At 35.4% G+C, this 72089-nt stretch overlaps 3 protein-coding genes and 1 non-coding gene across 6 annotated transcripts; 3 read left to right on the top strand and 1 right to left on the bottom strand.

The window, feature by feature from the left end:
• The first annotated feature begins 15223 nt into the window (after window positions 1-15223).
• Window positions 15224-17282, top strand: LOC113324223. Its single transcript, XM_026572542.1, has 4 exons — window positions 15224-15869; window positions 15983-16078; window positions 16288-16614; window positions 16717-17282. The coding sequence occupies exons 1-4, from the start codon at window positions 15224-15226 to the stop codon at window positions 17280-17282; spliced, it is 1635 nt and encodes a 544-aa protein (XP_026428327.1).
• Window positions 17283-26443: 9161 nt separating this feature from the next.
• Window positions 26444-27585, top strand: LOC113320845 (protein LURP-one-related 8-like). Its single transcript, XM_026568741.1, has 2 exons — window positions 26444-26842; window positions 26926-27585. The coding sequence occupies exons 1-2, from the start codon at window positions 26600-26602 to the stop codon at window positions 27295-27297; spliced, it is 615 nt and encodes a 204-aa protein (XP_026424526.1). The 5' UTR covers window positions 26444-26599; the 3' UTR covers window positions 27298-27585.
• Window positions 27586-53792: 26207 nt separating this feature from the next.
• On the top strand, window positions 53793-55984 carry LOC113321101 (UPF0481 protein At3g47200-like). Of its 3 annotated transcripts, XM_026568981.1 has the most exons (4): window positions 53793-54332; window positions 54420-54497; window positions 54646-54675; window positions 54837-55984. In XM_026568981.1, the coding sequence occupies exons 1-4, from the start codon at window positions 53985-53987 to the stop codon at window positions 55821-55823; spliced, it is 1443 nt and encodes a 480-aa protein (XP_026424766.1). In that variant the 5' UTR covers window positions 53793-53984; the 3' UTR covers window positions 55824-55984. The 3 variants fall into 3 exon arrangements, with proteins under 3 accessions (XP_026424766.1, XP_026424764.1, XP_026424765.1); XM_026568979.1 differs by having other exon boundaries at window positions 53793-54497; XM_026568980.1 differs by lacking the exon at window positions 54646-54675 and having other exon boundaries at window positions 53793-54497.
• Window positions 55985-56081: 97 nt separating this feature from the next.
• Window positions 56082-56154, bottom strand: TRNAA-AGC. Its single transcript has one exon. It is a non-coding gene; the product is annotated as a tRNA-Ala (tRNA).
• Between the last annotated feature and the right edge of the window lie 15935 nt (window positions 56155-72089).

Genomic DNA, 72089 nt, shown 5'->3' with positions numbered 1-72089 from the left:
AGAAGAATCTCCAAAGATAGTCATCATGGGGTTCGTGAACATGAACCACTATAGCGGCCTCCAATTGAAAGATGGATGCCCATTACCTCCACTAAGGAAGGGAGACGGTGGTGACGGAGAAATACCATTAGGTTGGTGTCATAGGTTCGAGGAAAGATTTAAAACTTGGGATGCATTACAGATTTTGAGGGATGGCCCTTATCTACTAATGAGTTCCGATGAGGATGACTATGAGTAAATGTGGTGTGAAGGTTAGTGATAACAATGTTTTTTGTCGAGTGGTGATTAAAATGATAATATGATAACAATGTGGTGTGAACCTATGTATTTTGATCACTCATTATATATGAAGAATCTAGTTTTACTCTTATTATGTGTTTGCAATGATAATATGATAAAAATGTGGTTATTTAGAGGTATTTACGGTCAGTTCATACGCTGACACGACCCAGCCATAATGACCCAAGTGAGCTATTCGCAAAATTACGGCTAAGACACCTAACCGTAGAAAACATTTCGGCTAGGATTCATGCCCGTATTTCTAAGTACTTTCAGTTTTACGGCCGATAATCTTGGCCGTAACTCTTCCTGGAATATCAGTTTCAGATTTTACTCAATTACGGCTAAGATACCAAACCGTAAAAACAATTACGACTAGGATTCCTGCCCGTATTTCTGGGTATTGTCAGTTTTACGGCTGGTAATCCTAGACGTCAATCCAACTTATGGCTGGTAATCCTGGTCGTAAATTTCCTTACAATGTTAGTATCATATTATACTTAAACAAGAATCTGATAAATTAAGAATCAAAACACTAGTATCCATTTATTGAAGGTTAAGTCTGCATAATGAAAAGTAAGTCTGAAAAGTAAATCACCCAAATCCATAACCTAAAACATGCTAAAAGTATGCATAAACATAAGCTGGAATGACTTAAACAAGTACATAAGCTACAATCATCCACTACAACCAACAATGGAAGGAACATCCCTTGAAGATGATGAAGAACTGTCGGGAGTTTGGGAATGACTAATCATATCATCCTCGTCTTTAGTATAGAGATCATCCTTCGCTGTATTATGTAACTTCTGAAGCCTGAGAAGCAATGTTCTTTGTTCTTCGCAATCCAAATATAAAACCTCCTCAATATTACGGATCAGTCCCCTGGAAATCTACTTAGCTCTCTTGACATATTTTCACATCATTCAATTAATAGTGGTACATAATTTGAGAAACGTATACAAAAAAAAGAATCGTATTCTTAACCTACGTACCATCATCATAGCAATATCACACATTGGTAGTTCCTGGGGTTCTTTCTCCTTCACAGGGTTCCTAAAAATGATGAAAAACATATCAGAAGATAATACCAATTCACACGTATTGATACATTACGATTATGAAATAAGAGACAACCCATCCGTCCAACAAACTATCAGTTGGGAAAAGTGAGACATCCTAACCGTTATCATAGTCTCAGCTAAGAAACATGCAGACGACCTAACCGTAAAAGCAGTATCGGCTGGAAACTATAAATAACGGTTAGGAAATTTTAGTAACGGTTGGGAAAATCCCAGCCGAAACAATTAGCACCCAATTTTTATTCTGCAAACACAGGACAACTTACGGCTGGAAAAGTCCCATCCGTAATAATATGTCACGGTTGGGATCTCGAATTTTGCTAACCGCTTGAGAGAATAACGGCTGGGAGTTCTTGATGTCCTGGACGTTAAGTATACATTACGGCCAGGACGATATGATATCCTAGCCGTAAACGCTTCAGAAAACCATTTTTCAAAACCCTAAAATCATCAATCGAACCTATTTTTTCAATCTAATGGTAAAATAGCTGTTGGGTTTTTCGATTCTTACCTAGTAGGAGTCATTTGTGGAGGATTCACAGGTGTTTGAACAGATTGGTTCACCACACCTCCATTAAAAGGAACATCAATAACTTGCCATGTTTCATAATCAGGGTTCAATCGGCCGGATCTTATCACTCTTGATCTTGCTGCCATCTTGAGCTGCTTCAGAAATCAGTGGAGAAGAAAGGGAGATATTGATAGGTTTTGAAGAGTGTTTTTGAGAAGAAGAGGAGAGAAAATGAAATTGTTTTGATATTTGAGGCTTGAATTAGGAATAGGTTTTGATTATATAAGATGTGTTTTTAAAATTGATTTATTAGGAAATGGTAAATCTGACTTTTTAATCACTTGAGATCCCCTCCTATCCATTTTTTGGCTACACAAAGTATTTTAGCCTCCATAAACTCACCCCCCAACAACCCCAATAATAGGATTCTAAAGAAATGATAAAAGAATATTTTTTTTGTAAATAAAGTATTGCATTGAAAAAACTAGGACTCAACCTGAGTCAAGGTTACAAAAGAAGTAGAGACATCTAATATGGGGTTTATGGGACTCACAATATTAGATTTATCTACTAAAAGTTGTTTTTTACTACAAATAGGTGTGATCCTTTCCCATTCAAAGGAGATGGTTATATTTCTAGCAAATTTGGCTATACTATCAGCCACTTGATTTCCTATTCTAGGCACAAAGATAAAACCCAAAAAGTTCTTGCAAAGGTGTGCCAATCTATGAGCTTCTTGCATATAAGCTTTAGCTCTCCAAGAAATTTCTGCATTCTGACCATTAATATAGTTGAAAAAACTTTCACAATCCCCCTCAATACTGAAGTTCTTTATCTGCTTCTCATTGGCCCAAGCTGCTATTTGCCATACTCTTATAGCTTCTGCTTCTTGTGGGTTGAGGCCTGCTGTAAGTCCTGCCTTTTCTCCTTCACAGTCTCATGTTTCATTTCTCAGAATAAAAACATAAGTAGATGGTAAAGATTCAGATATCCAAGTAGCATCAACATTAAACTTCAGTTTTCCCATGTTGGACGCTTTCTATTTAAAGTTGTTTTTCTTTTTCTGTTTGGATCTCAAGGTCTTGCCTTTTTTCGTGGACCAAAAATCAATATGTCTAAGTATTTTTAAGTTTAAAACAGATCTATCCATACTTTTAGCTTCAAAGATTCTATCACATATTTCCTTCCAAATGAACCACATTTTTGTGAGAAGAGTTTCCAAGGGGATGTCTTTCCTAGGATTTTTCAACCAAGTTTTACAAAGATCTAAAATTGTTGTAGACTGATCTAAGTTCAAAGATACTGGGTTAGGGGAAGAGCTCCAAATAGAAGCAGCATAGGGACAATGAAAAATAAGATGTTCGGTGGTTTCAATATCATTCTTACGCATAGTACAAAGAGGATAAATATCTTTAACTTCACCGTATAGTTTAGCATTAGTGGGAAGGGCATCCTGTAAGCATTTCCATAGAAAGAGTTTTATTCTCTCAGAGATATTAAGACTCCAAAGAGATTTCCAAAAGGATTTAGGGATAGATAGACTAGTAATATCCAAACCATTTTCATTTAGGTTTTCATACATTGACTTAAGTGTAAATTCTCCTGATTTAGTTAGAGTCCATCTTAATTGGTCTTTCCTAAGGGTATGTGTTAAATGGAAAACAAGGGTATGCACCTGAGACTATTTAACCAAGTCCATGTTAGGTTTTTGATGGTTTCTTCTTGTACATGATTCTTTCCTAGAGATATCAACATCATGAACAAGATTCTTTACACTCATATTTTCTGTTCAAAATAAAGAAAATATTTTTACTCGTATCGTTTAAAATCGAATTAGCCCACTTTCATTAACCTACAAAGAACAAATAAAATTAAAACATTTGCGGTTACAATATGTGAAACCTTTATTTTTGTCTTGATTCTTTTTTTTTTTTGACTCGTATCTTTCTGAAATGGAATCCCACCTTCATTAACCTACAAATTACAAATAACATTAGAACATTTGTGGCAACAATATGTGAAACCCTTATTTCTGCCTTGAAATAAATTAATATGTCAAAAATACACGATTGACCTAGAAAGAGAAAAACCTAGATAGGTGGTTGTACCATTATTTTTATTTATTTTTTGATCAGTAAAGATGAATATATTGATCAAAAGGGGAGGGTATAAAAGGCTTTTACCACCCTCAAGAGATCACAATAGAAAAAAGAGAAAAGAAGGATTGAAGAAGTAAAACAAACCACTTCTTCAATCAAAATACATGCTAGCCAGACATTACATCCTTGAAGCTATACTCTTCAATACTCTTAAAAACTAAACGCCAGGTGAACAATGTATATTTGATTATGTTTTGAATAGAAGTCTCAGTACTCACCTTGTTTTGAACAGTCTTGGAATTTCTCTCCTTCCAAATGCACCATATGACAACAATAGAGATCATATGCCAAATCTGAAGTTGTTTTGCATGATAATGAGAATTACTCCTTGAAAGTAACATAGTAAACAAATCATATGGCATAATAAAATTCCACTTCATCCTCTCCTTAAAATGATTCCACATTTTTCTAGCAAAATTGTAATGAAGAAAAATATGCTTGACAGATTCATGTTTGTTTCAAAACAGATAATTCTGAGTGACTTCAATTCCCCTTCTCCTCAACATGTCTCTTGTAGGAAAATTATTATGAACCAAAGTCCAGATAAAGAAGCATATTTTTGGAAGTAAAGACTGTCCCCAAATATATTTAAAAATACGCAGCTGGCCTTGATCAGAATCAGTGTTGATAAGAGCATCATAAGTGGACTTACTGAAAGCTGACTTTTACTGCCAATGGGTAATTCAATAACATTTTGAGCTTCATTATTTAATACAACACCATCCAAGCTATTCTGTAATTCAGTAAGTTCAAGTCTAGCAGCTTGGGTCATTCTTCTAAGAAGAATTAAATTCCACTGTGCTTTATTCACATTAAAAACATATGCAACAGTCATGTCTTTGGTTCTAGAGATAACAAACATGTTAGAGAATTTGGAGCATAAAGAAACATCAAACAACCACTTATCCTTCCAAAAACTGGTACCCCTACCAGAATTAACTTTGAAACGAAAATGATTTCTGAATAATGAGTTGCATTTCATAATACCCTTCCACAGAGACCTACCATAAGTAATTTTTGGAGTCTTTGAAAACCATACCAAATGCTCAATTCCATATTTCCCAGCAATGATATCTTTTCGCCAGATATTATCTTCGGTTGCAAATCTCCACTGCCATTTATTAAGAAGAGTCTTATTCATATTATGAAGACTTTTGACACCTAGACCACCATGCTTTCTTCTTTTACAAATAGTAGGCCATTTTACCAGATTCATTTTTTTTTTGCATTTATTATAATTCCACAGAAAATTTGTAACACCCCGTGTTTTTAGCATGGCGCATGCTAAAATATGTGCCATGGCTTGAGATGAAGCTTCATCCAAAGCTTCTGTTGCGTAGGAAAAGAAACATTGGCCCTTGGCCAATGCGTTGACAATGTTCGGCCAACATGGCTGCACATCGGGTTGGCAGTGGACAACCAACATGGCTGCACATCGGGTTGGCAGTGGACAACCAACATGGCTGCGCACATCGGGTTGGCAGTGACAGTGAGCAGCCATCTTGGACGGTCATTCGGAAATTCATGGCAACAACCATGAATAGTGAAGCAAGCATGTCAATATGCTCCCCTTTCCATACTTGTAGAAATTCCATTAAGACATATATAGGGAGGCGTACTTGGTTGAAGGTGCATATATGGACCATGCACCAAGTAAGATAGCCTTAGAGATGTACAACCATCACAGATGGACATCAGAGTGGCCTATGGGACAAAGACGGAAGTACAACCATCACGGCCCTTCATGGGACCTGGAACAGAAATATGTTCAGCCGTCATGGACGGACATTAGAACTGGCCTGTGAGCCAGAATTGAATGTACAGCCATCACGACCTTACATTGCAGTTGGTCATAATGGTAAGGTGCAACCATCATGGCCTGTGGAGTTGATGAATGATTTTTTCTCCCCCAATTTGAGTTGTAAAAATGTCAAATTAACATATATAGGGAGGGGTAGTTGGTTGATGGTGCATATGAGGACTATGCACCAAGTAAGCCTCATAGCTTAGCTGGAAGAGTATAAATGATTCCTAAGGCTCATTTATAGTAGTAGCCTCGTGAAGACGGCATTTGATGCTTAGGCATCGTTATGCCATATTGCGGACCGAACGTGCATCACTTGGATGCATTTTGACGGAACGACCTATACGGACTAGTCCATTACATTTATTGCTTGGCCACGACCTCGCAAACGAGTTGGTTTAAGTTTCTTTCCCTTCGAGGATGAACTATGGTCTGTGCTTGATCCCTTTAGAGTAGGGAAGGGTACGTAGGAAGCCGCAATAAGTTGCAGCATTGCCGGTCCATCACTTTGTCGCTCATATGATCTATTTGGGAGATGATTGTGGCACATTGGCCTCTCATATCATCTAAGCTCGGTGATGCGATGCAAGAGATGATTGTGGCCAAACTTGATGAGGAAAGTTGCATTCCATTCACTGGATGCTCATATTTCTTATCAAGGCGTTCGACATAGGCTAAAAACCAGAGTATCGTAATTTAGCTCAACATGAGTCCATTTTGATGGGAAACGACCCAAAGATCAAGACATGTTGATCTATAGATCCACGTGGTCACCAGAATTTAGCCAAATTCCATCGTTTATGGCCTCAAAAGGCCGTTTTTGCCGTTTTAAGAAAGTTTTTGGTTTACTTAATAAACCCTTCGCAGAATAAGGGTAAGTTGGAACGGTGTGGAACCTAAGTTAGTTGGATCCACGAGTGCGAGGTCAAATGGGCGTGCATTTGCCTAGCTTTGAGACCCGGATCGTAGCTTTATCATGGCGCATCGGGGAGCTTACAGCCTGCGGGGCAACGCTCGAAAGGCTTAATTTTACGGTCCGTCACAAAATTCCTCATTATTTTTTTCAAGTTTCTTAGCCATTAAGGCAGGCATAACAAACAAGGACATATAATAAACTGTTAATAGCCAACATATTGTTAATGAGAGTTATTTTACCTGCTCTACTCAAAGTTTACTTCTTCCATTCTGCAAGATACTTGATGAATTTCTCGATGACTCTATCCCATCTGGAAACTACCCCACTTTTATCTCCAAGAGGCAAACCCAGATGTAAATATGGTAAGACACTAGTGTAACAACCCAGAACAGGGGAAAATTGAACAACATCTCCAAAATACCCCACACCAAAATTTTTCGCTCTTTGCGACATTTATTTTTAAATCGATATATTGCTCAAAAGATAAGAGTAAAATTCTTAGAATTTTGACTTGTTCCATGTCCGCATCTAGGAAGACTAGAGTATCATCTGCAAATTGCATATGACTCACAATAGTACCACCATCATCAACTTGAAAACCTGCAATTAGACCATTCTCTTGTGCTTGTTTAATCAAAAACGGACAAATCTTCTCCAACTAGCATAAAAAGGAAAGGAGATAAAAGGTCTCCCTGCCTAATTCCTTTCTTTGATTTGAAATAAGCTTTAGCAGAACCATTCACCAATATATAAAATATTATCATCTCCACTCAACATTTCACTCAACTCCTCCACTTCACCAAATCCTATCTTTGCTAAGATTTCATCTAAGAAATCCCAATTCACATGATCAAAAGGTTTCTCAAAATCCACCTTAACTAAAATACTAGGTTTTCCACTACTGATTCTAGAACCAATGAGTTCATTAGCAACAAGAACTATATCCAAAATTTTCCTCTTTCTTATAAATACAGTTTGTTGTGAAGAGATAATACCCCTTCCTAGTTTGGGGCCTAGGGCATTTATTTGGGACCTAAAGATTTCTTCACCCACCTAAAGTAAGGGGATAAGAGGTGTCTAAACTAGGTAAAGTACTAAATTATCCTCACTATAAAAATTCAATTATAAACATTATCCTTCTAAATTTGAAACCTTTTCAAAATCAAAACCTATTCAAATCATTTCCATCCCAAATTAAAATTTAAATTTAACTTCATCAATCGATTCTAACTATACACCGATCGACTTAAAGGAGGTTTCATCATCCATTTATTTTATTTTTAAAAATTCAAAATAAACATAGTTGATTGCAACTTATTATCCGTAATTATACTTATGATTGATTTATCCCTTCAAGATTGAAATTATAAACAATCTTGGGATTCTGTGTTGAACCGTAATCGGTCAACGTTCATGTCCATATTGACCGATTACTATGATAATCGGTCGATATTCATGATCACGTCAACCGATTGTCCTGAATGTGTTTTCTGGTCGAAGAAAATTTAACCAGAATCAGTAAAAGTTAATGCCCACATAAACAGATTATGGTATGGAAGAGATACCCAGTTTTGTGTTTTGTGTTTTTTTTTTTTTAGGATCGGATTATATGAATGTTCACATAAACCGATTATGTAGGATTTAAAGAGGGAAATGTGTAACCTTTCAGTATAGTTTTAACATAGAATCGGTTTTTTTATGAGAACTTATATGGACCAATTCTTTCAGTGCAGTGTCGAGAATCGGTCTATGTGTGTATATCGTGACTTCCGCTTCTAATAATTGGTTTATGTGGTAAGTAATAAAAATCGATTCTGGGTAACCCATTTTTTTAGGTTAATACTCGATCATAGAATGAGTTTGAAATCATACTCATTCTAAAGCCGAGTTATGTACACTTGATTTCAGTTCGAGTGTAAATTTTATACCCGAAATGAAAACAATTTTGTACTCGAATTGAAAATGCTTATGATTTTATACCCCTTTTTTTATTTTAACCAAAAAAACTTAATTTGAAAATGCATATTGAGTTTATATTCGAACTGAAAATGAGTATGAATTCTCAAACAGAATATGATTTCATACTCGATTTGCAACTGAGTTTGAAATCATTCTCATTCTTAACTCGAGTATGGATTTAAATTCTGCGAAGCAATCGGTTTATAAGTGACTAGGAAAACCCGGCCCGATTGCTAATATCGGGTTTTTATGCATATGTGAACTGATTGTGGATATCCTTCGTGAATTTCAAAACACCAACCCAGAATCAGTTTATGAGTGCATGAACGTAAACTGATTCTTGTCCGTGTTCGGGAAAAAAAAGATCAATTTTTTTTCACTTGTTTAATGTTTTGGAGTTCGATTTACATTAGTTGATCTCATATTTAACAAGGTTAATTAAGACCTAAAATGATTAATTAATACTAATTAATCAGGGGTAAAATTGGTAGTAAGATAATAGTTGGACAAGGGGTTGTGTGAAATTAATTTCTAATGATCCTTTTTGTCATTTAGTAACAGACCCCAAATAAATGCCCTAGGCCCCAAACTAGGCAGGATAATATCATGTAATATGGCTTTTAAATCTATCTGCCAGAATCTTTGAGATAATTTTGTAAACTCCATGAACAAGACTTATTGGTCTTAAGTATTTGATCTCTTCCATTGTGTCTTTTTTGGAATTTAGGCTATAAATGTGTGTGTTTATAAGCCTCCAATCCGAAAAACTCTTTTGTTGCCACTTTTTAATCACCAACATCAAATCAGACTTGATAATATCCCATACAAGAACGTAAAAACTTATAGGAAAACTATTTGTCCCTGGTGCCTTTGATTGACCTAATCCTATCATTGCAGAAAGACATTCCTCTTCTGTGATATATCACTTTCTATCCATAATTTCATATCTTCAGATACTTGATTGAAATGCATAAAATCCATAGAGATATTCCTGGAAGCTTGAGTTCGAAAGATATTCTAGAAAAAATAAAATAAAATACCTTTCTTGATCTACTTATCATCGTAAGTCATAACACCTTCAGCTATGATTGAACCAATGAAACTTTTTCTTCTCCTCTATATTGCAAGTATGTGGAAGTACTTTGTGTTATCATCTTATTGTTGCATATGAGTAATTCTTGCTCATGATCTCCATTTTTCTGCTTTTAGAATTGATAATTTGCAAAACTCTTGTCTAGCCTATAATCTTGTATCCCACTGCTCCTCAGTTAGAGCATTTTTGATATTTTCTTCAGCATCAAGTGAGACAAAAGTTTCCTCTAATTCTTCCATTCTCCTATCCAAATCTCCAAATTGTTGTTTGCTCCATAATTTAAGATTTGGCTTCAAAAGCTGTAATTTCTTGCAAAAGGAAAATCCAGCATTACCTGAAACAACAAAATAGAACCAAATAGTGGTAATAAGGGAAATGAAATCTGGATGAGAATACCAATATGATTCATAGTAAAAAGGTCCAGGCCATGTCTTCATACGCATACGAAGGAAAGCAATATGAGAATGATCAGAACAAGGTCTTGGTAATACTTGTTACATGACTCTAGGAAATTGCTAGTCTCACTCCAAAGATAACAAAATTCTGTCAATTCCGCTTCTTATACAATGAAATTGATTATTTGTCTAAGTGAAAGAGGCTCAATTTAGTGGCAAGTCAATCTATTCATATCTTGAGATGAAGTTATTCATTTTCCTCATACCTGCTGTTATTTCTCCACCTGAACATCTTTCATGAATAAATCTAATTTCATTAAAATCACCTCCTAAGACCCAAGGAAGATTCCAATAACGCATGACTTCCTCAATCTCCCATTAAAAAAGAGTTTTGGTTCACTGGTATTATTTGAGTTGGGGGCATCAATACTAGAGAATCTATCACCTTAATCTTAGAGTCATCCTAGCAACATAATAAACCACTGGATCTTCCTTCTGAGGGAGCATCCAACCAGTTTACATGCTTATTTCCCCAAGTTTTCCAAACAAGCAAATCATTGCACTGCTGAATTTTAGTTTCTTGCAAGATTAAAATACTGGGTTTCCAATCTCTAACTTTTTTCTTAATGATGTCTCTTCTATCAAGGTAATTTAGACCCCCAACATTCTAACAAATTATTTTAAAGTCCATGAAAAGAAAAACCCCAAAATCCAAGAACCCTAAATTAAATAGAAAAGGTTAAATGAGTTTACCGTTCTCTGAATTATCTTCTGGAGATGTCCATTAACTGTGTCCAGCATGATATCTACGTTTTTCTCTTCATTTCCTTTGACTTAAATCCAAGTTCTTTCTGCAACTTTAGATGTGATAGTTACAGTATTAACAGAAGGCCACCATGGATACATCCTGATTTTTGCTCCTTCAAATATCCAAAGACCCTTGTTTAATATAGGATTTCTGCATTCTGGAGAGGGAAAGAAAAATGTTTTTTTCTCCTCAAACGGAAAGATATCAAAATTTGATTTGAAAGAAAAACGATGAAAAGATTCATTTCCAAGCTTACTCCATGAATCCACTGGATTAGAGGGTTCAATGATGATAACATTCTCCCAATTATTCTGCGAAGATTTTATTTCCTTATCTTCAATAACCAGTAGAACAACTACCTTTGAATTCGAAACATCTTTTGGGATGAAAACTAGTTTCACTTTCTTTGGGTTCGAATTCACACTAGAAGATTAGCCAAATAAAAGCTTATAAAAATCATTAAAAAACCTTTTCCTCCTGTTTATTACCTTTTCAGCATGCATAACCATATGATTTTTTTCTTTCTTTCCAGAGACGGATAACCAAAAAGATTCACCATATTTGTTCATATCATGAACAAGAAATTAATAGATGCTCATATCCCTTCTCAAAGATCCAGTGCAATGCTCCATAATACTCCTTACTAGATTCTTTGCACATAATAGTTTTCACCAAAACAAGAGCAGATATGCTTATTGAAAATTGAATAAGAATCTTTGTGTTTCTGGTTTCTTCCACAAAAAGAATCTCACCAGATTTTTTGCTACAAAAGATTCATATTCACAATCAATCTTGATTGAAAAAGAATCTACAATTGGTTTCTTTTTGTGAGATACAGATATCTAACCCTCGTCATTCTTGTCCTTATCAACTTCAGTTGTTTGAGAAACTAATGTTGATGCTGAATCTGTTGTTTCTTTTTTACCCGTGACGATTGAAGCCCGATCCTTAGCCTTGCTAACCTGATCCTATAACTGCTGATGTTAATTCCTATATTCCTTCATCGACTGTGTACCTTGTTGATCATCACTCCCTTTCTCCTCCCTGCTGCTGCGTGAAGACGATCCCAAAACCATTTTCGCGGCGAAAAAACCAGACAATCTCTCTCCTACCTTTTTTCCACTTAAATTATTTACTAACATTATTAACCCACTTAAATTATTTATTTTATTACGACCCTTTCTCCAAATGCTTTTAGTAGATAATAAAGTTTTTGAGCAAGAACTACATCAGAGTAGCAAATAACGGAGATAAAAAATAAAAAAATTAACTCAATTACTTATTCTTTAATTTTTTGCAAATACAAAAATGTAAATAGGCTGTAAGTGTCTAGTATGGGATTTTTGATTGTGCGTAATACTCTATATCTTTTTTTCCTTTTATAAAATCAAACATCTTTCCTTTGAATAAAATAATTATGTTAGATATTAGTCATCATCATTTTTATCATATACTCCTTCCGTACCTATTATATAGGTGGAATTTTGGTTTTTGCTTGACCCACTAGATAGGCGGAATCCAGTTTCCAAGATAAATTTTTCCATACATACCCTTATTTATGCTACATAGGTAATTGTGTTGGGAATAAGACAAATAGTAAACCAAGAAAAAACATAGTACAAAATTATGAATTCAAAGTAATTTTCTTAATCTAAGAGAGTTGTCTCTCTCCGTCTATATATATGTGGTACGGAGGGAGTAGCTCATTTCCAAATTTAATACCTCGTTTTTATGCTTCAAAAGAAAACTTATCATTTTTTCTTAACTGGTATTATGAGGTATGTAATAAAAACAATTTAAGCATCCCCCAGCTAAGGTGGAAGTTGGTAGGAAATCTTCAACATTAGTTCCACGGCCACACACTTTGGAACAAGAACAGAAGTAAGTGGTTGAGCTTGATTTAACTGAATAATGGGTTGATTAGATTATAAAAGAATTGGTGGATGCTTAATTTTGAATAACCCCTCACCTGAGTGACCAACACTATTGTTAACAAAAGAGATTGACTGATCTCTTTGTTCAAATCTTTTCATAAAGGAAAGAACAAGGTTAATCAATATGAAGAGTTAGATGGTGATTTTATTATTGGGGTGAAGAAGCAACATAATGATGTTGGTGATTACATCAGAATTACTAGAAGAAGACAAGGTGTAGGTAGTGATCAAGGTGTGAGCATTTGTATTCCATCTGGTGATAATAAAAGTTATTGGTCAATTCTGGGGGAAGTTTTGGATTGTTTCTTAGAGAATGAGAGGTTGAAGAGAGCTGTTCAGGTAGTTCCTTCCAAGACTGATTTTCCTAGTTTGTATAAAACAGGAGAAGAAAAGGTGAGGGTTATGAGAATGGGACTGGTTGTGCTTTCACGAAAGATAAGATAGAATAAGGTGGCGGTTTCAATCAAGAAGCAGTTGGGTATTAGCAGGTTCATTAAGATGGATGTTGTTAATGAGTTAGAAGGCATGGTTCAGCTTGAGGAGTATGAATGGAAAAAACTATGGATTCCACTACGGTGGCGTGATGAGGGTGTAGACTTTCATTTTGCTATTTGTGGTGGTGGTCCTAGAAAAAAAGCTCTTTAGAGGGTGTGGAGGATATTCATGCTAAGCAGAAGGAGCTAAGGAGGAAGAAGGATGATAAGGAGACATATTATAATATTAAAAGTGCTGATGAAGAATTACATTGGTTCAAAATTCGGGGTCTGCATAGGTCTAAGTGGAGCTCACCTCTATTCAAACAGGTGGTTAATGAGATTTCAAAAGGAGATTTTGTTAGAGTGGCTACTGAAACTCTAAACTTGGACGGATTTCATTTTTTCCGTATTGCTGTGAGAGGGAATCTTTTGGTGGTGCCAGCGGTGGTGATAACGGTGGTGGAGAAGGAGAAGGTGGTGCTTACGGCGGAGCGGGATCCGAAGTATGTGGAGAAAAATAAGATTGACGAACAAGAATATCGGCAGAAGTTAGGAAAGTTTGACGCGACAATCATGGAGATTTCAAAATTCAAAAATGCTGTTAGTGAAAGTTTGGTGGCGTGAAATCAGGCGTTAGTTTTGGAAAGTTCGAAATCAGTTAGCTCGGAGTCAGAAATGGAGTTAGCTCATTCAGCAAGTGATGGGTCTGTTGCAAGTAAATGGGCATATATGCCAAAAGGCCAAGCAGGGCTGGGAGGTGGTTCGGGTCAATTGGTCATACATGTTCAAAATCCTTCCTTGGAGAATATTTTTCAAATTCAAATGTTGAACTTAATTTCAATGTTTCTGAACAGATGTCAAAAGGAGAGGATTTACCATATTTGCCAAATTTGGTGTGTGAAACTCCTCATAATGAAGTAGGGGAGATTAATTTACTTTCAGAGATTGAAAATAGAGTGGTAATGAAACTGGGGGATGTTCAATTGTCTCATTCTGAGAGTCCGGAGAAGGTGATGGAAGTTGCTGAGTTAATGTTGGTACATTGTTGTTCTTATGGTGGAGTTTGTGAGGGTGATAAAAAAAGCTCTTAAAGAGGTGGTGATGAGACAAGTTTTGAAGTATAAGGAGAAATTTAAGAAGGTAAATGCAGAAAAGAATGTAGTTGCAGCTAAGAAGATTGATGAGGTATGGAGGAATGAATTGGTTTTGGTTGAAGTAGGCAAAGCCGATTCATTGCAGGCCATGGGTGTGGAGAACAATGTTGATAAAGTTGTTAATGGATGTTAAGATTATTTCTTGGAATCTTAGAGGGTTGAATGCATTTGATAAAATGAATGCTTTAAAGGAGTTGATATGGAATCAAAAATGTGATGTTTGTTTGGTGCAGGAGACAAAAATCATGAAGATGAAAAGATGGTTAGTGAAGCAATTGTGGTTTGATGATGAGTTTGATTGGAGTTTTGTTCCATCTGTCGGAAGTTGTGGTAATAGTGGTGGTCTGCTGTCAATTTGGAGTACTAAGAAGTTATCTAAAGTGGATGAAAGAAGGGGTGTTAATAATTTAACAATTGGGTTCAAATCTAAGACTGGTGGAGAAAAATGGGCAATCTGCAATATATATTCTCCTTGTGGTTATGCAGAAAGAACAAAATTTTGGGGAGATCTAGCATTAGTTAAAGACTGGTGGAAGGATCCTTTATATATTGTTGGTGATATGAATGCTTTTAGATGAGAAGAGGAGAGGAATAGGGGGGAAGGTGATAGTAGGAACAATGAATTTCTGAATAGTTTCATTCTCAAAAATGAAATGGTGGACTTGCCATTGGTGGGTGGTGCTTTCACTTGGTTTGACATGCATGAAGATCCCCTTCTTTGTAGGTTAGATAGATTTCTTTTAAGTGTTGATTTTGATATTCTTTTTCCTAATGCAATTCAAATTTCTCTAACTAGAGTAATTTCTGATCATAAGCCTTTGATGTTAGTAACAAAACTTGGTATTAAACCTAAACCATATTTCATATTTGAGAATGGTTGGTTAGTGCACAAAGATTTTTTGAAAAAGGTGGAGGAGTGGTGGGGTGTTATGGAGTTTCAAGGACAAGCTAATTTTGTGTTCTTCAAGAAATTGCAAAATTTGAAGTACTTTTTGAAGAACTGGAGTAGAGAGGAATTTGGTGGTGTTAAGAAGGAGAAGTTGGAACTTACAAAGAAAATTGAGTTGCTGGATGTTATGGAGGAAACTCATAAACTCACTAAGGAGCAATTTGAAGATAGAACAAGGTGTTTGTTGAGGTTAAGGAGCATTAAATCTATGGAGGCTAGGAAGTGGCAAGCTAGAGCTAAGCAGAATGAATTCAAATGGGGGGACTCTAATACTTCATACTTCAATAGGATTGCTAGTGCTAAGAAAAAGAGGAATACTATTGCAAAGTTGGATATTGATGGAGTAGAATGTTTTGATCATGAAAGCATCAAAATGGTCATGAGAAACTATTATGAATCTCTTTTCTTGGAGAAAAATGAAGATATTTTTCTATGGATAATATGCATTTTACTGAGATCTCAGTGGAGGAGAATTTGGAGATGGAAAAGGCTTTTTCTGTGGAGGAGATTTTTGATGTGGTGAAACATTTTGGTGCTAATAAGGCACCTGGTCCTGATGGTTTTTCCATGGAATTTTATAAAGTTTGTTGGAATATCATTAAGGATTATTTTATGAGATTTATGGAGGAATTCTTTAAATTTGGTTCATGAGATTGGAGGTTAAATTGTTCTTTTATCACATTGATTCCTAAGAAGGAGGATTATTGTACTCCTAGAGATTATAGGCTATTAAGTCTTCTTGGAAGTGCTTATAAAATTCTTTCAAAGGTGTTGGCAATAGATTGAAGAGGGTGATGCATAAATTAGTCTCTGAATTTCAAGGTGCATTCATAAAAGGTAAACAGATTCTTGATGGTGCTCTTATTGCTGGTGAATGTGTGGATAGTAGGATGAAGTCCAAGATACCTGGTTTATTGTGTAAAATAGATATGGAGAAGGCATTTGACAATGTCGCATGGAGTGCATTGCTGAGAATTATGCAGAAGCATGGTTTTGGGAGGAGGTGGATTTCTTGGATAAAATGGTGTGTGTCTACTTCTCATATTTCTGTGTTGGTGAATGGGGCATATACTGAGAAGTTTAAGCCTACAAAAGGTTTAAGACAAGGATAATCTCTATCTCCATTTCTGTGTTTTCTGGTGGTGGAGATTCTGTCAAAGCTGGTGGATGATGCTGTTTTGAGGAAGCAAATTTCAGGTTTTCAGGTGGAAGAAGAAGGAACTGTTATTTCTCATTTGCAGTTTGCAGATGATACTTTAATATTTGTGGATGCTAATGTGGAGGAGGTTAGAAGATTGTTTCTTATTCTTACTTCTTTTGAGTGTTTGACAGGTATGAAATTGAACTTGGAGAAGAGTTCCATGATAAGTGTAGGTGTTGATGAAGTTATTGGTGATTTAGCTTTGGAGTTGGGTTGTAAGGTGGAGAAATTACCATTCAAATACTTAGGTTTACCTATTGGTGCAACTGCAAGGTGCACAAGTGTTTGGGATGAGGTTATTAAAAGAATGGAGGTGAAATTGGCAACATGGAAGAAAAGATTTCTTTCAAAAGCTGGAAGGTTAGTTCTTATTAGAAGTTGTTTATTAAGTCTTCCTGTGTATTTCTTGTCTCTTATTCCTATGCCTGTTAGTGTGGAGAAGAAGCTTAATAAACTGATGAGGAATTTCTTATGGGATTCTACTGAAGAAAGAATAAGGATGTGTTGGGTTTCTTGGCTTAAGATATGCAAACCAAAACATTTAGGTGGTTTGGGTAGTTAAAAACTTAAGATGCACAAGCAAAGCTTTAAAAGCTAAATGGGTTTGGAGATATGTAAATGAAAAGAGAGCTTTATGGAGAAGAATAGTTCAACAGAAGATGAAGAATGGTGCTGAAGTTGGTTTGCCATATGATGATTATACTGCAATTGGTAGAAGTAATTGGAAATGTATTTTGAAATCTGGTTCTTTCTTGGATGAGCATGTTAAGGTTAAGCTGAATAATGGTAAGGCTGTAAGGTTCTGGATTGATAGTTGGTCTTATTTTGGTCCTCTGAAGAACAGATATCCTGCTATTTTTAAGGCAGTCAGCAACAAGAATGCTTCACTTTGGGAGATGATTGAGAATGGGAGGTTGAAATGTCAGACAAGAAGAAGATTATACCAGCATGAACAATTTGAATGGGATATGTTGTGTAATGATCTTGGCCATGTTCATGGTTTGATTGAAGAAGAGGATGTGGTGGAGGTTATGAAGGATTATTCAGTAAAGAAGTGTTATGAGTTGTTAGTACAGGATGATACTAGATGGGTTTTTAACAAGTTTTTACGGAAACAAGGTATACCAGCTAAGGTAAGCTTCATGCTACGAATAAATTTCATGATTCTTTACCCACTCTTTCAATGCTTAAGTATAGAGGGATGGATATTGAAAATACCTTGTGTCTTTTCTGTAAGAAGGAGGAGGAAAATGCAGACCATTTGTTTTTTGGATGCTCTTTTGCTCATGAAGTCTGGTGTCATTTCATTAAGGCTTTTATAATATCCTTGGTAGCTCCTATCTCAGTGAAAAACTTATTTTTAGCATGGGATTTGAATAACTTACAAGGCAGATGTAAAAGGATATGGTGGAAGGTGATATATGCTGTGTGTTGGCAATTGTGGACTGAGAGAAACAGAAGGAATCATGAAGGAAGAGAAATGACAGTTGAGGAAATTTTAATATTGGTAAAGCAGAATATAGTGCTTTGGTGCTCTGAAGAAGATGTGTTTGCTCATGTCAGTGTAAACCATGTTTTATTTAAGTAGGAGACTGTTCTACGTATGTGATGTTTGAAAAGCTCCTTCCCTTGTACATTTTTTCCTCTTTTAATATAACCATTCCAATTCAAAAAAAAAAACAAAAGAGATTGACCAGCAAAGTTCATTATTTTTACATCTTACCACTTAAAGACCTTGACAAATAAAGCTCTCACATTAAACGGTGGTGAAATCCTCGCTTCCTATTGGCCTAGAAAGGACTTTTCTAATGCAGAAGTTATGTGAGGATACTTCGCATAACTCTACTGGTTGTAAAAATTAAAATTTGGTTAAAATTTGGATACATCAAATACTTAATTGTCCGTTAGTAACGGTGTTTAAAAAAAGTAGGTGAAAAATACTTATATTAGAATTTAAACTTGAATTATTTAGTCACACCGTGTTTACACCTATACTTAACTGTACTTTAGTAAAGGTGGACAAAACTCACGTCCAAACCGTTAAATAAATAAAATAAAATAAACGTGGAACCTTTAAAACGTGAAACTCTTAAAAAGAAATTCATGTAAAAAAGGAAAACTTTGACACACCAAAAAAAAGGAAATCTTTGACAACACTTCCATCGAAATTGTTAAAAAAAAACCATTGAAATCGTCAAACTCTTTGTTTCCCGTTTAATTAAGGAAATCATGTTGCAAAGGAAAGTGGTGATTCACCTTTTGTATACTTAATTAAGGAAATTGTGTTAGACAGTTAGTATGGAAATCATGTTAAAAAGGAAATCGGGTGATTCAACTTTTGTTTATATATGCAATTCATAACATGAAGATTCATGTTTTGTTTATATATGCAATTCATAACATAAAATTATTCAATTACAGAGTTTTATGTTGTTTGGTAGCTGCTACATGGTATTAGGTTTAGGCAAGATTAGTGTTGCTCCTCCTCACCATCCGCAGATTTAATTTCACCTCTTTCTTCTATATTAGTTATGATCACTAATTTTGTTCTGATTATCAATTTGTTGTATTTTATACAAGTTGCTGATTTGTTGTATTTTATGCAAGTTGCAGGTACAATTTATTTTGAAAAGGTATGGATAAACAACCTAACTAAAACACACGGAGAATAGGTAAAACCACATCCCATCCTTTTCCATTCTTTCTGCTTGGATTTTGATTTTGTAGCTAAACAACAATAATGAACAGCATGCTACAACAATTTCAATGATTTTATCCCATGTCTATTGGTTAAGTTCGTTACATGATGTTGTTCTTTAAGTATAAAGTCTGAAGCAACAGTTAAGATCCGTTGGCGTGCTACCGTGTTAAGATCAGTTGGAGCGGTATTTCACAACTGTGTTTGAATTTTGTAGGGTTTAGATGCTGATAATTAGTTCAATGAGGAAATGGTGTTTATTTTGTATCAACAAGCGAGAAAAAGGGTAGAAGTAATCTTCTCATAACCCGTGTCTCTTTCATGCAGATATATCAGTCTATTATAATAGACTGTTTGTACGGTAAGTTGAATAAATTAGAAAAGCAGATGTATTAGTTGATTATAATTGACTGTAAGGACACCTACGACCTATTATACAATACTTAATCATTTTCTCGCGACCCTGATAGTATACTGCCTCTTTTCCTCTCCATACTCTTTTGTTTAATTCCCTTTCTTAGATGTTTTATCTTACTCATTGAAGGTGTTAATGTCTGTTATTTTGTATTCACAGAGCTTCCACACATTACAGTAATAGTAATTTTGGTGGTGATATTAGTCGTGTAATCATGGACATCGACTTCTTCAATTCGTAGGTTGAGAAAGATTGATACATTGACTGTATGAGTAACCTCCTTCTTCAATTTGTGCATTTAACTTTGCTTTTGAGGCTTTTGTTGCTCTTTGGGAGAAATAAGATTATTAGACCACGTCAGAAACTTTTGTCAAAGGATTGTCGTGCTATTCCGTTGCTAAATTTGTGTACTTTGGGTGTCTATAGGAAAATATTATTTTTGGTCGGGGATTTGCAACTGAAATTCTTTAAAAGAAATTTGTTTCCCACAATTGAGGCTAATGAGGGATATTCAGTTTGGTTAAGTAATTATCATTAAAAAAAGAATTCTGATGCAACTCCTGGCTTTTACATTTTTTTAACTAGCTTTCTTTCAGATGTGGTTTTTGGTTTTTGGCAGAGCCATCAAATGGTATCGGTGCTGAGACTACATGTGTACTTGCAGTACATATCACAATGAGGAATATATCTGAACATATTTTACAGTCGATGTTGTAATTATCGAGGTGAGTAGTACAATATTCATCTTCATCTTGAAATACTATTCAGTTTATTTATTTGTTCACCATTGATTATAAAACCATGGTTAGTAACAAGACCATCTCATTGCTACAATTGTGGTGCAAGAGTAATCAGTAAATCGAAAACCTCGGAAATTTGCGATACATATCACCATTTAAATTAATTAGACATGTGAAATTTGAATAATTTGGATTTTGAGATGTTCAAGTTCTACTTTATATACGTTAATGCCAAACATTTATTTTGAAATGTAATAAAGATGTGAATTGTTGTAATACATTATGTTTGACAATAATTTCTCTTGATTGCTATCTTAGCTCAACTAGTAGAGCACATGACCGTCATCCATGTAGTTGTCGGTTGACTCCCACATATGGCATATAAGTTTAAGTCATTGTGCAAGGGGCTATGAACCCAATTTTCCATATGTTATTATGTTTTGGGTATGATTTCAACACTATAGTAGGTGTTCACTGGCTCAGGCAAATTTGTATTAATCTGAACTTATGTTTTGGGTATCAATCAGTATTTTATTAAAATATCTACAGTACACATGCATGACTGCTTAAAAAGCAGGATTGTCGTGTTTGTAATTAAAGTAAAAACATCACAATGAGAAAACAATGGGATTTTGATTCTTATTGCAATGTGTTGTTTTTAATGAAAGTACTCTTCTCGATTATGTGATTTTTTATCCTATTTTGCTTTCAGCATAAAAAATTTACATCCCCAAATATTGTCCCTATATAATGCTTTGGATCAGGCATTACAGTTAGTGCAGAACTCATGGGAAGCCCATGTTCACTTTTCAGTTCGGAGTTATCGTGTGGGCAGCAAGGTCTGTAGCGGGATGTGTTTGGCAGATGAAAATACAATAATCTTCCAACTGGTGGAAAACTTATAGCTCAGTGGAAAAAATCGATAGTAACGGTGAGTGGAAACCTTATAGCTCTTCCAAGGAGATTTTGCTTTGATAATCAATCACCCTTCCATGAAATTCCACAGTAACTCGGAGGTTCGAAGTGACAGCACCAGAAACTTCAGCACAAAACTCGGAGGATACTTCATGTATAAGGGTTGGTATATTGCTTTGAAACTCCGTAAGTTTGTGAAAACCAATCCGAAATAGTTTTACCACGACAACATTTTCATTTTTATATTTAGATCATGAATAAAATTATTCGTCATCATTTCAATTATACGAAGTTGAATATATACTTACTACATTCTCTCGGAATTCGTGTTCCCCGAGAACGTGATGTTTCTAGATGGCACTCATTGTAAGATGGTTCCTATAATGAGTCAGCTAGCAAATCTAAAAGTGATTTGAGTATGAATGAAACCGATACTGGGTGGACTTAATTGATTTGAGTGACTTATGAAATTTATGCAAAGTATCGAGATACTGAAGTAGCCTTGGAATCAGGGGATGTACTGATATTTGTTGGTAAATCCAGACATATTTTCATGGTGTAACTTCGAGTCTTCTAGATAGAGCTCCAAAATCTTTCGTTGCTGAAGCAAATCTCCATCAGAGACGACTGAAATTACCCTATACGTATTCGACAGTGAAATAAACCCATTAATGTTGATTTGTTGTTTGTATCCTGTACCGGTTTCTTTAGAAATATCTAAGTGAAGTTTTGGTTGTTAACTTTATTTTTGTTCTGCACAGGACAACAAATGCTCAAGTAAAGCGGAAGCAAATGTGTTAGCCTATTGAAGTGCCTTTCGGAGTGATTGCACGTCAACAGTGTATTACATATGGGCACCATGTAATTATGTTAAATGTGAAATGAAGAGTATTTCCTCATGAAGGTGGGTTTTCTATTTTGTGTAGTTTGGATATGGTTTACTTCCCGTGGAACTTCAAGAAAATTCACCAACTTATTATTATTTCAAGCAAAAATGTTAGATTATAGAGCATCCTCAAGGGCGGTGAATATTTTGAGGTTGCTTGGTGAATATTTTGAATTTCTTATAGGTCTACAGGAAGAACAAACTGTCTACATGTATAAGTTCTCGCTCAATTACTTTGTATAGCTGTTTTCTTTTCTTTTTTCTTTTTTTCCCCATATTAGTGTCAATATATTTAATTAATTTGCATATTAAAGGTTCTAATTTTTTATAAGTCTATATGAAGAACACACATGTCTGTTACAAGTCGTTTAGTTTTGATAGTTTGTTGGTATAATCAACGCACGGTGTTTTTTAGATAAAAAATATTACGCGACGGGTGAGGCGAAGCAGAGTCACAACGAATAATAAATGCATCGCGGCCATAATGGTGGATGATTTTAGGATCCGCCCGGTGCGTAGCACGGGCACAAAATCTAGTATAGCTTTACAATTCATACTACACTTAGAAATTAACACCATTAGTTAAATCCTCCAAATTAAAGATAGTCAACTCTTTATTTATTTACTAATACTAATACGTAGAATTGTAGAAAAGATGAACACAATGGGTTTCTCTTTCTCTTTTTCTATTTCAAACTATTTTCTTTCTCACTGGATAGGAATCATGAAAAGTGAGAACCTGTAGGCTAAAATTCAATTCGAGGACGGTTCATCTATATAAAGAAATGATTCCAAAATATGACTTAAAACTTGAAAAGAAATAGCAGACTGTCAGATTGATTGAAAATTTGTCTCACCATAATCGTATAAGCATTTTTACTTTCCACGTAAACATTCCAAATAACAGATCACTTGTTTCACAGTGTTATCTGTAAAATGGCAAACAAAGGTATGAACCTCAGGCTTTTTAGCCAAGCCCATTCTAGTACAGTATTCCTTTCATATGATATCAACATCACGATCAAAAGAATGATTTCGACGCCCATGTAGATATATGCTTTTCCACTGCCATCCCACATAAGAAGTGCAACATTTTTTATTATCGAGTCAAAACCACATAAGCTACATGTTGCGGCCTGAAGTTCTTTTTCTCGATAGAGTTCCTATTCTTTTTTTCTCTTATTCACGCTTTGTAGAAGTCCCTAAAGTGAATTACCCTAGGTTCCCAAATCATTGAGAAAAATTATCTTGTTTAAGAGAAGAAAAGAGAAAAATGCGTAAAGCATGGACCATATGGAAAGGGAAATGGGTAAAGCGTAGTCATCTTGATGATAACTTGATAATGGAAAATGGGTCATTTGTCCAAATATTTTTAAATCACGGTTCAAATGGACGAGTAAAAAATAGTTTGGGTGAAATGGTCAAAAAAAAAAGTAAGGATGAAACTGGTTTTATCCAAGCTTAAATTTAAAAAGTAGCAAGGATGAAACTGGATACATCATGTGTAAAATAAAAATAAGAAAAAAATATTTGAAAATGGACACGATTAAACTGGTTACATTCTGCCTATTTTTACATTTTTGTCCATTTAAACAGTATCAAAATCTAACTGTCCATTTCACACAGAAATTGTTGATTTTGATATTTTTAACTAATTTTGTGACTTAATAAGGCCATACAATAGATGGTTAGGTTTGGGTTTGAGTCGCGCTTGGATGCATGCTATGCATGGAAGGCCCTAGCTAATCAACTTTGGATCGACAATCTGTTAGGCGATCGTATACTAATTCAGGTGGGGTGCCCACCGTGCAAGGTTAATGGTTTGAATGAACCTTGGATAAATGGTGGCGTGAAGGCGTCCACGAAAAAATGTGTGTTTTCCATCGTTTTACGTATTGGTTTGTCAGACTTCAAGACAAGCTGATTATTAATGTTAACATGTATGATATCGTAACACGAAATAGTTGCTAAATGATGTCACTTTACAAAATAAAGTAGATAAGATGAAAATGGGTCATTTGTCCAAATATTTTTAAAACATGGTTCAAATGGACGAGTAAAAATTAGTATGGGTGAAATGGACACAAAAAAAAAATAGTAAGGATGAAACTGGATTCATCCTGACTTAAACTTAAATAATTGCAAGGATGAAACTGGATGTATCCTGATGTAAATTAAAAATAAAAAAAAGTATTTGAAAATTGGTAGGATGAAACTGTTTACATCCTGACTATTTTTACATTTTTGTCCATTTAATCAGTATCAATTTTTAAATGTTCTTTTCACTCAGAAATTGTTGATTTTGGTTTTTTTAACAAATTTTGTGTAAGTCCTGAGAAAAATGAGCATGCACTTAGTTGAACAATATTAATGACTCCACCCATCTTATTGATTGAATTCTTTTTTTTTTTTTGAATAACAAGGAACCTTTTCATTAATGGTAATTCGAGGTTACAATGAATTTAAGATCCAAATTAAGAAAAACAAAATCATACCGTAAAAGCACACTACCGAGAAATTCGAGTAAGACAAATATAAGTATGCATAAAAATGAATTCTTATTTGCTAAAAAAGTTAATCATTACAACTTACAAGGCTTGGACGGTTTAGAGTCGTACCTCCAATGACGCTAATTCCGTATGACTATACATCAATCCACATCTTTGTATGTCATTCAAACAAAAATATGCATTAAACTTAAGAAACCTAAGCAGACGTTTTATGGGGAGAAGAAGAAATCAACCAACCCTCTCTGAGTCTCTGGCGCCGTGGTACGGGGAGATTTATATAGTGCATATTACATCCCAGCTAATGCTTGCGAATTATAATAGCCGCACACCTTAATTGAAATGAGGAAATCTAATCAGAGACCGAATTGTTTATCTTACCCTTAATTTTTAAAGTTAAATACTTGGCTGAAACTTATCTGATCCTCAGTTTTTTATTGGATTATTGATCGATGGCGAAATTGGCTTAATTCAACTAGCTAAACCGTCTTAATTTTATCCTGTTGTACAAGAAATCATCAAAATATATATACTCCCTCCGTTACTTTTTAATAGGCCAGTTTCTATAAATAAAAATTTCAAAAAAATAGGCCAGTTTCTAAATTGGGAAAGTCAAATGTTACTTTAATTTTTTGGGACCACTTGCAGTTCACTTCTTTTGATGACAAGTGTCATGGGGGACCATTCCACTTCACTTCTTTTATTGACAAGTGTCATGAGGACCACTTCACTTCACTTCTTTTATTGACAAGTGTCGTGAGGACCACTTTCAATAATTACTTCACTTAATTTCCTTAATTTTCTCTAAAAACCAAATCAGCCTATTAAAAAGTAACGGAGGGAGTATATATATATATATATATATATAATTTGAAGATAAATTACTTTATCATTCGCAAAGAGAATTAAGGCTATTGATATGTTTGTAAGTACGTGCTTAGCCAATAGTCATCCAGACTTTGCTCAAATTGTTTAATATTTAGGAAACGCGTCCTCGGGCTTCACTTATTTTATCTTCTTGAAGTGGAAAATGACTTTATTTCTACTCATTTGCCATTGAATTTCATTTCATTTCATCTTGCTAGCTAAACCAAGCTGAATGAAACTTGCATAACATCAATCACAACGTCGATGGTATACCGTATCAGACTTGCCAGTTTGCGGCAGTTCACTTAATTCAACAGTTGCTGTCATGATCATTGTTGCGAATTGATATCGAAGAAGAACTAAATTTTGACGCCCCTCTGCACTTTGCGAGGGTCGCATAAAACCGCCTAAAAGAATCCTTTCGCAAAAATACAAAATGAAAACAATCTTAAATTCTTCTTAATAAAATATCTATTTTTATATCCACTTGGCATCCCACTTCACCACAAACTCGTTTTTCCCATCGAAATCTTCGTTAAAATAATTAAAAGATGAAAGATAAAATAAATATTCTTATTCACTTCAAAGCAAAGATCCTATCATCACCTTCTCTACATTCTCTACAGTCTACTCCCTCTTCCAAACTATATGCACCCAACGTCATATGGAAAACTGTAAGGGCAATATCGACTTTCGATCATCAACCACTTGCTTGTATAAATAGGAGTACTTCCCGTAACATAAGTTTCCAGGATCAAAGTATTTCTTCTACTTAATCACAGTTTGCTCTTTCTTTCTCTATAATAACTTGATACCTGTTCCACCGGTTTCGTATACAAAGATCAAGAACCATGACAAAGGTATACCCAAATGCAACAACTGAAATCTCAAAAATTCCGAAACAAATTTCAGACAGGGAAGTGGAGGTGTTAACAGTATGGAAAAAATCACTTCTCTTCAACTGTAACGGTTTTACCGTTTTTGATACAAAAGGGAATCTTGTTTTTCGTGTTGATAATTATCGAGCTGGGATTAAAACGGAAATCTTTTTAATGGATGCCTTGGGAAAAACTCTTCTTACTATCCGTCGTAAGGTGAGGACCGATCAAATTCTGTCATTTGTGTTTAGTCTTTTTCATGAATGGTAGTCTAAATGTTTTGTTAATTTTGTTTACAGAAACTGAGTTTATCGGATAACTGGATGGTGTATGACGGAGAAAATTCTGTCAATCCAAGATTTATAGTGAAAAAGCACGTGAATTTCTTGACATCAAAGAACTTAGCTCATGTGATATCTTGTACTCAGGGTAACAATAAGGAATTGATGTACGAGATCATTGGATCATATGCACAACGGTGCGTGGGTGTGTATGATAACAGGAAAAGACTTGTTGCAGAAATTCAACGGAAAGAAGCTAAAGCAGGTGTAACATTTGGTGGTGATGTGTTCAAGTTGATTGTACAGCCACAAATTGATTCAACTGTTGCAATGTCTCTTGTTATACTAATGGAACAGATGTTTGGTTCTCGAAGATCAAAATCAATTTAAGGTTTAGATTATGATCAGTGAAGAATGCACCCAATGGGGTTGTGACCAACGGTGGTGATGTTGTTTTGACACCCCTTTAAGCCTTCCCGGCGGGTACTTCTCATTGATGCAATTTTTGCCTAATAAGCAACTTTTTTCTTGTATCTTTCAAAAATGGGTCTGGTGAGCTTGGATTTTCCTTCTTGTGTAGAAAATCTACCAAGCTATCTTGTGTAGTGGGTGTAAATATTCTTGAAAAGGAAATGAAAGAAAAAATGGAACAAAAGTACAACTGATGTTCATGACTTATTTTGTTTCCAATCTTCTTGCTTTTGGTTTTAACTTTCAAAAATCTACATAATGATGTTCATGACTTATTGACTTATTTCGTGGTGTGATATAATTAGCAATTTGATAATGATTTGAGTTATGCTGCTCTGAAACAAGTTGGTACCAAATCGTATACCAATTGCTTCAAAAAAAAACAAACACAAAATTGGTTAGAAAAACCAAAATCAACAATTTCTGGGTGAAATGGACAGTTAGATTTTGATATTGTTTAAATGGATAAAAATGTAAAAGTAGGCAGGATGTAACCAGTTTCATCGTGCCCATTTTCAAGTATTTTTTCTTATTTTTAATTTACACAGGATATATCGAGTTTCATCCTTACTATTTTTTAAATTTAAGCTAAGATGAATCTAGTTTCATCCTTGCTATTTTTTTTTTGCCATTTCACCCTAACTATTTTATACTCGTCTATTTGAACCGTGATTTAAAAATATTTGTAAAAATGACCCATTTTCCGAAAAAAAATCGTATACCTATTAATGCCGAGAGGCATTAGCAAATTTTCCAAGGAACTAGTGCCGACAAAGACAGCATCCCCAACACAAGTACCATTTTGTGAAATGTTGTGGATAGTGACTCGTACTTATTCTCTTCCACAAAGAAACCTGCGTCCACTCGCAATCTTGATTGATTACCTTGTGGGCTCATCAGCAGCTGGAATAATTGAAAACCGGAGAGAATGCAAATTCCAAACAAATTATCACTTGGCGTCTTTTTTAGACTTCGACGAAGTGAACTCACTTCAGTTGGCCATTCCAAGGCACGCTAATAAGTAACGGGTACCACGTATTTGGTGGAGCTTAAAGGGCTAGTACACAAGGGTATACGATACCCAAAAATTTATCAGCTACAATTAGAATTTTATGCTTTGAATCTAAAATAGCAAAACAATGGAGCAGAGCATGAGCAATGGTCTTCGGATCAGAGTTACATCGGGAAAACACGTTGGAGTCGAAGGTCGGAAGGTCTTCGTTGAATGTTTTTCACAAGAAAACGGTACTTTTGATAGACACTGCTGAGTCCATAAGAACTCAGTTGATGATAGGGGTGTTTGATGCCCTTGATTCAAGGTGCTATAATCAATGTACTGCCCTAGTGTTAATTGTCTATCCTTTGTTTTTTTTCGTCTTGATCCATCTGGTGGTGCTTACTAGGGAAGATAAAGGTTACTACTGCTAACAAAAGTTACTAAAAACCTACTAGAGACTTAAATACAGATGCAGCAGGAATTACAGACTCAAACTAGATTACACTAATAAAACAAAAGCAGATTACTACCATATTATACAAAAGAACAAGGAAAAAATAAAACTTGAAGAAAAAAAAGTCGAGAGTTAAAGAATAACAAAACGATGGTAAATGTGGTGAGTTCACCGGCATAATATGTTGCATTCGGTCTTTATTCCTAGATATTTATTCTCAAGAAAATTGGTAAGTCTTGGGTTATCACCATTTTGTCTGAGATGATGAAAACCATAAAAAAAAATTGAGTCAAGTTAAGAGCCGACTCATAAAGTTCACCCAGAACTTAGCTTTTCCATAAAATTATCACCAAAACAAGAATTAGCATCTTGTTTAAGCATACGAACGAGATCAAGATATAAATAAACTTCACAATCAAAAACATTAATCTTCTAACCAAAAAAAACCCCTTAAATATTTTAAACATAGGCCAAAGCAAACCTCAAAAAAAAATTAATCTTAGAGAAGAAATAGAAACGACCAACAAATCTGTCAAAAAGCATAACAACAACAAGGGTAATTGATGGAAAAACATGGAAAACTTAACGCCTTTCAAAAAACTAAAATTGAAAATAAAAGGTTTTGATGCTTGGAGTTTGATATAGAATCAGCTTGTAGCGACTCATTCCATGATACCAGCAACATGATGGAACAAATATAATACTAGCAAACATGACGAAATACAACCAACGAATAAGGTAAATGTATGTAAAAACCATTTCTCATGGTTACCTGACTTGAGAAGAGGAGAAGAACGACATCATTATCAACAAATTACAGGATTGGGAGGATTAATCGAGGAAAACAACCATAATAGAAGTGTAATTTTTGCACAACCACAACGAAACAACAATTAGAGATGAAGAAAACCCATCGATGAAGAAAATGAATACACAGTTCGGACTAGAAACTAAATGGATAATCTAACAGTGTCAAGCCAGAAAACCGCTGAACTAGCTGAAAATTGTTAAAGAAATCATAGAGATTTTAGGAGGCACGGTTTAATGGTTTCAGTTTCAGTTATTAGTTGTTTTTGTTCTCTTACAACACCTAATCTTTGGTGGAACGTTGATACATATTACCACGATTTTTTTTGTAATGACAGTTTACTCGATTAGTGTTATTAAAATTAAGAAAAATTGTATACTTTTATTGAAATAAATTAGTGTACTTGTTATTAGATGGTCTAACTGCAATATAGTGGTAAATATATTAATATGTTTAGTAAATGTATGTGAAGTGCACAGATAAATTATAGAATGATTTTGTGAGGCAAAATTTGACTTAACTTTAATTTTTAGGTAGGAAGTTGAACTTGGTTTATTAAGTGAATTTATTTATGAATGTTCATGAATATCACCGGATGATTTTGTGCATTGCATGATGACTTATACATATTTTAAGTAAGTGTAACCCTGAGTTATAAAATAATCTCGCGTATTTACGGGGTGAGATTTGATAATTTTGTATCCTATACTACGATTTATTTTGAGTGAGTGTACCTATAAAATATACTCATTCATTCCTGTGCATTATTGGATACCTAAAGAAATTAAAATTAATTTAAGTAGCTGTTGATGGTGGTTTTTAGTTTAGGGTTAAAATCGTAAAACCGTACAACTGACATGACGTCACTGTGACCATTAACACATTTATTGAATCGACCAGCATGTCTACGTAAGAATTACCAGGGTACCTTTTTTTTATGTGTCATGTTTCACGGCTGAACCCTTAACATTGACCGACATCATCTATGTCAAACCCTAATTCTCATGCTTCCGCGCAAAGGCATGCCAACCATGCCAGCCACATCTCCGCGCCAAGGCATGCCAACCATGCCATCCGCACCACTGTGCCAATGGCAAACCATGCAAGCCATATCTTCGCGCCAAGGCATGCCAACCATGCCAGCCGCACCACTGTGCCAATGGCAAACCATTCCAGCCACATCTCCGCGCCAAGGCATGCCAACCATGCCAGCTCACCACTGTGCCAATGGGAAACCATGTCAACCACATCTCCGCGCCAAGGCATGCCAACCATGCCAGCCGCACCACTGTGCCAAAAGCAAACCATGCCAACCACATCTCCGTGCCAAGACATGCCAACCATGCCAGCCGCACCACTGTGCCAATGGCAAACCATTCCAGCCACGTCTACCGCGCCAAGGCATGCCAACCATGCTAGCCGCACCATATGCCAATGGCATGCCAAACCCTTGGCCCCACCATGCCAAGCCAACCACACCTTTCCTTGGCCCCAACCATGCTAGCCGCACCATGCGCCAATGGCATGCCAAACCCTTGGCCCCACCATGCCAAGCCAACCGCACCTTGCCTTGGCCCCACCATGCCAAGCCATCCGCGCCATTGACCTTGGCCCCACCATGCCGGCCTTCCCTATGCGGCTACCAAAACGAAGGCATGCTACGATCAACGATCACCCTTCCATCCTAGATGCAAATCCTAGCCGTCCAAGGTCGCCAAATGACACATGGTAACCTTTGGCCCAAAACCTAGTTTTGGCCACGCCAAACCGCGCCAAGGCATTCCATGCCACGTGTGCCAATGGCATGCCAACCACCTTGTCGCGCCATACCATGCCGGCCTTCCCCATGCGGCTACCAACGAAGGCGTGCGACGATCAACGACCACCCTTCCATCCTGGATGCAAATCCTAGCCCTCCAAGGTCGCAAAACGACGCATGGTAACCTTTGGCCCAAAACCCTAGTTTTGGCCACGCCAAACCGTGCCAAGGCATGCCATGCCACATGTGTCAATGGCATGACAACCACCTTGCCGCGCCATACCATGTTGGCCTTCCCCATGAGGCTACCAAAACAAAGGCATGCGACGATCAACGACCACCCTTCCATCCTAGATACAAATCCTAGTTGTCCAAGGTCGCCAACCAATGCATGGTAATCTTTGGCCCAAAAACTTAGTTTTGGTCACGCCAAACCGCGCCAAGGCATGCCTTTCCACATGTGCGAATGGCATGCCAACCACCTTGCCGCGCCATATGTTGTAGTATTTTTCGTGCGGTAAATAAGAGTTCGTTGCTCGGACTTGAAAAGATTTATAAATAAAAATATATACACAATATTTGTCACAGGATCAAGAGACACTAGGACTCAGGATTCCACTATTAATCATTCACACAATTCATATATTTATTCCAAACAATTATAGCTCAAATGATATCGACTCTTATTCTTGCCAAAGTAGATTTTTAGAAGATTTATTGTATATCACTAGCATGACGCATCAAAAGCACTAAGACCAAGCATACATCATCATACGATATCACAACCAATTAAGAAAAATCATAAAACAATTTATAAAAAGTGGAAGTAGTCAAAAAAGAATTAAATATAATTATTGTATGCGTAAAGAACGGCTTCCTCCATCATCCCAGTGTTGGGATTTAGCTACTCATATTAATCATGTTCTCAAAATACATTTTTATAGCTCAAAAAGTTGATTAAAAGATGAGAAAATGCTAAAACAGAGATTCGCAACAGTTATAAGCGTTACAGTTCGCTGTATAAAACAAAACTGATGTGTAGCAAACAAACGATACCACCTCAGCGTTGTAAACAGCGACACTTCCGCTGTGCTGTTGACGCTGCTGAAAAACGACGGACCTGGCTGGTCCGTTCTTCGTGTTCTTCAGCTCCTTCTTCCTCTTCAACAACAGCAGGTGGACATTGCTGCTGGTTCTTCTTCTTTGCTCCTGCTGCGTCCCAAAGCTCTCCAAACTCTTGATAAAACTTTCTCTGACTCAAAGGAAGCTTATTTATACGTAACAACCCCACCAAATCTCACGGAATATCTCCCAATATCTTTTTTTATTCTTCACGGCTACGTCCGAAATTTCTTTCCCCGTGGACTCTGTTTACGCGTTAATAACAGATATTTTGTTATTCAATCTTCTAGGATCGATATATATATCCTTCTAGGTACAATATCTTCCCTCTTTACTCGAGTATCTTCCAAAAACACAACTCGATATTCTCTCTGTTTCCAAAATATCTCTCTTCCCTGTTCGACTTAGTCTGGCTATTCTAGCCCAATATGATCGATCCAAACGCCCTTGCAGACCTAGCCCAATATGATCGATCCAAACGCCCTTGCAGACCCTGTTTAGCCTTAACATGCCTAGCCCAAGAGAATTCAGCGATTGAATCTCTTTAAAAATCGTCCACAAATCAAAACCCAAATCTGCTGCGTGCATGGTTCTTTCCACCAATTTTCATAATTCGAATTTGAGAAGGAATGCCCCCTATCCAGAGTAGGAGTGTGAATAGCTTCTTCCTTGGGGGTGACCTGGGGGTGCCCCTTAGTAATTAGGTTACCCCTTATCCAAAATCAAGAGTCCGAATAACACTTGTCCTCCGGGTGCCAAAATCAACTTTTCGAGCCGAATTTTCCAAAAATGTTTATTTCCTAAAAATACATAAAAACACGATATTAGTACAAAAATAGAGTTCCAACAATACGGACATTGAGGACAAATTAGACACAAAAATGTGTCTATCACCATACCATGCCGGCCTTCCCTATTCGGCTACCAAAAGGAAGGCGTGCGACGATCAAAGTACACCCTTCCATCCTAGATGCGAATCCTATCCGTCCAAGGTTGCCAAACAACGCATGGTAACCTTTGGCCCAAAACCCTAATTTTGGCCATGCCATACCATCCTTCCCTATGCAGCTACCAAAACGAAGGCCTACAACAATCAACTGGCACTTTTTCATCTAAGGTGCAGATCTTAGCCGTCCAAGGTTACCAGCTAACGCATGGAAACCTTTGTCCCTAGTTTGGTCGCGCCTAAACAAAGCCAAAACCCTAACTTTTGGCCACGCCTAAACTAGGCCATATTAAAGCCATACTGATCATGCTTTCATGCCATTGGCTACCAAACGAAGGGTTTCAATAATCAACGGCTACCTTTCCTCTTAAGATGCAAAATCTCGACCGTCGAAGGTCACCACCGAGCCGGCAAGTCTCCCAAGATTAACTTTCCAATCAACAACAACGTGTTACATGTTTTCCACGAAAACACTCGAGACATCAACACATGTCACAAACTGGGGGATTCTCATTGGGTATTGGTTTGGCGGTTTACAGCGTGCGGCGTACACTACGCCCGTTATAAGAAAGTGTCATAAGGATGAGACGGTTAGTAAATACAGGGAGTAATGGTGAAACTCTTTCTTTTATGGAACATAAATTCCAGGCGTTACCGGTTACCACCTCGTCCCATTTACTCACCCGTTTTCCATTTCTTAATGAGACCAGAGCACGTTTCACCTCGACTTGTATAAATAGGCATTACCTATTTCCACCGAAAACAAGTTTTTGGTCAGGAGCATACAACACTCAAAAATCACCTATTAGCTTTCCCATATGTTAGCTTACGCTTTCTGATACAAGTCAAAAAAACTACTCTTCCAGAATCAACTATTCTGGTCTCAACACTCGCTTCGCTTCCCTCCCCAAAACCAACCCTGCTCCTCCACTTTGTGACCGAAGCAAGTCTAGAACGGACATTTTTTATTTAGGACGGACTTGTACAGATTGATCTCTCGAACCTAAAGTACTCCCTTGCAGTACATTGTTTAGGGTTTAGACTTGTTTCTCACCCACATCACACGAAATTACTGAAACCAGCAGAAACTTTTTTCACTCTCAAATAGTAGCATGTTGGGGCTTCGGACCACTTGTTCCTTAGTTTCCTGTCTCTTCCTATCCCCACCAATCAATGTGTCCCACCTGTTCGTACTCTAAAAATGTAAAGGTAATAATTAACGATGTTTATTATCAAACTTAATATTTTTCTTCGTCGTTCTCACGAGGGAAATTTCTGTTCATATCAATAACACTTCAGTAAATATATGGTAAATTTCCCCTTGACGTAAAATAATAAACCAAATAATAATAGTTTCTTCGTCTTAATAATCCGAAAAAAAAATATATCGTTTAAATCGAAAGTAACATTGTATGGGTTATCAATTATACTTCTGCTCCTGATTTTATAACTCTACAATGGAGTTACAGGCAGTTGTAATGATACATTTTAGGAACCTAATCCGGAGAATAATATATAACTAAATTTGTGGACGGTGCTTTTAGTCATGGATATGAAGACTCTAACCCTTCTTTTTCAGTTTGAGTTTTTCTCAATTATAACTCCTTTATTTTTCCGTGATTAATCAAAATAAGATTTAAAACTTAATCATCTCCACTAATTATTTCCCTCCTCCGCCTCTTTTGAATTCTTTGTTATTTAAACTTAAATGGATCTTCCAACTTAATTATATTCAGAATCAACCGCTACCAGCATCATCAACCCGGGTTATGATCAAGGTTCTTGTTTTTTGATTCTTTTTTTTTTGGATTTTTTTCTCAAAATATTGAAATTGTTGTATTAAAACACTTTATTTGAGATTTTTGATATATGAGTGATCAAATATTCAATTTGATCAGAGAGATTAAAGATGAAATTCTTCTTTGAGAAGATGAAAAAACGGAAACGAAGAACCAAAGACAGAAGATATCCAGTATTTTAGTTATCATAGCATTAAGATGATCAAATTTGTATGATTATCATAAATTCATAATTCGAATTTTACACAAATTGTAGTACAATCTGCGAAACTCTTGTAGTGATTGATGTTACTTTATTCAGAAGCCAAATGCGGTAGTTTAAAGTAATTTTGTCGTGAATTTATAAATAATACAGTATAGTGAATAATAGGTGGCATCTTGTGATTGGTGGAGACAGGAAGAGACAGCAAATTAGGGGACATGTGATCCGAGCCCGTATGTTTGAGGGGTACAACTGGGTATCACTAACACGGATACGACGAGATATGGATGTCGACACAAACAGATTCTCAAAAAACTAGAACGCTGACACATTATGGAATTGGTGATATTTTCTACTAAAATATGTATATTATGAATGTGATTTCTGAACATGCTAATAAATTATTGATAAATAACAAATTAGTGTCAGAATAAACATATATAATGATGAAATAGTAGATATATATTTATATTAAAATAGTGTGTCACATATGTATGTGATGTCATCGATGTGTCTGACGCAGAGACGTGCGCGTCCACATGTCGGATGCGGACGCGAGACCATTTTAGGAACGTCCGTGACACATAGGTGTACGACGGGTCAGGCCAAGCATAATTCTAGAGTACACCTAGAGTTTATCATGAACAGATAGGCCAGATAATACTGATAATTTAATGTCCGGTTGTTGATGGTGGTTTTTAGCCTAGGGTTAAAATCGTAAAACCGTACAACTGACACGACGTCACTATGACCATTAACACATTTATTGAATCGATCAGCATGCCTACGTAATAATTACCAGGGTACCTTTTTTTATGTGTCATGTTCCACGGCAGAACCCTTAACATTGACCGACATCATCTATGCCAAACCCTAATTCTCATGCTACCGCGCAAAGGCATGCCAACCATGCCAGCCACATCTCCGCGCCAAGGCATGCCAACCATGCCAGCCGCACCACTGTGCCAATGACAAACGATGCCAGCTACATCTCCGCGCCAAGGCATGCCAACCATGCCAGCCACACCACTGTGCCAATGGAAAACCATGCCAGCCACATCTTCGCGCCAAGGCATGCCAACCATGTCAGCGGCACCACTGTTCCAATGGCAAACCATGTCAGCCACATCTCCACGCCAAGGCATGCCAACCATGCCAGCTGCATCACTGTGCCAATGGCAAACCATGCCAGCCACATCTCCACGCCAAGGCATGCCAACCATGCCAGCCGCACCACTGTGCCAATGTCAAACCATGCCAAGCCAACCGCGCCTTGCCTTGGCCCCAACCATGCTAGCCGCACCATGCGCCAATGGCATGCCAAACCCTTGGACCCGCCATGCCAAGCCAACCGCACCTTGCCTTGGCCCCACCATGCCAAGCCGTCCGTACCAAACCCTTGGCCCCACTATACCAAGCCATCCGCGCCATTGGTCTTGGCCCCACCATGCTGACCTTCCCCATGCGGCTACCAAAACAAAAGCGTGCGACGATCAACGACCACCCTTCCATCCTGGATGCAAATCCTAGCCGTCCAAGGTCGCCAAACAACGCATGGTAACTTTTGGCCCAAAACCCTAGTTTTTGCCAGGCCAAACCGTGCCAATGGCATGCCAATCACCTTGCCGCGCCATACCATGCCGGCTTTCCCTATGAGGCTACCAAAACGAAGGCCTGCAACAATCAACGACCACTTTTTCATCTAAGATGCAGATCTTAGGCGTCCAAGGTTACCAGATAACGCATGGAAACCTTTGTCCCTAGTTTGGTCGCGCCTAAACAAAGCCAAAACCCTAACTTTTGCACGCGCCTAAACTAGGCCATATTAAAGCCATTCTGATCATGCTTTCATGCCATTGGCTACCAAACGAAGGGTTGCAATAATCAACGGCTATCTTCCTCTTAAGATGCAAAATCTCGACCGTTGAAGGTCATCACTCAGTCGGCAAGTCTCCCAAGCTCAACTTTCCAGACAACATGCTACATGTTTTCCACGAAAACACTTGAGACATCAACACATGTCACAAACTGGGGGATGCTCATTGGGTATTGGTTTGGTGGTTTACAGCGTGCGGCGTACACTACATATGTAATACAAAAAATATAAAGAAACTTTAGTAGCTCCTATTCCACATGTCTAATCTTCAACATTCCTTGAAATCTTCGTCACTTCCAAGTACTCCAATGATACCAAAGGTTGTAAGTTTAGCATCACCACTGTTGAAGATACGTAGCTATAACAATGAGAAAGCATCGATCGCGATCATTATTATACAGTGTCATAGTATTATTACACAGTGTCAAACTCCAATTGTATCACAACTTCAACAATAATACTATGGTGATATGTATCACTCCCCCTTAGTCAATACTCCATCTCACATGGAAACCACTCCCCCTTACACAATGATCCGAAAACCATATGTATTTGTAGTGTGAACTACATATTAATTCTCCCCCTTTTTGTCAATAAAATTGGCAAAGGTACAAGAATGGGATCATAATGAAATTTCCGAAAGAGACATTTCATGACTAAAAAAAAATACATACCACCTAATTTAGATGCAATCATAAAGCTGAAGCTAAATGCATTCATCAAGGAGTTTAAAGATACAAGATAACCCCTCTAAAATTCCACAGCCGCACACCCCTCAAGATATGACCATTAAGCACAAGTTCAAAAGAACTCTCCCCCATTTGATGTCATTCCCGAAAGAACAACAACGAGCGACCTTAATTTCAAACGAAAAGAAGGATTTTTATTGGACACCAAAAACCATGAGAATGATTTTCTATATCCAAAAACTCAATCAAATTAATCACAAGTAAACCCATGATTAATTTAATCGGAATGCGCAATCAAATTAAACATAAAAAGTGATCAATTAAATTGATTGTGCTCAACATAAGATAACTAACGGAGCTACGACTAAGTTAACCATAAGAAAATGATTAGCTTAACCGTTCAGATACTTAACACAAGAAAACCTTATGGAGTCACAAAAATACTCAACTAGATTAATTACAAGAGAACCCATAATTAATCTAATTGGAATACACAACCAAACTAATTACAAAAATAATCAATTTAATTGTCATTTGTTTTGCTCGACATAAGAATACTAATGGGGCAATAACTAAATAACAAAATAAGATGATTAATTTAGTTCAATATGCTCGACATAACATATCTCACGGAACAACAACTAAGCTAAGAAAATCAACTTGGTTGTATAATGCTCAACATAAGATACATTACGGAACCTCACAGTAATACATAAAATATGTATCGGGGATGATCAATACTGCGGAATACACAAGGATTCATTTTATCTTCAATCACTATTTGCATAACGACAATAATAGACATAATCCTTGAAAACAAAAGATTTTAACCTATCTTCCATCAAGATTCACAATATAGGCTTAACTTTTGTATTTTCCAAAAGTTCATTCATTTACCAGTACGTGAATACCGAACACGAACGACTTTACTTTTTACAAAGTATGGGAAAAACATAGTTCACGGACGTAAACACCAATATCCCATAGCAAATTGCAATATATCAAATCATAAAGATTAATACTGCAAAACATCATCCTCCAAATATTTTTAGAATTTAATACCAATAAACCTAAAAAGGAACAAGAAGATGAAAAAAAATAATAGCTATGTGTAGTCAGAATCATTGCTATTCAAAGCACTAGTTATTCTTCCAACTAAACCAAAAAGAAGACATACTAGGTAGATAAAACAAGAAACATATTAAAACACTCTACACTCTGTCAGCAACTAGGGATTGAACATGGATGAGCTCATTAGTTGCCTTCTTTAGTTTGTTTTTCAGAAAATCAAGATTCCTTGTTGCAATACCGAGTTGTTCACGTACTACTTCAAAGTCTCGAAGAAGATTTCCTACCAGTTGTGATGACATCTGAGACCCGGGGAAAGGAGAAGCCTAATTATTCAAAGAATCGCCGAGAGACAGATGCTCGGAGAAGGGATGAAGGAACACGAGGACCAAAAAAAAAATTAAAAAAAAAACTTAACAACGACTTTAATACAAACCCGACAAGTTTCCCAAGATGAGTCATCTTGAGAACAAAGAGCATCCACCTTTTACATAAAAGAGGGATGCAGCTTCAAGCAGTCATGGTGTATTAAGATGAGCATCTTGCTCATCAATATTCACTTCTTCTTTTCCTTTATCAAGGGTATTTAGAGAGACATTACTCGTCATAGTTGAAGAAGTTTTATCAAGAAAATGGTTAGGAGTACCTGAGTCAACTGTTTTCCATGTTTTCTTGATGCTCCGTTTGAGTCTGTTTATACTGATTTTTAGATCTGAGACTCGATTGTTGATATGTAGGAAATCTGGATCGGAAGTCTTGGATTTGCAACTTTCTTCAGGGAGAGATGAGGAACTCAACTTTTCTTTCTTTCTCCTATGCCTTTTTCTCTTTGCAGGGTCAGTCACCCTTTCGCCATTCTTCCTTCTTCAATTGGAGGCATTTTTTGTTTTGAACACACAACTAAGAAAGGACTTATCATAGTACATTCCTTGAGTGTTTAAAGTGCCTTTTCCAACAACGTGTGAAACCGATTTAATGACTTCTTTAGACATCCAAGTAAGAATGTTATGAAGCTTTTCATTCCTCAACCAATAGCGACATATTTGCTCAGAATGTCCTTTATTCCCGCAGTAATAGCAATTAAAGGAATTATTTTTAACTGTTCTCTTGTGAGCAAATTTAAAAGGAGCAGAATCCTTGTTTTTGGGACCATTGCAAGCTTCTAAAGGTTTTTCACATGGAGAATTATCACTAGCTTTAACAAAGTTGATCTTACTAGTTTTTGGAGCTTATATTCCTTTATAGCCCAGACCACGTGTATCACGGTGTTCTTTACATGCTCCAAGGATAGAAAATAATTTTGTAGAGCTAGAATTGAATCTACTCAGACTCTCTTCCAGTGATTTTACTTTATTAAGAGCAGCTGCAAGCTCAGTCTCCAAGGATTTTTCTTTGGTGAGAAGACTGCGCTCTTTGTCGCAAAAATGTTTTTTGTTGAGAGTCATATCTTGCTTCAGTTTCTACAAGTCTTTCTTTCAACACCAAGAGATTTTGAAAAGATTATCACATTCAGATTTTTTTGAGCGTACATCTTCTTCACGATCTTTAACGATAGATTGTAAGACTTATATCCACCATCATATCCTTTAAAGAGTTTTCTCAACTTTCTGTTTTCTTGAAAAAGAGGACCCATGTATTTACTCAAGAAGGTTGTGACTTCTTTTCTTTCAAGGCACGATCAAACAACTTGATATATTGAGAGACTTCTTCATCAATACTTTGTCATTCTTCTGAATCACTATCATCTGAAAGATCATCCAACTGTTCCTCAAGAGATTCTTTCTAGTCGAAAGTAGATTCAGTCGATAGACAAGTTCTTGAGTTTTTCTCAGAAGTTTCAACCCTTTAAGACTCACGTGAGTGGCTCTGAACTGGTGTTGCGTTATCAAAGATGTACTTATCGTCCATAGAGTCAGATCGCTACAAACACGGACTTCTAAGGTCTCAAACGTGTTTGCCTTCCTCTGATACCAATTGAAAAAGCGGGGGTCTAACAACACCACCCAATATTTCTCTTAGAAATCTTTATAGAATAACTCTGAATTACTTTCTAGCGAATCAACTAGACAGTCAGACTCAATCTAGGTAAAAGTATCTCTCTTTTGTTTTGATTTACTCGAGCTAATGGAAATCATCGAGTCTTTAATCAAGCACAAGGAATAACTTGGATGGTACCAAAGACCAATATCCAAGGATCAATCAATTTAAATCAACAACCAAAGGTTGGATATTCTAATTGATGATCTAACGCACAAACTGTATTATTTCAATGATAAAGATAAAATAATATAATGCGGAAATTGAAATAACACAGACACCAGAAAGTTTGTTAACGAGGAAACCCCAAATGCAGAAAAACTCCGGGACCTAGTCCAGATTGAACACACACTGTATTAAGCCGCTACAGACACTAGCCTACTCCAAGATAACTTCGGACTAGACTGTAGTTGAACCCTAATAAATCTCCCACTGATACAAGGTACAGTTATGCTCCTATGACTCTGATCCCAGCAAGATACCGCGCACTTGATTTCCTTAGCTGATCTCCAACATAAATTCTCGGGTTTGAGAACTTCGTCGGATCGCGGACTGGGTTCGCGGAATGAGTTCGCGGACTTAGCTTCGCGCAAGTAGTTTGTCAACTCCAGCAGAAATTCTCGGGTTTGAGAACTTCGGCAGTTCGTGGACTTGGCTCGCGCCATTCTTCCGGTTCTCTTGATCAACAAAGTTCGCAAACTTTGGTTCAAGAAATAGGACTTATACGTAAATGTGTTTCCAAAACAATGCTTATGTCCACCATTGGTTATGTAATCTAAACTCTCATTTCAATCATTGAAATATTCTTAGAGGACGTTATGTAGTTGTTACACTATTTCTCGTCAAAGCAATTTTCAAAGTGATTGAAACATGTCATGACTTTCGTCACTAGGTAAAGATAAACTTGATCGAAGCGAAAATATTTCCAATTTCGAGATATAGATAGGCGAGGTATACTCGTCTCGAAATACCAAATGTGTATAATCCAAGTCTATATATATAGCATACGACTTCTTGTCTCAAAGAGTAGGAGATAGAGTAGATAGACTTTTGAGTGATAGATAAGTTCAAGTCTTCATATACCTTTTTGTCGAGAAGTTCCACCGGTTCCTTAAGTAGTTCTTCTTTTTGTATGATGAATCGCGATGAAGTTCTTGATCTCAACTACACTTTCTATCATAGTCTGAGACTTAGCTATAATAGACTAGAAATCAAGACTTATAGTTTTGATCACTAACATTGACAAATATGCTTGAGATAGAAACGCATGCGAGTTCGACCGAGCAATGCTCTAACACATACAATTAAGATTGTTGTGAGGTGATTGATAATACTAGGCTATTCTTCGGGAATATAAGTCCGGATTATCAATTAGTTCATGTTCACCTTGATTTATCAAAAGACGGAACAAAAACTCTTAGGTCTATCTGTGGGAGAAAGATTTACCTATCATAGACTTTTTTTTGTGATACAGATTTGTTTATTGAAGTCTTCGACTTTGGGTCGTAGCAACTCTTGGTTGTGGGTGAGATCAGCTAAGGGAATCAAGTACGTAGTATCCTTCTGGGATCAGAGACGTAAGGAGCGTAACTGTACCTTGAATCAGTGTGAGATTGATTAGGGTTCAACTAAATTCCATACCGAAGTTAGTTTGTAGTATGCTAGTGTCTGTAGCGGATGAATATAGTGTGGTGTTCAATCTGGACAAGGTCCCGGAGTTTTTCTGCATTTGCGGTTTCCTCGTTAACAAAATTTCTGTTGTCTATGTTATTTCTATTCCGCATTATATTTTGGTATATAATTGAAATATCACAGGTTGTACGTTAAGATCAAATTATTATATGCAACCTTTGGTTGTTGATTTAAATTGATTGACACTTGGATATTGGTCTTTGGTACCATCCAAGTTATTATCCTTGTATTTGATAAAGACTCGCAGATTTCTATTTGCTTGAGAAAAGATCAATTCAAGTGAGAGAGATATTAACTCCTCGATATACTTTTCTCTAGATTGAGTCTGACTGTCTAGTTGATTCGCTAGAAAGTATATTGGAGTTAGTCCATACAGATTGCTAATCGAAATATTGGGTGTGGTTGTTAAAACCCCGCTTTTGCAATTGGTATCAGAGCAGGAAAACACCCTAAACTTTATAAGTTTGTGTTTGTCCCATCCTCAAAAGTCTATCCCTATGGAAATATTTTTGAGAAACTTGCTCGAGGCATATGTAACGCACACCAGAGTTCCTTAAAGATTGTTCGGAGATTATTCATCAGAACTACGGTCACTCGTGATAATCTCATACCATCTAGAATATCGGAAAATTTAGATGTGATGAAACAGTCTAACGAAAAGATTAAAAAAAATTGTCAAAGAAAACATGATCAGTGCTCAAAGGTATGGACTGTCACAGGAATTACTCTTAATCTCTTTGAGGAATACTATCATAAAGGATCGATTGACAAAGATATGTTTAGAGCATTTGAAAATGTTTTGAAATTCTTAGAAAAGCTTAATTCCACAGAGAATTTGAATCGTTCTGACAAAAACTATGTACCTGTCAAATCATATCTTAATGATGTACAAACTGGTTCAACCACCAATTCATATGAGGTTGATAAAGGAACCATTTATCAGAAAAAGTCATCTCTATGTCATAAGAAGAAGATTCTGAAGGTTTCCGAGTATTATCAGTATGATTATACTTCTAACCCCTGTTAAAAATATCATCCGAAAAAACTGCATGAGAAATTCTCTGCACTTTCCACCACCTGATGTCAGGAATGGCTTCACCCCATTTGTATATAACTTGAAATGGGGCAAGTAATGTGTTGACTTTGTTTATGTATTCTTTTTCTTAAAGATAAAAGCTTTCAAAAAGGATAGTACAAGTATCCCTTCCTTAATGGTATTTTACCTCTAAGAATCCTACTTTCATTATGTGGGTCGCGGTTCGTGAACGGGTCCAAGCCCAACTATGGGTATAAAAGAAGTACGGGTACGCCTACCTCTCTCTTCCTCCCTTAACAGTCCGTGTACGTGAACCATTCTAGGGTTCATAAGATTTCTCCATTAAAGCTTGTTGGAGAACAATTTAAAAGGTTTATGAAGGGATTTATCAAAATACAAAACAAGTAAGTAATCTCTTTTCCACCCTCTTATTTCTTTCTAGCATCATGAAGAATCTTAAGGGTTCAAAAGGTTCTTCAAATAACCTAGATTCTTCATCCTCCTCAATGGATCTTTCAATTGAATAAAATTCTATTAGGATTAGATTTGTGGATGAATCCTACAACAATGTATTTGAAAAGATTTCTTTTACTGGGTTTATTTTAGAAAAGAAATTGGATAATACAAGTGGGTACAAGGAGGATTTAACTTGTTTTGAAAAAAATTCAAGCTTGGAAACATCTTTGATGGTCTTGGTAAAGGTTTTGATACTCTTACTAGAATTTTCTATGCCAACATTTATGATGTTGATCGTGAAGACATGGAATTCAAGACCATGGTCAATAGAAAAAGGATTCTAGTTAATAGAGAATTGATTTCGAAGATCACTAAAATTCCATTGGGTAATTTTCGACTTCCTAGACAAATTGATGAAAGACCCTCTCATGAAACTATTTCAAAAGATCTTTGTGGTAAAAGTGTTGTGTGGAAAGGAGGAAAATTCCCTACTAGTGAACTAGACTTTTCTTGAAAGTCTTTTGGAAAATTGGGTATTTCTAACCTTTGTCCTTCCACTATTGAAAACTCTCGTTGGAGCCGTGAGTTTGCGGAATTGGTCTATTACCTTGAGATGGAAACCAATGATCTCGACATTTGTGGATTCATTATTAATCAAATGTTGGATATGACTTCCGTCAACAAGAAATTAGGCTACCTTGCTTGATTGAGCGTATTTGTCGCAACTTCTCCATTGAGCCCATTGGGAACTCCATCGGAACTCCCAAGCTTGTTCGGCCATGTACTTTTAGTCGAATGAGGGAATATGAGTGCAAAAGGCAAAGGTGTGACACAATTGATGGCTCGAGTGATTCTTCTTTGAAGTTTCTTCACCAAATTTACAAAGGTGTTTGTAAGCTGAATACCAAAGTAGATTGTGTCCAAGAACAATTACTTGTGATTTCTACCAAGTATCCCGAGATTAAAGAAGACATGAACAAAATTCGTTCCACCTTCATGGCCTCCGAAGATGAAGATAATAAGTAGCTTTTCTTGTGCTTCTTTATATTGGTGTTAAAGTTTTTTATGTCTAGTAAAATTTCTTAAGAGAATGTTATTCTTGTTTTTGTTTAAGAAGGACAACTAGGGTTTGGAATATCCATTATTATGATTACACATATCTATGTCCAACGCTTTCATCTTCATGTTTTTAGATTTATTTGTTTAAATTCTAAAGTTGGTTTGGAAGATGATTTTTACAGTATTAATCTTTATGGTTTTATATATTGCAATATGTTATGGGATATGTGTGTTTGCGTCCGTGAACTATTATTGTCCCATAAAATGTCAAAAGTTATCTCGTTTATATGTCGATATGCATGTATTGATACAAGATCGATGAACTTTTGACAAACAAAAGTTCAGCCTATTATGTCAATTCATTAATGGAAGATAGGTTAAAATCTTTTGTTTACGAGGATTATGTCCATTGCATGTCGTTACGCAAATAGTGATGAAGATAGAATGAATCCTTGTTATTCTGTAGTATTGATATTTCCCTGATCCGTATTTTATGTGTATATTGTGCATCTCCATAAGTCTTCTTGTTGCATTTCCAACTAAACTAATCATAGATTCGTTTGTGGTTATTTTGGTTGTGTATTCCGATTAAATTAATCATGGGTTCTCTTGTGGTTAGTTTAATTGAGAATTTTTGGATACAAAATCATTTTGTGGTTTTTGGTGTCCAAAGAAATCATTCTTTTCTTGTAAAAGTAAGGTCGCTCTTGTTTTTATTTCGGGAATGACATCAAATGGGGGAGAGTTTTGTTGAACTTGCGCTTAACTTCCTTATCTTTGTGGGGAGTGCGGCTGTGGAATTTTGAGGAGTTATCTTGTATCTTTATAAACTCCGTGATGAATGCATTTAGCTTCGGCTATATGATTGCATCTAAACAAGTTGATATGTTCTTTTCTTTTGTCTTGAAATGTCTCCATGAAAATTTCATTAGGATCCCGTTTTCGTACCTTTGCCAATATTATTGATAAAAGAAGGAGAATTAATATGTAGTTCACACTACAAATACATATGGTTTTCGGATCATTATGTAAGGGGAGTGGTTTTCGTGTTGATACGAAGTATTGACTAATGGGGAGTGATACATATCACCATAGTATTGTTGTCGAAGTTTTGATATAAGAACTTTGATATTGTGTAATAATACTATGACACTGTATAACAATGATCGAGAGCTTTTGTTTTCTCATTGTTATGGCTACGGATCTTCAACAACTATGATGCTGAATTGAACATCTATGAAATCATGGGAGTACTTAGAAAATACGAAGTTTTCAAGTAACGTTGAAGCACCAAGGAGATCAAGCATGTGGACGAGAAGCTACAAAGTTTTATTTATTTTGTAATTCATATGTATTAATAGTTTTTCCACTAAGTCAATATCTAAATATTATCTTGTTGTAGAAATTGTTGATTGGGAACATGCCTAAAAGAACAATTGGATGAAATTTTTATGAATGTGATTCAGATATTGATAGAGATTGTTAGAGAAATTCTCGGTCGAACTTGCATACGTTGCTATCTCAAGCATGTTTGTCAAGTTTAGTTGTCAAAACTATATGTCTTGATTTGTAGACTACTTATAGCTAAGTCTCGTTTTAGGACAGATTAGTGTAGTTGAGCTCCAGACTCCATGGCGATCATCTTACGAAGACGAAGAACTACTCGAGGAACCAGTGGAACTTCATCCGACTAAAAGATATGTGGATACTTGAACTTATCTATCACTCAAAAGTCTATCTCGCTATCTCATACTCTTGAGACAAAGTCGTATAAGTATGATAGTTTTCATACATACACATTTTTTATTTCGAGCCGAGTTTACTCGCCTAACTTTTTCTCGAAATACGTGTTGGTGAGCTTTCGCTTTAACAACTTTTCATCTTTATCCGTCACGAAAGTCATGATGACGTTTCAATCTTGAAAATAGCTTTGATGACGATAGTCGTGAATAAAGATTGTTATAACATTATAGAAGAATGTTTCAATGATTGAAATGTAGAGTTGAGATTATGTAACCAATTATGGACATAAGCATATATAGTGTGTTCGCACATTAGTGTATAAATCCATGTGCCGAAAACCAATTATGTGCACTTCTGCATGCGACATTGGTAAAGGAGCCGGGTTGGGTACGCGTACCCGTACGCGTACTGGCGGAAGTTTTCTAACCGAAAATTTCTGCTGGAGTTTGTAGTTTACAAACTGGAAAACCAGTCATCTTAGGTACGCGTATTCATGGAAGTTTTCGAACCGAAAATTTCTGCTGAGTTTCCAACTTCAAATCCGGTAGGTAAGGTACACGTACCCGTACGCGTACCCAAGCTGGTTATTTCTCAAATCGGAAGTTCATGAGCATAAAAACAATAAATCAATAAGGAAACCAATCTTTGCAAACCATGGATATATTGTTCATGAATTGATTCAAGTGAATCAAACCGATTCTGTTTTAATTGTGTCTATGAATAAGTACCTAAGCAATTGAACAACTCTATCAACTAGTTCTTATGAGTCATCTGAACTAGTTATGAGAAAGATGAATATGGTTGATATGAAAGTACTCATATGGCTAACCTCGGTTAACTATTTGTGAACCAACCAGGTGTACACGTTTAGGTACGGTTACTCAAACCTAAATGAAACACTTTTCATTTGTATATGACAAGCTAAGTTTTGATCTAACGGTTGAAATATATTATCTTGGAGAAATCAGGTTTTTCATCTGACGGTGAATATTGAATGCTTTGTTACCAAGGTAACTTCGATTGCAAACCCTGGTTTAAAAACTATATAAAGAAGACATCTAGCAACTGGAAAAACTAATCCCTACATCTCCTATGTGATACTAGTTAGTTTGCTAGAGTCGATTCTCCTTTAACCATAGGTTCCCTGTAGTTTAACGACTGAAAGACTTCATTGGGATTGTGAAGCCAGACGAAACTACTTCTCTTGTAGTTGAGCGTTCTGATCTTGCCATTTTCTATCGTACGAGTTCAATTGAATAATTGGCTTGAGATTATATCTCTGATAGGGCAAGATAAAAAGAAATCATAAACATCTTCGTCTCATCATTTGTGATTCCGAAACATCTTGTTTCACTACCATACGATTAAGATTGTTGTGAGGTAATTGATAATACTAGGATGTTCTTCGGGAATATAAGTACGGACTATCAACTAGTTCATGTTCACCTTGATTTATCAAAATACGGAACAAAAACTCTTAGGTCTATCTGTGGGAGACAGATTTACCTATCATATACTCTTCTGTGTGATACGGATTTGTTTATTGAAGTTTTCGATTTTTGGTCGTAGAAACTCTTAGTTGTGGATGAGATCAGCTAAGGGAATCAAGTGCGTAGTAGCCTTCTGGATCAGAGACGTAAGGAGCGGAACTGTACCTTGAATCTGTGTGAGATTGATTAGGGTTCAACTACAGTCCAGACCGAAGTTAGTTTGTAGTAGGCTAGTGTCTGTAGCGGCTTAATACAGTGTGGTGTTCAATCTGGACTAGGTCCCGGGGTTTTTCTACATTTGCGGTTTCCTCGTTAACAAAATTTCTGGTATCTGTGTTATTTCTATTCCGCATTATATTTTGTTATATAATTGAAATATCACAGGTTGTGCGTTAAGATCAATCAATTAGAATATCCAACCTTTGGTTGTTGATTTAAATTGATTGACACTAGGATATTCGTCTTTGGTACCATCCAAGTTATTATATTTGTATTTGATAAAGACTCACAAATTTCTATTTGCTTGAGTAAAAATCAAATCAAGTGAGAGAAATATTAACTCCTCGATATACTTTTCTCTAGATTGAGTCTGATTGTCTAGTTGATTCTCTAGAAAGTATATTGGAGTTAGTCCATACAGATTGTTAATCGAAATATTGGGTGTGGTTGTTAGACCCCCGCTTTTTCAGAGATGTCGATAAGGAATTCTCAGAGTATGTCAAGCTATTGGATTTGTTGGAAAATAAGAAGATGACAACTTCTCATGTCGAGAAAACAAGAAATTGAAAAGGATTTATGGATGTCTTTATGTTTTGAATCGCTCTTGCAAATCGATCATCAAAGATTCTGAGGAAATCCTGAGTTCAAAGTCACTTGAATGTGATAATTTTTATCAAAAATACTTCTTTTTGGAAGAGAAACTTGCATAAACTGAAGCAAGGATTAACTCCCAGCAAGCAAGTTTTGATGACGGAGAAAGTGCTTATCTTGTTCGGGGAAAACTCCTTGAGGCCGATTTAACTGCTGGTCTTAATAAAATCAAGATGTTGGAATATGACTTGAAAAAGTTAAATACTAGTTCAAGCAAATTAACCACAATTCTATGAGCAAGTCAAAATCATCGTGATACACGAGGATTGGGCTATAAGGGAACATATGCTCCAAGTGTTAGCAAGAGGTAAAATTTGTCAAGGCTAGTGATTCTTCTCAACAAAAGGTTTCCACTGATGGAAAAAGTGAAATACCTGCACCGGCAGTTAAGGTTCGAAAGAGCAAAGTATATCAACCTCCAAAACCAACACGCATGAATCCGGGTAAGAACTTTCCTTATATTTATCATTATTGAGAAACAAAGGTCACCTGGAAAGGATATGTCGTTTTCGTATAAGGAATGAAAAACTTCATGATATTCTTGTTTGGATGTCAAAAGAAGTGATTAAAGCTCGATCATATGTTAAGGCTAACACCCTTGACATTACGGGTTGTGAACGTCCAACCTTTAGGCAAAGGAATTTGTGTTGTGATAAACCTAGATTTGCCTATAAATGTCATACGAAGTCTTTTCACAATTGTAACGATTATCAAAATGATAACTTTGTAAAGAAGAAGACAAGATCCGATGCTCCCAATTGTAGAAAGACTAACTTGTAAAAGAATAGTCAATCCAATTCCTTTTCAAGAAATCTAGAAGAGAGTAATGGGAAGAAGGTTCTGGTTGTTGCTAAACGCACTCAGAAGTGGGTACCAAAGAAAGTCAATGATGGTTTGAGTGTGAAAAGGAATGATCTCCCATAAAATTCCATGACTATGGATAAGGCAGTATCCATGATGTTGGAAGTTAAAAAGTACTTTGGAAAAATGAATTTGGATATGAAAGGTTCTGAAAGTGATCCCTTTCATGATACTCCAAAAGTGAAACACAATAGTTGGTGGAAGAAGAAATGAAATAAGCCAAAGACTATAGATTGTGAAAAATCCATAGTTGAGGAAAGTCGGTTTCTGTCACCTGTAGTGAGCAAGGCATTGTTCACCTCAACACAACTTGATTTTGTTGTAAGTGCATCCTCACCAAAGAATGCGTTGTTATGTATACAGTGAGGGAAACACTAGAATTGGGGCGCACATATTGCGTTAGGTATGATTTTGAATCTTTGGTAAGGACGTAGAATTCGATTGTACATCTCTAAAAATGTATATCTATAAACTTGGGCAAGATTTATGTTTCTATTATTTCCTTAAAGTACTTATAATGATCCATGTACCTTGTGTATCGTTCTTGTCTACCTAACTTGATTTGTATTTAAGGTTCTTAGATGTTTAGGTTTGAAAATAGTAGTTCGGGATGTTTTTCCTTCATGGTACACATACCAGGTATGCATACCATCATTTAAAATTAAAATACAGGGACTTCAGTTCGCATACTAGGTATGCAAACAGCTCCAATTCACGAAATTTCGTTTGCGAACACCGTTTGCGAACTGGCCTGTAGACGTCAATTTTTTAAAACTTGTTTTGGACGTAACTTCTTCGTTCGAACTCGGAATAACCTCATTCGTTTTGCATTCTCTCCCTTTTTAAATTCTCTTAAAAATGGTGATGATAAATACAAGATTTGGATGAATTAAGATTGGTCTTCGTCCCGTTTCTCGTTTTGAGTGTTTTGCTCAGTTTGGTCGCACTTGTTCCACTTCTCTTGGACTTGAGAACTTGGATTATTGTAGTACTTCTCTTCTAAGCTCATTGTAGTTTTTGAAAGAATGTTGTTGGTGAATCACAAAGAAGAAATTTCAAGAATAGGAAATAGTACGCATTACTATGGGATTCTTGAATGTTCACAATCCTCTTATATGAACTACGGTGCATGGTTGTTAATGACTTTGTATTTTATTCTTTTTAAGAAAATATTTTTGTACGCCTTTGTTAGCCATTCTTGGTGTAAATCCGTGCGGAAAAGATTGATTCGACCTTCTAAGGGAAAATCATCTTGTATGTTCTTTACAAGTGTGTTTGTCTCTTCGTTTTGTTGTCTAGGAAAGTTCTTATGAGAATTTCTTCTTGTGTTTTTAAGAAGGATAACTAGGGTTTGGAATAGCAAATATTGTGATTACACATAGATATTGCCAACGATTTTCATCTTGCAATGTTTTTAGATTTACTTATTTAAATTCTAAGTTATTTGGAAGATGATTTTGCAGTATTTAATCTTTATTGGTTTTATATATTGCAAAAATATTTTATAAGATATGTATGTTTACGTCCGTGAACTATGATTATCTCATATGTCAAAAGTTAAGTCTATTATGTCATTATGCAAATATTGATAAATGATAGAATGAACTTTTGAATATTCCGCAGTATTGATCTTTCCCTGATCCACTTATATGTGAAAGTACTGTATGGCTCCGTAAGTTTTCTTATGTTGAGCATTTCCGATTAAATTAATCAATAAGGTCTTCTTGTGGTTAATTTATTCGAGTTTTCTGGACACAAATTCATGTTTCATGTAATTTGTTAATGTGCAAATAAATCCTTCTTTTCTTATAAAAGTAAGGTCGCTCTTGTTGTTCTTTCGGAAATGACATATTATGGGGGAGAGTTTCGCCAAATCTTTGTGGGGAGTGCGGCTGTGGAATACTGTAGGAGTTATCTTGTATCTTTATAAACTCCTTGATCAATACACTAAGTTTCGACTATGTGAAATCATCCAAACAAAGTTGATATGTTCTCATTTAGTCATGAATTATCTCTTTGAGAATTTCATTATGATCCCGTTAGTTTTCTTACCTTTGCCAATTTATATTGACAAAAAGGGGGAGAATTATTTTGTAGTTCACACTACATACATATGGTTTATAGATCATTATGTAAAGGGGAGTGGTTTTCATTGTGTGATGAAGTATTGACTAAGGGGGAGTGATACATATCACCATAGTATTATTGTCAAAGTTGTGATACAATTGAACTTTAATACTGTGTAATAATACTACGACACTGTATAAAAATATTTGAGGACAACTATTTTTGTATTGTTATGGCTACGGATCTTCAACAACAATGATGTTGAGTTGAACACGTTCAAAATCACTGAAGTACTTGGAGTGGCGAAGAATTCAAGGAATGTTGAAGAACCAAGGAAATCAAGCATGATGGATGAGAAGCTACAAAGTTTATTTATTTTGTAATCCATATGTATTGATAGTTTTGTCCTAAAATTGACAAAGGAGGAGATTGTTAGAGCATTTCTCGGTCGAACTCGCAAGCATTACTATCTCAAGCTTGTTTGTCAAGTTTAGTTGATCAAAACTATAAGTCTTGATTTCTAGTCTACTTATAACTATGTTTCGGATTAGGATAGAATGTGTAGTTGAGCTTTAGACTTCACGGCATTCATCGATTGAAGATGAAGAATATGCCATAAAATTTCATGGAATTAGTAGCTCATATACTGCGAATTTCATTAAAGGTTCAAGTAACTTTGGAAATATTAGTCCAAAATAAGGTCCAGGAACTTTGCAAATGCAGGTGAGAACTCAGACATAACATCCATAAATACGTTATCATGAATAGTGTCAAGTTCATCTTCACTATCATAATCTAGTTGCTGATAAGCTGATTTTTCATGAAGTAGTACCACATTTGCATTAACTTGCATCCTTTTCTAGAGGGATATTACAAGTTCCCTTGGTGGTGATAAAAAAGTCTTCATTCTGCGGGGGAGAAGAATAAGAAGACCTGCTAAGCTCTAAGTTCGTAACATGTAAACAAATGGTGGGTGACATCACCTATCAAGCTGTCAAGAATTCCTTAAAATAGCACATTCCATGAAGAAGAGAATTGAACAAGGTTTCATACAATACTTTACTGTTCCAAAATTGTACAGTATCTTTCAATCTCTGAATACCTCTAACGTTTAAATAGCAGTGTATTTCTCAACTTCACGAAAAATAATCCGCCAAGACAATAAGCTGAATTCTCTGAACGCCCAAGACATTTAAAAGTCTCCCTTTGATTGTATTTTTCCGTATTCGCTAGGTACTGCTAGGGGTGATCTGGGATTGGAGTGTTTGACCAGTTGTTATTTTTTTATTCTTTTTCAACACGTTGACCAGTTGTTATAAACACAAACAAATAGCAATTAGAAAACTTGAGTTTAAAATCAAAACAATCAAAAATAATAATTTGCAGTAAAGACTTCTATGTTTCGCAGTAGGTGCAAGGTATATCAAATTAGCTCCACATGCCGATCAAGCCGGCACGTTCATTCACGCACATACAATAGATATTGGTCATACATCCTCAAATGGTAACACTGGTTCCGGCAGTCATCATCTCTTATCTTCCCTTTTGATCACAGAAAAAAAGAAGGTAGTCATCATGCCTCCAGAAAAGAAATCATTGAAATCCATGAAAGCAAAGAGATACAGCGACGAAGATGTCAGGCACATGCCACAATGGGTGATAGATATCAAACAAGAAGAAACAGATGAATTAGATTTCGGAAAATCATGGACAATCTATAGAGTTCCCACAAACCTCCTGGAAGTTCAGAAAAATGCATTTATTCCTAAAATCATATCAATCGGTCCGTTTTATTACCGTGATGCTCGTTACAAGGTTATGGAAGAACACAAGAAGAGATTTCTATTCCTTTTGTTAGGATACGATAATAAAGATCAGGGTGGTAACTTTGGTGGTTATAATTATGTTGAGCTAGACAGTATTGTAAGTCTTATGTATGACTTGGAGAAAAGAACCAGAGAGTGTTATTCCGAGACATTTATTAATATTTCTTCAGATGATTTTGTTCAGATGATGGTCATGGATGGCTGTTTTGTTATTGAGCTTCTTCGACTTTACCACAAGTTCTGCTCATCGGATACCGTAGAGGTATTTTTCTTAGCTATACAATTCTTGTTGCATCTTTTTCATTGTTCATAGTACAACTTAAAGCTGCTTCCTCTTTTCTCTTTGGCATTTCTATTGTTTGCAAAGATGATTCATCAATAGTAAATCTCGATCTTGATCGAATACACAGGGCCGGCGTAGGGGCACATTCTCTTTTGAGGTGGGAACCTTTCTTGGTTGAATATATTAGAAATAGCGAGTGCAATATTTACAAATAACCTTAATAGGGCATGAGCGCTCCATTAAGTCATGGTAACATTAAACATTTTGTGCCTATAGCGTGTTATATTGGTTCACTGAACGACTATTAATTATCTGCAGAAGAAAGTTGTTGATGATCCAATCTTCACAACCCGATGGATGCTGCGAGCTCTTCAGCGCGACTTAATGATGATACAAAACCAACTTCCGTTCTTTCTGCTGCAAGAATTGTATCGCTTAATTACTGCAAGTCCTAGAAAAGGTTGCGACATTGATAACATCTCACTGATCGATCTTACTTTGAAATTTTTTGATCCACTTCTTCCGAAAGACGAATCTCAAATTGTAGACGTAGACCCAGATCCAAATGAATACCGTCACCTCCTTCACTTATTCAGAAAGAGCTTCATTTTACCAATTAAGCGCAGAAAACCATTACGAGTACCTCGAACTGGTAGTACTGTGGCAAAACCTATTTTCCATTATCAACAAACAACTCCAAGCACTCGCACAAAGCAAGACAGTCATTTTATACAATGTGTTACAGAACTGAGAGAAGCAGGAGTTACGTTCCTTGAGAAACCAGAGCATGCCAATATTGACATGTTTGCTGTCGAATATAAGAACGGGGTTTTAAAAATCCCTCCTTTATTTATAGATGACAACACGGTTCCGCTCTTTCTGAATTTCATTGCTTATGAGCAGTGTGACAAGGATGCAACTCCGTACTTCACGAACCACTTGATGTTCTTTGACAGACTAGTGAGTTCTATTAAAGATGTTGAGGTACTTCATAGGACTGGTATCATACATCACGTTTTCGGGAGCGATAAAAAGGTGGCTGATTTCATCAATAAGTTGTGCAGAGAGATTGTTTATAATGTGGATAATTGTCATTTATCTGAACAAATGAAAGGAGTTAACGATTATTACAAGGCATATTATGCTAATAAATGGAATGTTTGGTGGACAAGGTTGCTTCGTGACTATTTTAGTAGTCCCTGGACAGTTCTTTCGCTGCTTGCCGCTTCTGTTCTGTTGATGTTTACTGCCGGACAAACTTTCTTTGCTCTATACGCTTATTATAAACCACCAAAACAAATTTGAGTATCACTTACATTCCTTCAGATCTTTATTAATATGTATTGATAAATTATTTTTATCGACTTTCTCATTTATATAGATTGCAAGTGTTTCTGTATATGTAAACAGATGTGTGTGTATTGTTGTATCTAAGTTGTGCTAGGAAGAGTAATACTACTATTACTGTAAAAAGAGAAAGATCTTGCTAAGTATCTTGAACTACCACCAATTCCCAATTCCATACCCAGCAACATTATACGAGTTGAAGGGGAAAAAAAAAAGTGGAGATGCGGAGTATCGATCCCCGTACCTCTCGCATGCTAAGCGAGCGCTCTACCATCTGAGCTACACCCCCATTTGCTGTACTCACCTGAGCAGCAAACTAAAGTAAAAACTCCAATGGGAGCCGTTCAACCACTGGATATAGTTCTTTCATTTTTATAACAAAAAAGATTAGATTAATTCAGTAAAACTTACAGAGCTTGGCAAACTGGGAGCAAAATTGTCCTATTTCCCTGTTACACTATGTTTTCTGCTGAATTTAGTTGTTTGTTCAACCATTCCATTAAAATTCATACTAATGTCTTTAAATCTAAAAAATGAAATGGTGTATGTGAGTGATTGATAATCATCTAAAACAGATTCATTGAGCCAGCTAATCTGGTTAGTACTCTTATTCAAATAAGAAATGACATTAGTAGCATCCCTTTTAAACCAGATTTCCACTCCATTAAAGAGCTTCAAGAAATACTGTACATTCAGCTTCCTCCGCTTCCCTAGCTTCGCCAGATATGGTGTTGCAGCTCCTATAGTTTTCTGCAGAGTTTGTTATGACCAAGCCAGTACCAGATTCATGAGTATATGAATCAAACGATGCATCAGTGAATGTAGTTCAACTTACAGATTTATACCAAAAACCAAATAAGTAGATATTCGTATATAAACGATTACATTTGCATAGAAAAATAACAAGTAAACTTGGTCAATTGGGATGGCTTATTTATATTGTGGTTATTAACATAAATAGAAAGAAAGGAAAAAAAAAAAAAAGCATAAATAGACGACAGAAAAATAAATTAAAATATGTAGTTATCGACTCATTATTTAACACTACCCATTGTATAAATATACATGATTGTATAAAATCAAAGATAAGAGAGATTCTCTTTATGATTTAGCCTGACACTCCATTATGTATATAATTTCAGGAGAGTTTCCTTGGTTATGGTTAAAAGTTGTATCATACTCAAAATTTTAGAGTATCTGGTACCATCAAAGAACATTTAGATCAATAGGAACCTTTGATTTTTTTTACACCACACAGTTTTGGTACTGCAAGTGAGTGCTTCATGCTTACATATTTATTAACCCATACTTACCTCTCTATCATATATGTCACAATAATTCCCTCTACTACTACTTCAATTTTACTTTAAAACCCTAACCTGCGAACTTCATTAATGATGAACCACAACGGAGGAAAAAAAGGTACTGCAAATGAAAATCCCACATCATCTATGGTTAACTCTATTAATTGTTTTTATTCAAACCCCAATACATTTTCTTTGTTTATTATCTTTTCTTCTTTATCCTTATTCTTCTTTTTGTATGACAGATTAAAATATAAAGGTTAATCAACCATTGGGAAAAAGTTAGTGGTTAAAAAAACTGGTGATTAGTGGGTTAGAAACAAGACCATATGTCAGGTTATGGCGTCTAGCCCTTAATTGCTACTAAGGGTTTCAAGATTTTCTTCGACCAAGAGTGCAGAATATGTCATAATTCTTTTCAAATGATCTAGACCTTTCAAATTTCTTTGCGATTAGTTTTGTTGGTGGTCAAATCAAGATAAATGGTGATTTTAAATTTTGTATATAATGGGAGGATGTTTAATTTAATTATATATAAAGGAGAGATGGTCATTGTAGTATATGAATAAACATACGTGAATAATCATAAATAAGGTACTACCTTTTCTTAGATGGGGTACTATTGAGAAATCAATTGAAGATTACCTTATTTGATACATTATACCATATCTGCCATTTTTCATATGCTCTTTTAAAATGATCTAGACCTTCAAATTTCTTTGTAATTAATTTTGTTAATGGTCAAATCACGAAAAATGTCGATTTTGAATTTTGTATATACATGGGAGGTTGTTTAATTATATATAAAGATGATCTGATATTTTTCATGTACCCCTAGGTAAGTTAATTATGCTATATAATTCTCATTCTAATTTGATTTAAATTTTCTGCTGCTAAATAGGAAACTTCTTGTGATGGAACATAATCTATTCGCTGATGTGTTAGACGGTCAGTGTAAACATAAATCAGTTATGATGAACTTCCAGTTGAATCGTCGAAGAATAATCATATGCCATCTACGGTAAACTCCATTTATTGTTCCAAAAACAAAAAAACATAACTTAATTACTTATATCACGTAAGGTAAAGGGATGGTTACTTTTTCTATGTAAACCCTAATACCTTTTTTCTTTTCATTGTATTTTCTTTCATATCCTTTTTCTTCTTTTTTTATATGAAAGATGAGGATATAGAAGTTGTTCAACCATCAGTATAAAGTTAATGCTTGAAAAAATCGATTATTAGCGGGTTAGAAACAAGATCGTAAGTTAGATTATCGCATCCAACCCCTAATTTCTACCAATGGTTTCCAAATTTTCTTCGAGCAAGGGTGTAGAATATGTCAGAGCTTTATTCAAATGAACTCGACCTTCGAATTTCTTTGCAATTAGTTTTGTTGATATTCAAATCAATGTAGACGACAATTTTGAATTTTTTATATAAGGATATCTGTTTGAATTAAGATGAAGTAAGTACTCATCGTGAGGAAAAGCGTTTACTTTACCGAGATTCAAGCGTTCATACTTGAGAAAGTAAGTGCTAAAATTTTAAACTATGAGGATTTAGATCGGGCTCGAGAGTTTTGATTCACTTGGTCAATACATGTGTAATAAGGTTAAATCATAAGTGCATATGAACCATGGTTGAGATGGAAGGTGCTAATCAAGGATTTCTACTACAAATAACGAGCATAAGAGCCTTGATTTTAAAAGTTTAGTAGTTCCATTAAATTTTTAAAATTAAGTTTCTTAAATAATTTAATTAATTTGGTAAAGCCTAAGGTTTGAGGTTACAGTTTCTTGGTTGTGCGAAATACACTCGAAGGCTAGAAAGAGCTTGGTTAGGCGCAAGTTATACGAGGCTTGTGGTATTTTTTTTTAATACAAAAATACGTATATTGGATGATTCAGATGTGTATCATATACAATGATGTGGGTGTAAATGATTTTTTTTTTAATTTTATAAATGACTAAGAGCAGTGATGTCCCGCGCAGCTGCAAGGACAACTTAATATGCAAATTGCTTGTTAGTCGTTGGATGGATTCGTAAACCATTGGATTAAGACTTAATTTAGTTTTCCAATTAAATATAAATGTTGAACTTTCGTTATCAGAATTAGGTCCTTTTAACTTACAATCATTTCAAATTATATCATTTTCTTTCTTAGCATTCATGGCTAAACAAAATTTTTAAACATTTACAAACCATTCAATGTGCTACTTCCTACTTGTTATGCAAATCCCACAAAATATTTAACCGTGTACCAAGTAGCAACTCAATACGTACCAAACTATACAAATTACAAGCCAAAGCTTTGATGGTTTGATACTATAGTCTGCAAAAATAACAAACATCGTTTCAGAAATATTGGATAGAGGTGATGTTAAAGAAACTGTGAATAACCATCTTTTAGCCATTATCCCAAGTAATGGAAGATATAATTATAGTGCAAGAGAAATTTCTTGCAAAACTACGCAACATGATAAATACATTACTTGGGTATATGCCAACCAAATCGATCTATCATATGACATGTTAATATTTTTCTTAGTGAAATCAATCGGACTAATGCCATTATGTCCACGTTATAACTTACACTGAAATCATAAATATACATAAGGGAAAGCTGGCAGTAAAGGCACACCATTATTAGTGTTAACTTGATTCTGTATTTAGTATAAAAAAGTTTTTGTTGCAGCAAACAAAATATTGGCTTATAGGAGAAAAAGTAGCGGAACTTAATAGTTAACATCATAAACAAAGAATCGCATTATACCGACATGAAGACAGTTTCAAAAAAAAAATTCTTAAGTTCTTAAAACCAAATATGAATTAGACACATTTATCTTATGAAACTAACCGCAAAATATGTAACTTCGTAACATGATTACAAAATCTAAAGAAAATATGAATTGTACATTTTTCTCTTTATTCCTTCTATATAATTTAACAAACATCCTCCTTCCGTCCTCGGTAAGAAGAATTAGACACATTTATCTTACGAAACTAACCACAAAGTATATAACCCCATAACATGATTATAAAATCTAAAGAAAATATGAACTGCAAAACTTTCCCTTTATTCCTTCTATATAATAAATACTAATAACAAACATCCTCCTTCCTTCCTCGGTAAGAAACATGTGCTTGTATGGAAGCATATTAATAATACCTGCATCACCTCTAATAACTAAGGTTCATATCTCAAAAAAATATTAAATACATTCAAATATATGTGAATCATGTAGCCCATAAAAATATCTAAAGACTTAAAAGCCTAGACAAAAATAGCTCCCACGTTAAACGTTGAGGAAATCCTCGCTTCCTATTGGTCGAAATAGATCTTTTCTGAAATTTTGTGAAACGAACGTTTTGGTGAGGATACTTGGCAACTTATAATTGGTTTACAATTTTCTTAACTTAACGTGTTTGGAATTTTATGGAAGTCCAAATTCGATTTGGAAGTCGAATGCCTACCATATTATACCATATTATGACTCTTTTTCCCAAATTAATACATACAAGAAAAAATAAACTCACATATTTCACACATATTTTTTGCGGAAATAAAAAGAAAATATAAATGTATGCAAAAATAAAAAGGGAAAATTTAATAAAATTCACACAAATTTCCAATCTTTCCTCCAAATCAAAAATACATCAAAAATACATCGCAAATCAAAAATACATCGCAAATTTAATAAAATTCACACAAATTTAATAAAACTCACATATCTCAAATTTAATAAAATTCACACAAAAGGGACAAAACTTACGTATACGGAACAAAACTTGACGTCCGTTCTACCTCTTTCCATAAACATTAACTTGAGAAAGCTACAACACTTTGAAAAAAACTATATATGGAAAGCTAATTAATCAATTAATATCGTTTGGTGTTGGTTAACTTAGAATCTGATTTAGGTTAGCAAATAATGATATCATCTCCATGTAATCACGGATAAAACATCCGTGAGAAACTAAACCTAGCTCCTATATTTTCTATCAAAAAGAAAAAAAGTCTGCGTAAAAAGAAAAAAAAAACTAAGACCTGCGAACTTCCCGTTCTTCATCAATCACCAACAGGAGCACAAATGGAAGATTCTTAAATACGTCATTGCACAATTTCCGAAGCTTTCGGATTCATTAAGCGGCGGTAAGAGATCAATGGTGGTAAATATGGCATCTGATGGGAAGAATATCATTAGAAAGTTTGATGATGACGGTGCAAAAGTGATACCATTTCTCACCTTTCCTGTAGAATTTATGCTTAGCAACTAGAAGATGGATTCCTGATTACCTACATATAAACTCTCACTAGAAAATGTATCCTTCTTTAGGCACTATTCCGGAGAAAAGAAACTCGAGGACAAATGGATTTATGGTATTGCCTTTACAACTCATTCAAAAGAAAGGAAATTGTTTCCATTGTAAAGAAAGTCGAAGACAAATGGACTTCACTACCCCATGCAAGGTTTCCAGACAAAACTCTGAACAAACGTCGATATAAAACTGAAACACCAGGTCCTTAAACCCGGAGACTATCTCTACTGAGAAGTCTCCGTACCAACTATGAAATAGTACGGCAAACAGATTAATGTATTGGAATAGTGCGGCAAACGAGTTAATATTACCTACACTATATTTGGACGTAGATAATGTATTTTTCCAAATTAATATATAAAGGGGCAAAAATAAACATTTATTTTGTGAAAATAAAAAGAAAAATAAATAAAATATGCACATATATATTCTCCACTAAATTAATGTATATTTTCCACCACACCAAATATAAAATACATCGCCATGGGGCGGGGCGAAGTCCCGCGCATACCAAATAAAAAATGCATCTCCACGGTTGGGGGAAGCCCAGCGCACAGCAAATCAAAAATGAATTGCCACGGGGCAAGGCGAAGCTCCGCGCACTTCAATTTAAAAAGAAAAAATAAATAAAATTTCCACATATTTCCACCTATTTAATGTATTTGCCCTGCCATACCATATCTAAAATACATCGCCACGGGGTGAGGCGAAGCCCCGCGCTCACCAAATCTAAAATACATCAATACGGGACGGGGCGAAACCCCACGCATACCAAACCAAAAATGCATTTCCACGAGGCGGGGCGGGGCGAAGCCCCGCGCACACCAAATTAAAAGAAAAAATATGCCTGGTGCGTATCACGGGCACAAATCTAGTACTTATTAGTGACTATAACCAATTAGATCAACTTACACACAGTCATTCAAATAAAGATATGGAAGTAATACTATCCAACTATGACCAGTAACTATTAGTGAATCCTTTAAGTGTATAAAGGTTTTGTAACCCTACATTCCCTTTTCTTTCCCTAAGAAACTCTTTTGTCACAGTTTGCTTGTAGAGATTGTTCTGAGAAATCCCTCTCACAAACCCATATTTCTATGGAGACTCCAAGCATCATAACTTCTGATGGAAAAGATGTCAATATGATTGTTGAGCCATCAATCATAAAGGAAAAAGACATTCCTCCTGTTCACTCAAACTTGAAAAGAAAAAGGAGGAATGTCAGAAAACCAAGAGTTCTCCCTTCAAATCTTCAGAAATTTTGTGGTGTTCTTGAAGAATTGAAGGAATTAACAAAGGAAGTGTAACAAATAAAGGCTTTTGTGTTTAGGACTCTTGAGATTCAGAAGGCCCTGGTTCGGCATCAGTCAAAAAGGTTTGTTGATATCAACTTCTTTCTTCATGAACCTTATATCCCAATGGCTGTTGACGACAAGGAGTTCGGGGACGATAAAGAATTTTTCAAAGGTCTTAATATCTAGGAAACTTCTTATGAGAATTTATTCTTATGTTTTAGGAAGGATAACTAGGGTTTGGAATAGCCATTATTGTGGGTACACATAGCTATTTTCAACGACTTTCATCTTGCAATGTTTTTAGATTTATTTATTTAAATCCTAAAGTTTATTTGGAAGATGATTTTGCAATATTAATCTTTATGGTTTTATATATTGCAACTTGTTATGGGATATGTGTGTTTGCGTATGTGAACTATGATTGTCCTGTACGTGGTTAAAAGTTAAGTCTTTCATATGTTGGTATGCAAGTATTGATAAAAGATTGAATGAACTTTTGACAAACAAAAGATAAGCATATTATATCATTATGAAAATATTTATGGAAGATAGGATGATATTTTATTTACAAATATTAAGTCTATTATATGTCATTGTGCAAATAGTGATGAAGAATCGAATGAATCTTTGTTTATTCCGCAGTATTGATCTTCCCTGATCCATATGTATATACTGTGCGGCTCCGTAAGTTTTCTTATGTGAGCATTTCCGATTAAATTAATCATGGGTTCTCTTGTGGTTAATTTAGTTGGGATTTTTTGATACAAATTCATATTCTTATGTGCTTTGTTAATGTCCCAAGAAATCCTTATTTTCTTGTGAAAGTAAGGTCACTTTTGTTGTTCTTTCGGGAATGAAATTTTATGGGGGAGAGTTCTTAATTGAACTTGTGCTTAATTGACAAATCTTTGTGGGAAGCGCGGATGTGGAATGTTATAGGGGTTATCTTGTATCTTTATAAACTCCTTGATGAATGCATTTAATTCGGCTATATGATTGCATTTAAAAAGTTGACATGTGCTTGTATTTTGGTCATGAAGTATCTCTATGGAAATTTCATTAGGATCCCACTAATTTTCGTACCTTTTCCAAGTTTATTGACAAAAAGGGGGATAATTAATGTGTAGTTCACACTACAAATACGTATGGTTTTCAGATCATTATGTAAGGGGGATTGGTTTTCATGTGAGATGAAGTATTGACTAAGGGGGAGTGATACATGTCACCATAGTATTTTTTTCGAAGTTGTGATACAATTAAACTTTTATGATGTGTAATAATACTATGACACTGTATAACAATGATTGAGAGTTATTGTTTTCTCATTGTTATGGCTACGGAACTTCAACAACGATGATGCTGAATTGAATACCTTTAGAATCATTGGAGTACTTGGAAGTGACGAAGATTTCGAGTAATGTTGAAGAACCAATGAGATCAAGCATTTGGATGAGAAGCTACAAAGTTTATTTATTTTGTATTTCATATGTATTGATAGTTTTGTCACTAAAATTGACAAAGAGGGAGATTGTTAAAGAACTACTCGGTCGAACTCGCAAGCGTTGCTATCTCAAGCTTTTTTGTCAAGTTTAGTTGCCAAAACTATAAGTCTTGATTTATAGTCTACTTATAACTAAGTCTAGGACTAGGGTAGTAAGTGTAGTTGACCTCTAGACTCCACGGCGTTCATCATGCGAAGACGAAGAACTACTCAAGGAACTTGTGGAACTTCATCGACAAAAAGGTATGTGGATACTTGAACTTATCTATCACTCAAAAGTCTATCTATTGTATCTAATATCTTGAGACAAAAGTCGTTTTGCTATATAGACTTCGATTATACACATTTGTTATTTCGAGCCGAGTTTATCTCGCTTATCTATTTCTCGAAATATGTTTTGGTAAGCTTTCGCTTTAGCCAAGTTCATCTTTAATCGTGACGAAAGTCATGCTGATTATTCCAATAACTTGAAATCGCTTTGATGAAAAATAGTTTGTGAATAACAACTATATAACATCCTCTAAGAAAGTTTCAATGATTGAAATGAGAATTTTGAACATGTAACCATCTTTGGATAAGAACATAGTGTGTTCTCACCTTTGTGTAAAAGTCCAAAACCGGTAACCAAAAGTATGCGTACACGTACGCGTACTGGCGGTTGTTGGAAATCCGGGTAAGTATGTGTACTCGTACGCATACTGGCGGAAAGTTCACGTCCGTGAATTTCTGCTGGAGTTTGAAAGTAAAAATAAACTCAATCCGGTTACTTAAATACGCATACATGTTCGCATACTTAGGTAGGTTACGTTCTAAAATAGGTTTGTTCATGAACTAAAACATTTATATAATAAGGAACACAATCTTTGCAAATCGTGGCTATAATGTTCATGAATCGATTCAAGTGAGTCAAAACCGATTTTTCTTCGATTGTGTCTTGTATACTTCTATGAGATCTAAGAAATTGAACAACTCTCTAACTAGTTCACTTGAGTCATTTGAAGTAGTTATGGTGAAGATGAATAAGGTTGATATGAACGTGCTCATATGGCTAACCATTGGTTAACTATTGTTGAACCAACTAAGTGTACACGTTTAGGTACGGTTACTCAAACCTAAATGAAGTTACATTTCATTTGTGTATAACAATCTAAGTTCGATCTAACGGTTGAAAGATATTAGCTTGAATCTAATCAGCTCTTCATCTAACAGTGAATATTGAATGCTTTATTACAACGGAAACTTAGGTTGCATACCCTGATTTGGAGACTATATAAAGGAAAACTCTAGCAACTGGGAAACCTAATCCCCACACCTCCTGTGTGATACTATTTGTATAAGCTATAGTCGATTATCCTTTAACCTTAGGTTTTTCACGAAACCCTGTAAGTTAACGACTTAAAGACTTTATTGGAATTGTGAAGCCAGGCCCAACTATTTTCTCTGTAGTTGCGTGATCTGATCTTCTTGTTTCTATCGTGATTGAGCGCAATCGTAAGATTTGCTTGAGATTTATATCTCCGATAGGCAAGATAAAAAAGTAGTCACAAACACCTTCGTCTCGTCGTTTGTGATTCCACAATATCTTGTTTCGCTAGTCGATCGATTAAGATTATTATGAGGTGATTGATATTTCTAGGCTGTTCTCCGAGAATATAAGTCTGGTATATCAATTGGTTCCTATTCACCTTGATTTATCAAAAGACGGAACAAAAAACCCGTAGGTATTTCTGTGGGAGACAGATTTATCTAGTCCTATATACTTTTATGTGTGAGACAAATTTGTTTATCAAGTCTTCAACTTTGGGTCGTAGCAAATCTTATTTGTAGGTAAGATTATCTAAGGGAATCAAGTGGGTAGTATCCTGCTGGGATCAGAGACGTAAGGAACACAACTGTACCTTGAATCCGTGTGAGATTGATTAGGGTTCAACTACAGTCCAGACTGAAGTTGGTTTGTAGTAGGCTAGTGTCTGTAGCGTCTTAATACAGTGTGATGTTCAATCTGGACTAGGTCCCGGGGTTTTTCTGCATTTTCGATTTCCTCGTTAACAAAACTTCTGGTGTCTGCGTTATTTCTTTTCCGCATTATATTTTGTTATATAATTGAAATATCACAAGTTGTGCGTTGAATCGATCAATTGGTAAATACAACCTTTGGTTATTGATTGAAATTGATTGATCCTTGAACATTGGTCTTTGGTACCGTTCAAGTTATCTCTCTAATATTCAATCGGGCTCGCAAATTATTATTTGTTTGATTGCATATTGAATTGAGAGATTGAGATATAACTCTTTGATATACTTTTATTAAGATTGAGTCTGACTGTCTAGTTGATTCTCTTGAAAGTATATTGGAGTTAGTTCATACAGATTGCTAAACGAAATATTGGGCGAGGTTGTTAGACCCCCGCTTTTTCAGTAACATCAATATTAAGATCGAATTCATTTATTTGACTTTTGGTGTTGCATGTCAGCACTTTTAATTATAGAATTGTATAGGTATAAAATAGATGATATAGTTAGCATATATTACTATGCAAACTATTGTTAGCTAGCATAAAGAGGAGAATACGCGTGATCATTATTCTACTTTTATACACTCGGGATACGTGATAAGTGGACATTGTTCCATTTTTATCCACTCTTTCATCTTTCATGAGAATAAGAAAAATATTCAGTTAACCGTTTTTGGAATTTAGTAAAAATTGTCTTTGTATACATCAAAACTGCATCTTCCTCAATATACATTCTCAAAATTAGACTTGTATGTATTGTGTCATAGTCCATATTGTTTTCTTCCTCTCTTCTTGCAACTAATGCTCTTACATACTGCTGGAAAAATTCACGCAAAGGCATATCTCTTCTTTAAAATGCATCAAAATAAAAGTTAATACTCTCACTTCTTTGTGTCGTATACATATATGCACAATATATATCATGTGAGTAAACTAATGCCCAGTAGGCACGTTTTTTTATAAAATATTGATAACTATCTATTATTTTTCTAAATTGTGATTTTTTAGCATTGTCACCTCAATCTAGCTCAAATTGTTCTGCCGCTTCATATCCATATAAGCAATTATTAAATTCTGAAACAAATTTTTTGTTTACATTAGAAAAAAAATTCATAGCATTTCTATATATATGCCATAAACAAAATTTATGATACGTACCTGGTAGAACCCATGCAATAACACCTCCAATAGTTGATTCTTAATGTGTAAGAATAACTTTTGGTGCTTTCTCTTGCATTGCCCTCATCCATGTTTTCATTACCCATTCAAATGATTCCTCACTTTTAGAATAAAGCAAAGTGTCACCAAATAATATATTGTTATAATGATGATTTACTCTCATAATTGGAACAAATGGCATGTCGTAGCTGTTTCTACTTTAGGTAGGATCGAAACAAACTACATCGCCGAAATAGCAATAATTCATCCTTGATTTAGCATCTTCCCAAAAAAATTTGGTCATTTGGCCTTTCGAATTAACTTGGATTGAATAAAAAAATAATGGATTCTCCATTTATTGGCGTTCAAAGTAGTCAAGTAAAACTTGAGCATGCATCTTCATGTTTTAGCTCCAGTTATCATTTTGTACATGAATAATGTTTTGCATCCTTTGAAAGAAATCCAATGTTTCTGACTCCACACAATTCAACTGTCTAGTAATTTATCATTTGATTCGTTTTCACACCTGTTAGACGCATATTCGCAAGAAGTTGTTTTTGGCTGCTACTTATGGTTCTCAATGACCGCATGTTATGCCTTTTATTTAAACACAAGCTTATGACTATGTTCTTCTGTAACACTAGTTACATCTCATCTAGTATTTTTCGTTATTATAACCAGGAAATTATTATAGTTTTCCCTTATATCAGCTTGGTTTCCTTTTCCTTTCTTCAACGGGCTTAGCTCTAGGATCTCGTACCCCTCGACAATTACAAACAAAATATGTGTCATATCACTTCAAAAGGATTAAATCTAGACTTGTTAGTGGTGTGTCGACGAATACTAAATCCAGTATTACCTGCATACCAGTTATAAAATTTAGAAGTCTCATATTGAGATTCAAATTCTTTCCCGATGTAGGCGAATACCATTAATCTTTTTTTTTCAGACAACTCTTTTGGTTTTCCAATAGAACTACTTCACCATCAAGCCCATCAATTTTTCTCGATCTACTGACATAATGCTCTCGTTGTTTTCCATAGAGTTGTTTTTTTCTTCATCATAAATATCTACCTCTTGCTCACATGAAACTTGATTGGTCGCTTAAAAATCTGTATTGGATCACGGAATTATGCACATTACGGAAAATTGTAGAATATAACAAGTACAACGATCAAATTACTAAAAATATTTATTGAGTAAATTAATAATTAATTATTGTCTAAACAAAACCCTAATTCACATGTATTATAAAATAATTAGGGTTTTAGGTTCTTTAAAAAATTGCATGTAATTAAGAATTACTAGCCATAATCCCATTTATTTCAGAGTGATCAAAAGCATAATAATCGCTTTTTGATTAAGAAAATATAAAATTAATCAGATAGATGTAAGAAATTTCTCTGAACTATACCTTTATTTGCACATGATTCTTCCAAATTATTATAAGCATTCCATTAACTAAAATCAAAGTCGTTTAGCAAACTAAGATCAAACTCGTTTAGCAAATTTCATCGAGGTCTCATTTCTACAAACTCATAAACATAAGAGATCAGGAGAATGTGAGAATTATCAAAGGTGATTACTTAAGAAACGTTTGCACTTCTTAATAAATAATAATATTAAGTTTTTAGATGGTACTTATTAAGAAAATCAATGTGTGTAGAGGATGTTGTAATTAGAGTTTATAAACAAAAAGAACTTATTTATAATAGCGAAAGACAATTGTATTTAACTGAAAATTAGTTGCTCTGCTGTTTTGTCTGACATTTCAGATTTCTTGAGCTGGTTACCTACCACTTGGATTGTATTTGTTAATCTCTATTACTACAGTTGTGATATCTTTACACACCTCTTCTCAGAACTCATCCATTGCACCTTTCAAAAACTCATCATCCTCATTTATAATTTCCTGTTGCACGCATTGTCATAGTCATAAAAATCCCCAGTAAATTTGTGCTCGTATCTCTATTTTTCGATCCACCCTAATGATTTTGAAAGGATAACATCTTGGATCTCTAAGGTTACTCTCCAAAAAAAAATCGATTGGATTCAGTGATGACTCAGTGGAGTCCTTAGTTTTACTATCGATGTGACTGCAACCTTTATAGAGGGAATAAAGAGTAAAAGAGATCTATTAGTCGAGAAAAACTCCAAAGGACAAGAAAATACCTTGCTAAGAAGTAAGAAATTTCAGTACTAATGGCCAAAAGAATTGACACCATGGCAGTGGAAAAAAACACTTGAGAATAGAACTTCTATGACGATTCCTCGCGTTCTACACAAAAACCTCGTAAAGGTGCATATAGATGTGAATCATACTGAATATTATTTTTGATATTTGTGATATTGCACATATATAATATAAAATAAACCTTTATTGTCGTTAGATGTTATATAGTACTAAATTCAGGTAATATCTACCAGAACGAGGAGGCAAATTTGTTATCAAATCAGAAATACTAGCTTGCACAAAAAGAAAATTCTTCAAGAGAAACAATTTGATGAAAGAAACATTATTTTATATATTTGTATTTTATTCTAATATGTAGCATCTATGTTATTTTTCTCTATGTCGTAGAGCCCTCGTTTTTGGTGTTTCATGTAAATCCCCATAAAAAATTGGTACCGCTAAGCTTGCAACGCATTTGTAAAACTAATTAAACTTATTACCTCTTAATTCCTAAGGAAATTGGTAGAAGTACTCATCTCTAGCTTGAGTACACTTGTAAATTTGTATCCGGAACGATCCACCCAAACCTAAAAGCCTAAAAGAGAATTGTTTGGATTGTTAAATATGCAACAAAAACCCTAAAGTTCTCGTTTAGCAACTTTTTTTGTTTGAAGTTTGGAAAAAGGGAAAGGGAACAGATAGGTTAAAGATGCAATCACTGTTTCAAATGATTGGTATTAAACAAGAGGAGAGTGGGAGGATTCTCAATAAAAATTTCAAGTACTTGCTACTAAGATATTAAAGAAGAAAAAATCCACCGTAAGCAAAACACTTGTTGTTGTTCGTTTTTCTTCCCCTTTTTTTGGACTAGTCACTCTCTTCTCTTTCTTGAAAACCTAGAAGGAAAAAACCAATGCCATCTTTGTTATTTGCTCAGACCTGGTTTAGAAGTTAGTTTATATTATTTTTAATAATTTCACATTTTTATATTATGGATTTATTCGTGATTCGTTATCTATGACACAGTTATATATGGGTGATTTGACACGGGAAAGATCAAGTTGTTCTTTATCATAAATAAATAAAAAATCTTGGATATATGCAGTTTCTTTATGAACATAAAGAATTTTTGGCTAAATTATTTCTCTCTTATAAAAGAATCTCCTTTCCAAGAAGAAAATCAATCAAAATAGTTGAATAATAATTTTTCGTACCGTTCCTTTTCTAATCTGATGTCCAAAATTTGGGTGTTATCTTTGTAGGTAGATCTTATTTTTATTTTGCATCTTTCTTATTCAAGTTTATGATGTATTTGTTCTTCATGTAAACATTGCTTGATTGAAATGAATACGAATGGTTTGACTATTAAGAAAACAAAACCCCACTGTTACGAGGAATTTTAAGAACACAAGTATTTAATATTTTTGTAGGTTATATGCAAATGAAATTATTAAGGAGAACTTTTGAAACTATTACAACAAATTGTGAAATAATTAAACAAAGTTGTTGGTTGGTAACCTAGCAACAAGCTGGGCTCCAACACCTTTTTGAATAGCAATGCCTAATCTATGAAAAATAAAACTACCAAAACCACTACTAGCGTCTTTGCTAACTATACAATTCTTCAGACGCTTGAAAAAACACAAAGTATCTTCACCAAGTTCCCCCAAGGTAGATAAAGATAGAACTCCCAAACCATGACCATGTGAAATACACTTTGTCCAAGTATTTAGTGTGTTTACGTGAAACTGCACTCGAGATAGCCTTCCCTGGGACAAAAGAGCGAATGCCTTCACCAGTGAAGGGTGAGACACCCGTGACATCCATACAAACATCCTGTCCATTTTCCCAGTTGAGCACAAGAATATCAGCAGTTTTCAGATCTTTGTTATCGCGCAGGTACACCAGGTTTGTAACAAATGTCAGCGATTACATCACGAACAAGATCGTGTCAAAACTTAGGGCCTATATCCTAGCACAATGAAGCGCCTGATCCCCAAAAATGTCCATTGATCTGTTACAACTTGGGCATAAACCATTCTCAAAAAACAGAGGGATGCCAAGACGATGACAAAGCATAGTTCCAAACTGTCTAGGTCCAATGCGTTGGTTGAGCCCACTAATGGGTACAACCAATAAATAGTCTTGAGCATGCTTAACCCGATTGCACTTCCACAAAATGGAATCTCTTGTAGACATAGAAAATTGGTCTGGGATTCGCTTCTTAACCGCATCAAAATAAGTGACTGTTGGGGAGTGCATGGAAGGGGGGGAGGAGTGGCAGTATCATCGACACAGTAAGTAGAAGGTAATACACATACCTGGATAAATCTATGAAGTGCAAACTGATAAGCAGAACCTTTGTCTGTTGAAAATGAGTTACCAAGGATCACCTTCTGCACCGAAATAGTCTGGCTCTGAGAAGCGAGGTAACAGTAAGTGCTAGGTACCA

This window comes from Papaver somniferum, chromosome 11 (assembly GCF_003573695.1).
Source record: "Papaver somniferum cultivar HN1 chromosome 11, ASM357369v1, whole genome shotgun sequence".
NCBI lineage: Eukaryota > Viridiplantae > Streptophyta > Magnoliopsida > Ranunculales > Papaveraceae > Papaver > Papaver somniferum.
This window is presented reverse-complemented; position numbering and strand designations above follow the sequence as displayed.

Excerpts from the sequence above, each read along its gene's own strand:
- LOC113324223 (XM_026572542.1), top strand. The coding sequence starts at position 15,224 with ATGGTGGACTTGCCATTGGTGGGTGGTGCTTTCACTTGGTTTGACATG. Across the intron at positions 15,870-15,982 it reads GGATATTGATGGAGTAGAAT|TGGAGGAGAATTTGGAGATG; the intron begins GTTTTGATCATG and ends CTGAGATCTCAG. Across the intron at positions 16,079-16,287 it reads TAAGGCACCTGGTCCTGATG|GTGTTGGCAATAGATTGAAG; the intron begins GTTTTTCCATGG and ends ATTCTTTCAAAG.
- LOC113320845 (XM_026568741.1), top strand. The coding sequence starts at position 26,600 with ATGACAAAGGTATACCCAAATGCAACAACTGAAATCTCAAAAATTCCG. Across the intron at positions 26,843-26,925 it reads TTCTTACTATCCGTCGTAAG|AAACTGAGTTTATCGGATAA; the intron begins GTGAGGACCGAT and ends TTTTGTTTACAG.
- LOC113321101 (XM_026568979.1), top strand. The coding sequence starts at position 53,985 with ATGCCTCCAGAAAAGAAATCATTGAAATCCATGAAAGCAAAGAGATAC. Across the intron at positions 54,498-54,645 it reads GCTCATCGGATACCGTAGAG|GGCCGGCGTAGGGGCACATT; the intron begins GTATTTTTCTTA and ends TCGAATACACAG. Across the intron at positions 54,676-54,836 it reads GGGGCACATTCTCTTTTGAG|AAGAAAGTTGTTGATGATCC; the intron begins GTGGGAACCTTT and ends AATTATCTGCAG.